General features: G+C 39.7%; 1 protein-coding gene across 1 annotated transcript; it reads right to left on the bottom strand.

Moving 5' to 3' along the window:
• Positions 1-284: 284 nt before the first annotated feature.
• On the bottom strand, positions 285-44490 carry grwd1 (glutamate-rich WD repeat containing 1). Its single transcript, XM_028821803.2, has 7 exons — positions 44174-44490; positions 43556-43673; positions 10506-10671; positions 10122-10335; positions 3170-3312; positions 2882-3079; positions 285-768 (listed from the first exon to the last, which is right to left on the bottom strand). The coding sequence occupies exons 1-7, from the start codon at positions 44427-44429 to the stop codon at positions 463-465; spliced, it is 1401 nt and encodes a 466-aa protein (XP_028677636.1). The 5' UTR covers positions 44430-44490; the 3' UTR covers positions 285-462.
• Positions 44491-60948: the final 16458 nt, after the last annotated feature.

Raw genomic sequence — 60948 nt, 5'->3', positions numbered from 1 at the left:
CATCCTGCCTCTCTTATATTTTCCTCAATGATGAAATCATTCCATCATAATTACTTAAAAATAAAACTACTATATATGCACAAGATAAAAATACCCCCTTTGAACAGATTAGCACAGAAATTACTTCTGTATTTAAAAAGCATTTAACAATCCATTATCTTCATGTTTGGAATTTCTTTTTTACTAATACTTGCTATTAGCCCATAGAGGGTGCTATTGCCCCATGAGAAGAGCACATAATTCAGCTTGTCAGAAGGAAAAATAATAAATTAAAGAAAACAGTCTCTTAAAATATGCCTTGTATTTTCATTATTCTTTCAGCAATGAAAACAACATATCAGTAGATGCAAGATTAAAAAAAAATACCACTGGCAGTTTTTGCTTTTCTTGTTTGGTTAATCCGTAGTCACAAAACTGAGCAAAGACAGCAGATAGGGTGTCAGTTCCTTTTCAGAAATCAAGTTAGACAGAGACAGTCCGGAAGATGTTGAACCCCGACAATGCAGTACTAACAAGCAACCCAGGAATTTGGGGATGCCAGTGCAACTCCTTTATTTCTGTTTGGCCCTGATGAAGGAAAAGCACTTGTGGAGGCAGAGAGGAGATAGAGCCATCGGACACAAGGTCGCAGGATTCCACAGACAAGTCCCACTGGCTAATAATATCATCTGAACCAGCTGCTGCAAAAACACTGCTGTCTGTTGGGTGCCACTCCACAGATGTGATAGGGGCAGAATGCTGCTTAAATGTGGCCACAGCCTTTCCCGTCTAGGGGGGGGTGAGAAAAAAAAAAAAAAAAAAGAAGAGGAGTTAATACCCAGGCATTGTACAAACTGCCTAATTCTTGTTAACCTATGTAACTTGTTATTGTAAAGAAGCAGGAAAGAACAGTACAACATACAGTATATTATAAAATTATTTTATAGCAACAAAAGGTAATAGAGTTCACATTAGACCATAAATGCTTTACATAAAAAATGCTCAAGTATTAATCTGATTTAGTGAATCTCTCTTCACCAACAATGATGCTGTGATCTTCTCTGAGTCAATGGAGGCTCTGATCAGGGCTCTCGAGAGACTGAGCAAAGAGTCTAAGTGTCTGGGCTTGCGAGTGTCCTGATAAAAACCAAGATTAGGCCTTTAATGACCTCTTGGACATGGCCATCAGCAGTGTGTCTGTCGATCTTGTCAAGAGGTTTACTTACCTCGGCAGTGACATTCATGTCTCTAGTGACTCTTCCTATGAAGTCAGTAGAAAGACTGGGAGAGAATGGGGGGGCCGTGAGGTCACCGGAAAGGGGTGTGTGGCACTCCCGGTATCTCTGCAAAAGGACGAAGGTCCAAGTCTTCATAGAGTTCTGGTGCTTCCTGCCTTGCTATATGGTTATGAGACATGGACCCTTATCTTGTGACCTGAGATGAAGACTGAACTCCTTCAGTACTGTGTCTCTTCAGAGAATCCTTGGGTACTGCTGGTTTGACTTTGTGTCAAATGAGCGGTTGCTTATGGAGTCCCAAATGAGGCACATTACCTGCATTCTGAGGGAGCGTCAGTTACGGCACTATGGCCATGTGGCGCAATTCCCAGAGGGTGACCCAACTCGCAGGATCCTCATTGTTAAGGACCTGAGTGGCTGGACCAGGCCAGAGGAACACCCATGTAACACCTTGACTTACAAACCTGAGCGCACATTAAGATCTCAAGATGCCGGTCTGCTTATGATTCCAAGAATTAATAAAATAACGGTGGGAGGTCGAGCTTTTAGTTACAGGGCCCCTAAACTGTGGAATGGTCTGCCTGCTACTATAAGAGGTGCCCCTTCGGTCTCAGCTTTTAAATCCCGGCTGAAGACTCACTACTTCAGTGTAGCACACCCTGACTAGAGCTGCTGATTAACTGTACAGACTGCATCTCTGTTGTTAGTCATTAGCACTAAAACAGAAGTAACATGATAGTTATACTTTAATACTAACCCTCACCTATTCTGTTTCTCTTCTTGGTACTCAAATGTGGCACTTGGTGCCATGGCCCACCTGCCAAGTTGTTTTGCCTGCCTAAGGTAAAGTGATCCCTGATGGAGGATCACAGGAATCATGGGGTAGAGGGGTCCTGTCATCAGATTAGCGCTATTTCAGCCGTGGAATGGCCAAATGGGGGAGGCAACTTGATGAATGAGGTCTCCAGGACTCTAAACAAATCCAAATCATATTATGTGATATCATCTACTGTTAAATTCTGGTCCGTACTTGTAAAATTTTTATTTTTATACTGTATTGAGGATTTGTTCTGTTCTGTGTATTGTATTGTATTGACCCCCTTCTTTTTGACACCCACTGCACGCCCAACCTACCTGGAAAGGAGTCTCTCTTTGAACTGCCTTTCCCAAGGTTTCTTCCATTTTTTCCCTACAAGGGTTTTTTTTGGGAGTTTTTTCTTGTCTTCTTAGAGAGTCATGGCTGGGGGGCTGTCAAGAGGCAGGGCCTGTTAAAGCCCAATGTGGCACTTCTTGTGTGATTTTGGGCTATACAAAAAATAAATTGTATTGTATTGTACCTGGCTGCTGCAGATAGAGGGTAATTTCCAGAGGGTGGGATTGGACAATATGTCTGCCTGGGGGTGGGGGGGTTGCCAACCAGGATACTGAGCTGTTTCATTGTGTGGTGGGTACGACAACGCGCTGTACCAGTGCACGCTCCCTGGCCTGATAAATTTGATTATTATTAACAAAAGAATTATTAAACAAGATCTTAGCAGTACTCCTCTACCACGTAGTATAAAGTAAAACTTGGAATACTGCTTTAGAATAATTTGTGTTGATAGTCCAGCTTTGTTTCAAGAAACTGGTATAAAGAAATTAGAGAAGGGTCTACACGAACGCACCTTAAACTGCCTGAGATCCCATATCTTCAACAACCCATCATCGCCGCCAGACACAAGAAAAGGCTCATTGTGGTTCCAGCTAATGACATTAACATCAGAGGAGTGTGCCTGATCTGCAGTTAACATGCAGGCCTTGGACGGGGATGCCCGAATATCCCATATCCTGATGGTGGTATCAACTGAGCAGGAGGCGAAAACCTTACAGAAAAAGAAGAAAAGTTGTAAAAGACAATAGCAATTGAAGGCCAACATTTAATTCACAAATGAGCACTAATTCGATGAACTCACTGTGGCTTCAGTGGGTGACCACTGAACATCCTCAACTGCATGGGTGTGACCAAGAAAAGGTCGCTGGTCAACCTGCCATACTCCTCCCTCCTTAGGTTCCCAAATGTGGATATTCTTTTTGCAGTCTCCAGTGGCCAGCCGTCCTGCAGAGAGAACAGATAAAGTTAATCAATTCAGGCTATCTCTGCAACCGAGCCCTGGTCTTATTTCACAACCCTAGTCTTGGAGAGCCTATGGGGGAGGTAGCTTTAAAGACCACCCAATGGTCACATCCAGCCAAGCACCAGAATTACTTTAGGTTTGGCCAAAACATACATTAAAAAAAAAAAAAATAGAGACTTTTCTGTAGTAGCCCTGGAACCTCTACATCCCTAAGTCAATATCCTCTTTATATGCCTTTGTGTGCTCCTGCTAATTCCAATTAGAGTCAACCTTCCAACAATGCCATACTCAAACATGCACTTACAGTACCAATGCAGAAAACATATCAAAGCAAGAGCGCTTTTAGCAGAGGCACCGCTGTATAATACTCAAATATATCAACCTTCTTTAGCCTATTCAGCATGTGAACATCACTAGGCATCCAGAGATTTAGAGATTTTTATGTGCATAATGTTTAGGCTACTTTTGTACTGCTATTGCATAAAGGATGTTTGAGCAACACTTTTTTTCCCTATATACGTTTTTGGAAAAACACAATTTTCTGCACCTTTCCCCAACTGCTACTCCTGAAGCAATAGCAGCCAGTTTTGAGAGAAACAAAACACACACACACACACACACACACACACACACACACAAAACTGGCCAACCTACACATCTATTAAGTTTAGGAGTACCGTTCTCACATTCTCCTCCTTGAAATAAACAGAACTGATAAACATGAAGGGAGCCGCTATTGTTTAGCATTCCTACCTTAAAGTTGTAGGACCTTGGGTATGAATCCCACATCCTGGTACTGTTTCAGTTCCAGGATAAAAATTATGAATATATAGGGATAACACATAAATTCCATCCAGTTTTTATTCCCAACATGTTAGATTAATTTGTGATCTTAAATTTACCCCATGTGGGTATTTACATGAGTGGGCATTACAGCTAGACCAGTGGTTCCCAACCTTTGTTTGGCCATGCCCCACCTAGGCCTCTCTTAAAATCATGATGTCCCCCACTGTAACATATACCTTATTCTTATTATTACCTATTCACAAAGTGAACTCCTACTCACATGGAGGAAGCCCATAATGTCATTAATTTGGTCTAAACAAGCTTCCGAAGAAAGCTTCCGACAAAGAAATCACTAAGAAATTGTTAAAAAAAAAAAAATAAAAAAAATACAATAATCCCTCCTCCATTGTGGGGGTTGCGTTCCAGACCCCACCGCGAAAGGTGAAAATCCACGAAGTAGAAACCATATGTTTATATGGTTATTTTTATATTGTCATGCTTGGGTCACAGATTTGCGCAGAAACACAGGAGGATGTAGAGAGACAGGAACGTTATTCAAACACAGCAAACAAACATTTGTCTCTTTTTCAAAAGTTTAAACTGTGCTCCATAACAAGACAGAGATGACAGTTCCGTCTCACAATTAAAAGAATGCAAACATATCTTCCTCTTCAAAGGAGTGCGCATCAGGAGCAGAGACTGTCATAAAGACAGAGGAAAGCAAACAAATCAATAGGGCTGTTTGGCTTTTAAGTATGCGAAGCACCGCGGCACAAAGCTGTTGAAGGCGGCAGCTCACACCCCCTCCGTCAGGAGCAGAGAAAGAGACAGAGAAAAACAAACAGTCAAAAATCAATACGTGCCCTTTCGAGCTTTTAAGAGAGCGAAGCACCGTGCAGCATGTCGCTTCACGAAGCAGCTCCACAGAAGGTAGCAACGTGAAGATAATCTTTCAGCATTTCTAGACGAGCGTCCATATCGTCTAGGTGTGCGAACAGCCCCCCTGCTCAATCCCCCTACGTCAGGATCAGAGAAAGTCAGCGCAAGAGTGAGAGAAAAGTAAGTTGGGTAGCTTCTCAGCCATCTGCCAATAGCGTCCCTTGTATGAAATCAACTGGGCAAACCAACTGAGGAAGCATGTACCAGAAATTAAAAGATCCATTGTCCGCAGAAATCCGCGAACCAGCAAAAAATCCGCGATATATATTTAAATATGCTTACATATAAAATCCGCGATAGAGTGAAGCCGCGAAAGGCGAAGTGCGATATAGCGAGGGATTACTGTATAAGAATAATAAGAATATAAAAATACAGTTTTGAAAACATAAGAGACATATTTATAAATATAAAATAACTTTAATGACAGCTTTTTCTGTAATATTTTGATCATTTTATATTTTTGTTATATTGCAAAATTTTATAATCATTGTTACAATTCATATTATTTTAATAGTAAAAACGATTTCTAAGTAGAAAAACCCAAGCCGGTAGTAAAATCAAATTAAGGGGTTATTCACCATCCCTTCTATGTTTATATAAATTTATAAATGTCTCTGAACAGTGAATTTCTGTTATTTCATTTTATAAATTGTTTAACGTACCTAAATTCTCGAATTGAAACAAATCAAATTGCCCCACGTTGGACATCACCAAGCTAGACAGACCACCAACCTTGGTGGTCCATCCAGATTTGGTTCTACCTTCAGCCCCTGTGGCTCTAAATTGAATTAGGTAGGTTTGACAATATTCACTTAACAATGAAGGTATTGCTGAAGTAGTAACTGAATCACTAAGTACTTGAAGGAAGATCAAACACTCGGCTGTGTGTTCAGGACTCAACACTGTCTCATTGTTAGACTTTGATCAGTTCTCCCCAACCCAAGAGTAAGTCAGCTGGAGAAAACAGGAAACGACTGTCTTCTAAAGAGCTTCAGTAAAAGCTTTTCAAACTGAAGATCTTATCTATCAATTTTCTGCAACTGCTTAATTCCGCACAGGACTGCAGGAAGCCAGAGCCTCTCAGTACAGCTTTGGATACAAGACAAATTGAACTTGAATGACAGGCCTGAACACTGCAGACCTCTGCCACTCGTTTACAGGCAATTTACAGCTGACCTAACATGCACATCTTTGGAAATACTTGTGAACGCTGCATAAAAGTGGGGAAAATGTGCAGATTTCTCAAAGACAAACTATGCTAGTTGACCCTGAAGAAACTGACAAATTTTAAGTACAAACAAAAAAAAAATGTGACTGCAGTCTGAAGTGTTGCCTAGCACATTGTAAAACAGAATGCTGCTTGTTCAGTCTCTGCAACCAAGTTCCTGTAAGACTCTGAATGAGTTATTTCAATTCCTAGCATTAAGATTGTAAAAATGTATGTAGAGTAATTGAAAAGGAAACTATAAAATAGTACTATATAGGAAAAAAGCTTCAGTTGTAGTAGTTTACGAATGGCACTATAAACGTAACCATTTTTATTCTTATTCTACAGCCCAAAATTGTAAGTGGCTTATGATTAGCTCCCCTGTACTAGAATGTACGAGTTACAAGTTAGCATTTGTGGTTATAGTGTATGCTTCTTGTTTCAGAAACCAAGTAAAGATGATTTTGCAATTACAGGCAACCAAGTAATATGCTATCATTGAATTTCTAACTCTAGAGAAAAATATGCCTTAGTGGATTCATTGTCGTCTACATTACTTTTAGTTAATGTATAACAGTTCAGGTCCCCTTTATACACCACAGTCAAGGACCAGGAGGCAGAGTTGTGTTATGGCGGTATATCTCTCAAAGATGACCCAACGTCTGACTAGCCTTGGACAAAAGACAAAACTGTGGAAATAGTAGTGTGTGAAATAGCAGACACAATAGGGTTTAGTTATGGGTCATTTGGATATATTCATTCTAAGCAATTATTTCTGAGCAAGGTCTGTTCACTTTGGGGTCCTAGAACGCTAAATCCTGAAATGAAACCATCACTGCAGAAAATTAGAATTTGAAGCTAATGAAAACAGACAGGACTCCATCCAGGTTTCAACCACTATGATGATGTTGATATGCCATTCATGTTAAAACGTTAACAGTTTCCTGTTAGAATAGGTTTTGCAAAGACAATGAACAAATCTCAGAGCCAAACATTGGAAAAAGTCGTTTTAATTTAATAGAGAGAAAGAAATGAAATTCAATCACAGGCAGTTATACGTTGTGTTGATGCATGTAACAATTCCCATGAAAATAAAAATCTGTTTAAAAAATTGTACATCCGCATCCCCATACGTGAGCGGCAGAACCACAAAGAGGCTAGCACGTAGCACAGGCCTGGGGGTTGGCGAGTGAAGCGAGCAGGGGGCAAAGCCCCCTATTATATATATAGAGATAGAGATATATATCTATCTATATCTATATATATATATCTATATCTATCTATATCTATATCTATATATCTTAATACATAATTCGCCAGTCTACTCACTCACATCTGTCCGAAGCCGAATGCGCAGTCGCCTTCTGCGCAGCTGCCCGAAAAACCTTATGAGACCGACATCGCGGCAGGCAGCAGATTTACGGCCGCGCAAATTCAAAGAGAAAGGCGACAACGGCCGCGAAAATTCAAAGAGAATGGCGACTTCGACCGATATCCAACCCCAACATCGCGGGAGGCGGCGGATTTACGGCCCCAAAAATTCAAAGAGAAAGGCCACTTCGATTAAAGCTCTAGAGGCCTGAAAGGCGATTTCGACTACAGCTCAAGGCCTAATTACGCATTCATTCAATACACCTATATCAGGTTTGTGGTGCTTATACTTATTATATATTATACTATTCCACTCGTACCCGTTTTACGTTGTCGTAACGGGCTCTTTGTCTAGTATATATATAAAAAAAAAACCTGATACAATGAAAGCATGTTGATTGTCTAATACCAAAGAAATGCAGGCTCCAAACCAGTGCCAACAAAATCATATGCACAATTTTTTAAATGATATTGCATGTCTCTATGAAGAAGCAAGTCTTATTTAGAAATAGGAAACTAAAATAACACATTTACAGCCATTACATTTTTATAGTAAAGATTTTACAGAAGTAGTATGTTGTGGCTTTATTACATTACATGCCTTTTCATTTATTGCTAAGCACTGCCAAGCCTAATAGACAAGATAAGTACATTTGTACAGAAGATTAGTAAAACAGCATGTCATAAGAGGCAACTAAAACTTCTTTGAGTGGGGCAACCAGCCAACCCAGGAGAACCCCAAATATGACCAATAAGAGTGCAGCGAGAAAAAGATAAGAGGCCAGCTGAATGCCTCTAAAGGCACACATAATCACACGATATTATGCTGATATGCTTTAGCAAATACATTGCCAAGGAAACCGGTCAAGCATTTAATGCCACCACGCGCACAGTACAGGATACAAAGGCTGGTCTACGAAACTCAAATTTCTAAAGATTCTCAGATCTGGCCCATTACAACTACCACCTGTTCCTTAATCTGAAGTGCTTCCTCCATAGAAGTCACAATGTCAACAATGAAAAGACTCGTCACCTTAAGTAAACTAGTAATAATAATACTACTACTACATTTTATTTATTTGTAGGCGCCTTTCTAAACACTCAAGGACACCGAACAATAGACAAAACAGATTATAAACAATAAGTAAAATAGAAAAGTTAAAATCAGACATAGCAATTGTAATCTGCAGTCTTAAACAAATGAGTTTTAAGTTTAGATATGAAAAGTGAAAATGATTCAATATTTCTAAGCTCAGGTGGTAGTGAGTTCCAAAGCTGGGGAGCAGAGCAACTGAATGCTCTGCTCCCCATAGTAGTAAGACAGATGAAGGGGACAGTCAAGTGGATGGAGGAAGAGGATCTAAGGGTACGGGAGGGAATGGCAACTTGGAGGAGGCCAGACAGATAGGGAGGGGCAAGGTTGTGGATAGCCTTAAAAGTTAGTAGGAGAATTCTGAATTGAATTCGGAACCGAACTGGAAACCAATGAAGCTGCTGCAAAACGGAAGTGATATGGTGAACAGAGGGGGTTCTAGTAATGATGCGGGCAGCTGAGTTCTGGACCAGCTGAAGCTTATAAAGAGATTTGCGAGAAAGACCAAAGAAAAGGGAATTGCAATAATCCATACGAGAAGTAACAAGGCTATGAACAAGGATAGCAGTGGTGTGGGGAGTGAGGGAGAGGCGAATACGATTAATGTTACGCAAGTGGAAATATGGAGACCGGGAGATGTTATTGATGTGGGAGTGAAAGGATAAAGTACTGTCAAGGATGACACTTGTAGGGAAGGGGAGACAGAGGAATTACCAATAACAAATGAAAAATGATCCGTTTTGGATAATGTTGATTTTGTACCAATGAGGAGAACCTCAGTTTTGTCACTATTTAATTTAAGAAAATTTGAAGAAAACCAGGATTTGATTTCTGCGGTGCAATCAGTAAGTGAGGAGGGTGGCATAAGCAGGATGAAATGTTTTATAGAAGGGGCCTAGAAAAGCTTTATGAACATTTGAACAAACCTATTAGTGTTCACAGAGAAAATAAAACTTTGGTTTAATGTTTAATCTTAATAGGTTAATCTCAAAAAATCTTTTTGATCTCCCCTTGTATACTTGATAGACAGAACCTCTCCATAGTGAACAACATCCCGAGTTACTTTAAATTGTTGACATATTTCTAGAGGTAAGTGATTCATTCAGATACACTTGTGTAGTCAGCATGAAAAAAGTAAATTAGCAACCTTTTACAGTTCAATGTCATATTCACTATCGATTAGATGAATAAAAACTGTACATCTGCCAAATCTATCTATTTGATTTTACATAAGCAATTGCCCATTCTTATACTGTATAACGTCAGGGCTCCAAGAAGTTCACAAACATTTTCTTGATGTGAAAAATGAAACACTTTGCTTTCCTGTCAAAATATGAACATGTATTCTGTGCTTAAGATTTTCTCCAGCCCATTTAATTGACCCTCAAACTTACCAGGAGTTTTCTGTGACCAGTCAACAGCAAAGCCTTCAGTCATGTGACCGGCAAATTTAAAAAGAGGGGTTGCCTCACTCTGCTGCTTTTGTATAAACTCAGCCATGGCTGATGCATTATGGACAGCCTTCAGCTGAGGACGGAGATCAAATATTTCCACTTGGCCTTTCTCTGACCACACAGCAGCCAGTGGGACATTTCTAACATGGGTGACCTGAAAAAGGGTAAATAGCCAGTGAGCCAAACTGACAGCTACACAAACTACAAGGAAAAAAAAAACAACACTTGGTAACAGAATTCTCAAGACTTCTCTCTTTTTTTTTTTTTAAACTGTCACCCACTCCACACATCTTAAAATCCCATTCCTGCGCTGGATTTACTTACCCGGACACGGTTGATACCCCCATAGTGTGGAAGCATGGCTAGCTCAAGTTGTGGTTTTTTATCCTCCTCTTCCTCTTCATCATCATCGTCGTCGTCATCGTCACTACTTTCATCTTCCTCGGTTACCTTTGTGCCATACAAGTTGTGCATTCGCATCACCAGTAATCTTAAAAAAATAAATAAACAAATAAATAAACCATCACAACTTGGTTTTGTAACAATGAGTGAAATTCAGGCATCTAATACATTCTCTCAGGCTTGGGCAGGTGGCAAGTTTTTCTTGCCCACGATTCACAGGGCATCAATGGACTGCAAATACCACTGCTGTCTATCAAAGTAGCAAAGCTAATGAAATAAAAATGTATAGCATATAACAGGGGTCACCAAGTCTGGTCTTGGTGGACCACTGTGGATGCAAGTTTTCATCCTAACCCTTTTTTTTTTTTTTTTTTTTAATGCGAGCCCTCTTTGTGCTGCTAATTAACTTCTTATGAATTCATTTTAATGGAAAATGACTGACTGAATTGTTTTTTTAAGATTTGTTCCCCTGAATTTCTGCATTGTTCCTCTGAATTGCTTCATTTCTTTCCTTAAAAACGCACCCAAACAGAAATGAAATGTGAAGTGAGGGAGCCAACAGAAGACCAACTAAGTCAGGGCCTCAAACTCCAACCAATTTCACTCCAACCAGCTGCTTAATGAGGTGCGGATTCTTGTTGTTAATTAAACCCGTTCTTTAATTCCATGGCTTGTTGCTACTCTCATTGTGCATTAGCAGACATTTCTGAAATTGTGGATTTCTCTTTCTAAGAGCACTGGTCAAATGTTTTGGGGACCTGAGCAGATTAACATTCCTGAGACCTTCATCGTTCTTTATTTTCAGATATTGTACTTTGGACACCCAGTTGTTTTGGCTCATTTTGTATCCCATTATTGTTTTAAGGAAAAAAAACAAGTGGTCTAAGTCTTCAAGAACAAGTCAATTAAAATTAGTTCAAAAGAAGTTAATTAGCAGCAATACAGGTCACTCATTAAGAAAAGGGTTAGAATGAAAACCTGCAGCCACGGTGGTCCTCCAGGACTGGAGTTAGTGACCCCTGGTATATAATACTACATGTATATAGATTTTACCAATACTAAAAATGCAACTCAATAGTTTTGTTTTATTCCCTCCTATTTCTGTTTAGACTTGGACCTCTGAAACTGAACAATCAAGTTATACCAGTTTCATGCAGCATCCCATGGTAAGTTAGATATTTTATTTTTCCCCTTATCAACAAGTTACTTTTGTCCACCAATCCAGATATATTTCAAGTTAGTAAGACACCTAGCATGACTCAGAATACATTTTTTTACATGGACACTGGTTTCCTTCCACAGTACAAAAATACAGAGGACATGAACAGTTCATACATAAGGCACACAAAAATCCCAAAGCTCCTAGCCTAACAGCTGGGTAAGGTCAAGTTAGCAGGTAGTATTCCCACTTTATATAAGCTGGGCATTAGGACGGCATTCTGTTTTATTAAGTCTAGAAAGAAACTGTAGAAGTAAGACCTGTACTTAAAAAAAAACACACAGGACTCCTGTGATTATTTACAAGTCAGGAAGAACAAACCAGCATACTGTCAAAAAGATGCAGACTTTGCTTTCCTTTGAGGAATCAGGAGTAGAAGACTACACACTAGGCAGCAAAAAGGATACTAAAGAGCAATGGAATGAATATACTCCTGTGTAATGAATCATATTTAAGGCTGCCTGACCCACACATGTATGAAACTGCAACATTAAGAACCATCGGAAGGCAGTGTAGACAAGTGAAAAAAGACACTTGGACAAAGCCTCAACATCAGATGTTATTCTGGACTTATCTTAGAAGTGCCCCAAAGATGAGAATTCATGCCCAATTTAGCAGACACGGGTCACATTTAACAAAAATGCTGGTGGTTCTAAAGCAGAGCAGCCCCCTATTCATAGAATAATTTACATTTTTTTTTTTATTTTTTTTTTTTTTACTTTAAACCTAATTACTAATTTAAAAAAAAAAAAAAAGAAAATTGGGAGTAACCACAAATTAAAACCCCTCTACACAGGAATTCATTCTCAATCCTCACAGGTGGCGCAGTGGTAGGAGATTGTGGGTTCGCTTCCTGGGTCCTCCCTGTGTGGAAAGCACTTTGATTAGTGAGAAAAGTGCTATATAAATGTAAAGAATTATTATTAACTATGTGGTGATACTGTTGAAGACCCATGCAGGTAGACTCTAATGCAAGTCATGATGCTTCCAGGAATCAGCTGCAGTACTACAGGAGAACAAGTGGATAGTGCAGTAGGTTGCCTCAGTGCCTTTACGGTGCACACAGCACCTTACACGTGAAACATACATAGCCAGAGTTAAGGGTGTCATGTTGAGGGATGCCACTGCATACTGTATGGCAGGTGGTAATGTACAATGATACACCAACTCTTGCCAGTTTTAGAAATAAAAACTTATGCCAAAAAAAATATTTTTTTTTTTTTCAATCAAATGACCCTCTACAGCAAATGTGCATTGTGTTATTTCCCCACAAGACACCACTCACCTAAATACAGCTGCCATTACTTAGGAATACTTTGACATAAGCACCCTTCCCTGGCAATCAACTTTATATACCACGGTCTGTCTTACATAAAACATGTGGAACATTCTAGACTTCAGCTCCAATCTGCTCTAACTAGTTGTGTCACAGTAGTTAGAACTTGTAGTCTCTATATATAAACATTGTCACACATGTGCACATGGGGGACAGCTTACGGGCTCAAATAGTGTTATTTGTCAGCCAGACCTGGGGTTGGCGCCCTCACCTGATCTTCTCTTGTTCCTCTGCAGTTCAGCCGAAGGCCCTGCCACACAATGACATCACTTCCAGCAACCCCCAATGACGTCCTTTCCGGTACCCAGAATCCATCTTCCTACCACCGCAGTTCCTGCCCCGGCCATCCTGACTCCACCTCTTCCTCTTATCAACCATATTTATAGCCTGGACTCAACCTGTTAGTCAGTTGAGTTGTGAACTCCGCTTCTGTGAAGACGTGTTTCTTTCTTTTGCCGATTTTTCAGTATACAGGGTGGCCATCCCCAAACCTTTTTCTGTCTGTTGCTTATATTTTACCACAACATATAGGTTCTTATATGACCAACCATGGGGGCTATAATAAAAGCTGCCATGCATGTCCCATAAAATCCTTCAAAATCCAAACTTTTTTCTTACTTATATGTTACCTATCCTGTGTATTAGTGCTGATTGAATTAAAAACACACACATACCTCCAGCTAAATAACTGCACATGAGCAAGACAGGTATGTGAGCTATTAAAGAACAGGACAGAGACGTGAACGGTTCCGATTTCTTAAGGGACATTGGCAAGGTAATTTAATTTAATTACAGAATACAGTTATGCTTCCAGACAAATGTCAGTACCATGTGTTTTTTAAGAAAATAATTGCTTGAAATATTCTATTGAGCTGCACAAAGTACAATGGCTTTTTTAATCAAAGACATCGGTAAGTTTAATTAATACAGCAGAAACTGCAACTTTAATAGAATATTACTGGAAAGATGCATAATTTGTCAAACTAACTCCTACTAGACAATATCATATGTATTGTGTGAAGAAGTTAATTAAATTTTGACATCACATATAGTCTTGAAAATTATTCTCCTGCATATTATTTCTATACAGGAATAACACCAAAGTATAAAAAGAATTATGCCTTTGGTTTGTAGTTGGATATGCTACCCTCTGCAATATTCTGCTACCGTTGCAAACTGGCCCTAAGTTTTAAATTATTAAATACAAAACTTCTTTGTGGTTTACCTCTGAATTTTTGCAAAAGTAAATTAACTTTTGAGTGAGGTTGGGTTTTCTGTGCCTCAGGTTCTTGAGGTTGATCTATTTGTGAAAACTGCTTTTTCTTCACATTGTCTACAAACACAACAATTTTTTTGTTGGTGAATCAGTAAGTCAGACAGGGACGCGACAAAAGCACACGTCATAAGGTTTGACCAACATGCCATATAACAAATAAAGAGGCCCACACTAGAAATCAAACAAGCCACTGTTTTGGTTGTGGGAGAAAGAAAAAAAAAATAGACTGGACAAAATGAACTCTGTGGTAATATTTTGGGGAGCCCCTAACCAGACACACTCATTAAAAACCTGAGGAGGTACAGCCAGTGGGGCAATGGACCTTTAATCACAATCTGGTGCAGAGAATTTTCGGTTTGTTAATTCCTGGCCATTGTTTTGATTTTAAATAAACACTTTCTTTAACATAAACCTTTTGAGCTTTGTTTGTTCCAGGATAGATAGGTGGCACTTCCCAGACACGATGCACACACTGCATTATTCTTTTCTGTTCTCTATTAAGTGATTGCAAAACAAGTTAAACTTTAATATAAATCTGTTTTGTTTAAAACTGCTATTAGCTCAAAGCTACAGCTGGGAATGCTTGGCAGTCACAATTGTCAAATTAATTTTGTTTATTTGGCAAGAAGATCAACAACAGAGAACAAAAAATGCTTGGATATCCCAAGCTCACAATAAGCAGTTCACTTATTAATGGTTCAATTGGTTATTCTTTGTTATTTCTCCACTTTAAGAATTGCGAAAACAAGAAGCGGTACAAAAACCAAGTCGAAAAGGATGGGGTCTAAACCAATGCAGTGGGCACACACAAATCTTTAATGCACAGAGCTTCATTTACCCTGCTCATGGCCGCCTCTGCAAGATCTTGTTAATTTCCTGTGCTCAACAGCAGCATGATGCAACACACAGTAAAACAATTTCTCACACAATGAGCAGAGTGGCTAAAATTTAGGAAATGACACAAATAAATTAATCTACAAAATCCCAATTTAATATAGTACCTTTCACGATGGAAACACACTTAACAAGTACTGAGATAAGTAAAGGAAAAAAAAATCAAAAGAGAATGAGTGATAAAGTGCTATAAATGGAGTGCCAAGAACTTCATTTTTTATACGAAAACAAAAAAGGACTGAAAACAAACACTAATTGACTGCTTGGGGACAGAAATTCATGTAATAAAACATTCATGCATAGGAATTTCTTACTTTGATAACTTTTCTCACATAAAAAACAAGCATGTGAATGCCCGTGGCAGTCAACATAACCCAAAACACTTGCATCATGTGAATGAAGATTCTAGACTGAGTCTCTTCTGACTTTCTTTTCTGTTAGACTGCTACTCTGAAGAGCAAGTAAAAATGTAACAAGCCAAATAGAAGAGCTTGACTTGTAGTTGCCTAAGATTTGGGAAATGAGGAGACAATTAGGGGCGAAGTGGTGGCTCTGAGGCTAAGGATTTGTGCTGGCATCCAGAAGGTTGCCAGTTCGAATTCCCGTCACTGCCAAAAGAGATCCTACTCTGCTGGGCCCTTGAGCAAGGCCCTTAACCTGTAATTGCTCCAGGGGCGCTGTACAATGGCTGACCCTGCGCTCTGACCAGAAAACTAACAAATTCCTAATACAAGAAATTGTATAAGGTGAAATAAAGAACAAAAAAGAACATTACTAGGCAGCTGTAATCTGTACTCACAGTGAGTGTATCAGAAAGAAACAGTCAAACATTCTCATTGGGTTCAAAAATACAGCAGATATTACAACCTGCTAGAAAAGAATTCAGTAACTTGGAAGATTTAAAAAATACTCCTGAATTGCACTTGAACATGTCATTCGAAACTTTAACTCTCTGTGGAGGATCGTTTTTTCTAGAAAGTTGAATCATTTCTCAAGTTTACATTTTTGTAACCCATAGAAAAAAATCGATCAATCGATTTTTGGTGCTACTACCATACTTCACTAAAGGACTAAGCATTTCATGAGTCAAAAGCAGTGTTAAAGTTAGAATTTTGACCTACAGTGGTGTGAAAAACTATTTGCCCCCTTCCTGATTTCTTATTCTTTTGCATGTTTGTCACACAAAATGTTTCTGATCATCAAACACATTTAACCATTAGTCAAATATAACACAAGTAAACACAAAATGCAGTTTGTAAATGGTGGTTTTTATTATTTAGGGAGAAAAAAAAAATCCAAACCTACATGGCCCTGTGTGAAAAAGTAATTGCCCCCTGAACCTAATAACTGGTTGGGCCACCCTTAGCAGCAATAACTGCAATCAAGGGTTTGCGATAACTTGCAATGAGTCTTTTACAGCGCTCTGGAGGAATTTTGGCCAACTCATCTTTGCAAAATTGTTGTAATTCAGCTTTATTTGAAGGTTTTCTAGCATGAACCGCCTTTTTAAGGTCATGCCATAGTATCTCAATTGGATTCAGGTCAGGACTTTGACTAGGCCACTCCAAAGTCTTCATTTTGTTTTTCTTCAGCCATTCAGAGGTGGATTTGCTGGTGTGTTTTGGGTCATTGTCCTGTTGCAGCACCCAAGATCGCTTCAGCTTGAGTTGACGAACAGATGGCCGGACATTCTCCTTCAGGATTTTTTGGTAGACAGTAGAATTCATGGTTCCATCTATCACAGCAAGCCTTCCAGGTCCTGAAGCAGCAAAACAACCCCAGACCATCACACTACCACCACCATATTTTACTGTTGGTATGATGTTCTTTTTCTGAAATGCTGTGTTCCTTTTACGCCAGATGTAACAGGACATTTACCTTCGAAAAAGTTCAACTTTTGACTCATCAGTCCACAAGGTATTTTCCCAAAAGTCTTGGCAATCATTGAGATGTTTCTTAGCAAAATTGAGACGAGCCCCAATGTTCTTTTTGCTTAACAGTGGTTTGCGTCTTGGAAATCTGCCATGCAGGCCGTTTTTGCCCAGTCTCTTTCTTATGGTGGAGTCATGAACACTGACCTTAATTGAGGCAAGTGAGGCCTGCAGTTCTTTAGACGTTGTCCTGGGGTCTTTTGTGACCTCTCGGATGAGTCGTCTCTGCGCTCTTGGGGTAATTTTGGTCGGCCGGCCACTCCTGGGAAGGTTCACCACTGTTCCATGTTTTTGCCATTTGTGGATAATGGCTCTCACTGTGGTTCGCTGGAGTCCCAAAGCTTTAGAAATGGCTTTATAACCTTTACCAGACTGATAGATCTCAATTACTTCTGTTCTCATTTGTTCCTGAATTTCTTTGGATCTTGGCATGATGTCTAGCTTTTGAGGTGCTTTTGGTCTACTTCTCTGTGTCAGGCAGCTCCTATTTAAGTGATTTCTTGATTGAAACAGGTGTGGCAGTAATCAGGCCTGGGGGTGGCTACGGAAATTGAACTCAGTTGTGATACACCACAGTTAGGTTATTTTTTAACAAGGGGGCAATTACTTTTTCACACAGGGCCATGTAGGTTTGGATTTTTTTTCTCCCTAAATAATAAACACCATCATTTAAAAACTGCATTTTGTGTTTACTTGTGTTATATTTGACTAATGGTTAAATGTGTTTGATGATCAGAAACATTGTGTGACAAACATGCAAAAGAATAAGAAATCAGGACGGGGGCAAATAGTTTTTCACACCACTGTATGAGCTCAGTCCCGATCTCAACTGATCATAACTTTTCACAAAAATGTAGTTGTTCAAACCTCAGGTGGGTTTTAACAAGATTGTTTTCTAGTTCCGCTAAGAGCAGTGCAGAGTTCTTGATCTTGCAGACTGATGTACTTTTACTTCCCTCTCGGTGGCTGAGCTCTTCAAGTCTTTAAGAGCACTTGTTGAGCTTATAGTAGCATTCCCCCAAATTTCCCTTCTTGGTTAGAAGCCATGATTTGATGAATATCCCTTTCTAGACAGTCAGTGGACGGTATGTTGAAGCTTTCATTTCTGGACTATTACGCCAACAAATCTCAGAGAAAGGCCCAAACACTTTGATCTCACTTTGGATCCTTTTCCCAATTTACACATTTAACTTTCTTTTGAATTTCTTAGAACGCTGCTTAATCTTTATTTTCACACTCTTCCTTCAGATCTACTTTGCGATTAATAATTCCTACGCAGATTAGAATTTTTATCCACAGTATTTGATTACAACTTTGATGATGCACATTCAGAGGCCATGGGGAATACAATTTGATGTCATGTGGGTCTGAATACTTACAGAAAGTACAGATTTCAGTTTTAAGGTATCTGCCAACTGTTAGGATCATTTGCAGATTATTTGTTCTTTGGGTTTATTTTTACATGTTTTATTTTGTTATTTTTTTGATCTTATCATTAATTTCTTTGACACCACACTGTGTTATTTCCATTTATTCTTTTGCACTGTGGCATGGCCATTGTGTATGCATACATTTACTACACATTAAATTCAGCATTAATTAAGAATGAAGGGTTATAGAAGTTAACCATCTGTGCTTTATGTAATAATAATAATAATAAAAAAGACTAAAATGACAGAATAAAGGCTATTTATCTAAGATAGGTCTTCTGCTGTTAAAGTTTTGCTCTTTTCACTAAGATTTTAAGTTCTGCCTCAAATGAACTCTACCTGATCAATCAACTTTTACATTGTTAAATTTTTTTTTCTAGTGTTTGCATCCTTAACTCTGCCACTCATTAAATAAAATCAATAAAACTAGCAGCAACATCCTCTTTCCTCTAAAGGATCACACTGACAAATAATTTTGCTCTTAAAAGGTCTAATTAAACATTCTACTGTACATAAATACACATTGCCAAGTTTTTCAGTGAAAAGCCAAGTTAATGTCCACAAGTCACTTATACATTAATTTTTGCAACAGTGCCATCTCACATTTGAATGCAAAGCAGAAGAGTCATTTTAGAGTTGTTGAGTTTGAAAAATGCACTCCAGTAATTTCAATAAAGATTGCATTACAAAATAGTAAAACTTACTGCTAATACAAAAAAGACAATTCAGTAAAAAAAACAATGAAATGTAACTGTGTGAAGTAATGATGTCACAAGTGAACAAAACTTTATTTAAATTGGAATGGCTGGCTGAGTGACCATATACCCTTACTGTATACCAAAATCTGGAATATAAAGTACTGAACAATGTGAAAAACTTTAACAAGAAGATGACTTTTACATTGTTTGCTTGTGCTCCCCGGAAGAATTTCAGTACACTCCGTATACTGCACAGCTGCAGGTGAAGTCCTACAAGATTCAGCCCTTTGACCAGCATTGTTAATTCCTTACCTATTAGTCATGTCCCAAGATACAAAATTAGTATAATCATAACATGTTTGAACATCTGCCGTGACCATAAGGGCACAAATCAAGCATTATTTCTAAATCCACAGCAAGAACGAGACCTTGCTTATCATTATCAGCACCCCATTCCAGATCCCAGTGCTTTTTTCCAATTAATTTTTTGTAGAGGACTATACATTATTACAAATTCTATCAACATTAAATGCATAAATCCAAATGATGCCCCACAATCCACAGGTCTTTAAATCCTGGCTTAGAAGTGAAGATAAAAATGAAAAACACCCAATCTTAAATCAAACAACAAAAGCAAGGGGGGTTTGTGATTAACCAAATAAGGATGTCAATTAGGAGGAACAAAGTACAATTGATTAAATTTACTACCAGGACTAACCAGGACCAACTCAGAAATGTTGTGAAATAACACTCTTCTTTTTCCAGAACTCCAAAGGTTTGCCTTATTAATCTGCGAGATAGTATTCAAAATGGACTAGACAATGAAATCCTAATAGCTATTGCTTTAGAGCATTTATTCTTTCTGAGCTATCCATCATGAAACCAATAAACAAACACAGATATTGCCGCAATATTACCCAAAAAAGATGAACATATTGGTAGGCGAGCATAAGACTGGAAACATCCAAGAATAAATGGATGTGAGGGAAAAGTGGGAATTGAACTCCATAAAGAGATGTCAGGAGAAGAAGAAAAAGAAAACACCTGAGAAGAACTGTAGTAAAAGTGGAAAAGCTCAAGAAGCACTTAAAAACAGAGGTGACATAATGGCAAAGGAGTAAGTCCAACGGCTAAGCAGCCAAGGGTAAGCGAAATAATCAATCTGCAACAGGGTATACTGACAAGGTGGATTCAACTTTTTTAAAAAATAGTTTTAACATAATGAAGGCTCCCAGATAAGACAGCATTAAACCAGGTTTGAGGAAAAGGATAATACAGAGACTTGCAAAGTATGGAGGAGAGATTATATTTTTCCTTGAAATGATGTGGATAGTAAAAAAGAATCTAGATGGTCAAAGAGTAATTGTAAGTAAAATAAAAGGAGGAAGGTAAAGGAGTGTACAGATCCTGGGACAAAAGCAGCCCCAGCCCATTAAAGATTTCACCCCATATCTGTATAAGCTGATCATTTCAAAAGAGAAAATTGCATGCGATTTTGTCAATCACGCAATGAATGATTGTAAAAGACAGTATGCAACACCTGAAAAGATCAACGGGCTACTTCTCCAACAACCACTATATCAAATATGGAGCATATATACATTTTCGGGTATCTTGACTCAGTTGGTTCCATTTTCTTTTTTTAAAAAACAAAAACCCTTTATACTTTGGGATGATATTAAATCATTTTCTACTGGGAGCCAGAAAGAAGGAAGTTAGAATTAACCAAGTATTTCTTGTCTTAAGATGTATGGCAGCCAATTTAACAAAACAATTTAAGTGTTACAGAACAAATGAGTCAAGGAATTTTCTTATTGGGTGTCACACATTTTTTTTTTTTTTTTTTAAATTTTTAACATCATTTATTTCAATATTGCACAGGACTCTTTCAATATTTAATCATATTTCATTCTGATGCAAGTATAAGAATATTACGCTATGGAATTCCTTGCAAATCCCATCCCTAAGAAACAGTGTCAAAAATAATAAGATCGAGTCATTTAAACCAAGAGATGGCACTACATCTGCTAAAATTTAGTGACTAACATAGCACATAAATGTACATCAGGTTTACAACTGCTTTGAAGCAGAAGTTGCCAATGTAACCCAATTCACATCACATCCTCCCAATGTGTGAACATTTTCTGTTATATTTTAAATACTGAAAGATTTGTTTGAAATATAATAAAATTGCAAGTTCAAAACTGACAACTTGTAAATACTTTTATTTTTATAAGTAGCAATTTAAATTGACACAACTGACTGGCAATCTCTGAACAAAAAAGCCCTGGCAAATGCAACAACATATTTTATATAGAAGGTCACCCGACAATAAAGTAGTCACCATCTGTGTAAGAGGTAATAACATACCTCCAGACACCAATACATAGCACTACAGTATAAATACCACCCTACAAATAGCTGTGTCATGTGCAACGGGATTCATTGAGTGATGAGGAGTAATGGTGTGCCAGGTGTGTTTAATTCTATCTGTGGGAAATGGGCTACACGACAAATGTGAATGACTAGAAAAAGGGGTTATTGTGTTCAACTGTGCCAAAAGGCAGAGTGTTTAGGAAGCTGCCGATATTGAGGGAGCGTCAAAACATATTGTCCAACAGGTCTTCCTGCAAAGACACACAATGCAGTCAGCCACTAATCGTTGCCAGAACTACAGTCAAAAGATGGTATTCACAAATAGGGACCATCACTGTTTGTCACAAATTATGACACCAAACAAATTCTACAGGTGTTCCAACTTTTGTTGATTACTCACAAACCAGTATTAGAAAAATCAGTGTTAGAATAAACTGCACTGCATTTTGAGATAGAACAAATAATGACCAACCCAGTCTTCCAAGACGACAATTGTTGTGTGTACTGGTCTGGAACTGTGTGTGATTGGCATGTAGAATAATGTGAAGCATTCCCACATCTCCGCTGGCCTGCTAAATCCCCAAATTTAAATCTCATAGAAAAATCTGTCGGACTATTTCAAGCAAAGAGTGAAATGACAGTAGAGACAACCCAAGCAACCTGGCCAAACTGTGGGATTTGGTGCTGGAAGAAAATCAATGTCACCTACTGTACATCCACAAGCTGGTAGCATCGATGCTAGACAGAATTGCCACAGTTCTTCATTCTCATGGATGAGGCACTAATTTTTTTAATTCTCATGGATGAGGTAACTAATTTTTTGTCCGGTAAGCTGGTACCCGCCAATTTACACTCCAAACATCCATAAAATATTTAATTTTGGCAAGGTTTGTCCCACTTTTTGCATAAACTGTATACTATTTTCCAGGATTTGTGATACTGTTGGGCTATAATAATAGAATGTTTGCAAAGAAGGCAACAGGAGATGGTTGATGATGAGGATTTTTCATAAGCAACAATCTGACCCTGCACATATTATACTTTGACTTAAATGAATACTTTGGTTGTTTGGTACAACTAATGTTGCAGTTTTAAAATTATTCTTGCCTAATGTGTTTTATGTCTGATATGTGGCAGCATCAAGACAGATGCTGCATAACATCCAGAATACCCCAGGCTAGCACGTTACATCACCTGTAATAAGTGTAACCCTTCCACACAGTGCTTTAGGGCTTTGGTGAGCACCCAGCATTAAAGTGACCTCCAACACTATGGGTGCTGTAAAGCCTTAATAATTGCCTAGTAAGGAAATACACAGATGTGCAAAAATGATGACTGCCACTGCATTGTTTTTGGGTTCTTTCCTCCAGTCAGGAAATTTTGGAATCACTGCTGCCTGCCATTTACACGACAATTTTTGGCTCACTCTAAGGCTTACACACCTGATCATTTGGAAGTAGTTAAAAAAATAAATATGTAAGCATCAAATTTAAAATGCTTGGACTGGGACTGCAGTTGTGGTTTAAAACACCCAAAGAGATCTGTTTTCCATTACCCCAAATTGCCATATACAATGCATTAGTGTCAACATGCGGTGCTGCTAATTGGAACAAACTGTCCCTACAGAACTTTCATCTACGATAACCAAGGTCAGAACGCACCGATACAGAAAAACGTAATCAATTAATTAAACCAGCTGTGTACCGGAGGCAAAAAAAATAATAAACTGAGAAAAATGAAACAAAACTAACTCAGCTCATAAAGTGGCATAAAGATGGTGTGTAAATATGGCTCAGGCAATGAAATGTAGCATGCATATTGGGGAGGCACACACTTATGTGACAACTGCAAATGTGATATCGGCACTTTAGTTTACCAAAATAAAAGTTTACCTCTTGAAACAAAAATATAAACTTTCTTAGCACTCACTCTACCGGAAGAGTTTTTATTTCACCGTGGGATATGTTTGCGGAATATGTTTTAAGAGTGTAAGCCTAAGTAACTAAAATACCATAACATAGGTCAAAAGAAAAAAAATGTTGCTTTACAAACACAAAAATAAAAATGTGACTCAGTAGATCTTTACGTTGTTTACCTTCAGTGTGGAAGGGCTTTTTAAATTAATCCAGAAATGATTTCAATCCTGTACTCGATGCTAACATGATTAATGGATTGAGGATAACCACCTGCATTCTTCTCCCTAACCCCAACAATGAACAAGACTATGAGAGGTAGATAAGAGATGGAAGATTTATTCTGAGAATAATAATAAACTATAATAATACCTAAAGATGATTAAATAAGAACTCTGACTGAACACCAAGATCCTAAATTTGTAATAGGAGCTTGCTTTAAAACTGCATGGTAATTTACTGTTATTTTTTAAATATCAATTTGTATAGCACTTATCTATGACTCTGTAGATACACAGGTAACCATTAGAAGCCTGCAGTCTTAACACCGATTCGATTTTTTATCCTCTTAAAACACTTAGCCATTTTTGTGTTAATTTGAATTCTCTTAAATTCCAAAATTTTGCTTCATTTAATAGATTGATGTTGTTTCAGTTCCTCATTGGGTTCACTCAAGTCTAACACATTTTTTCACTCTGTCACTGCATACTTAAGATGTATTCACACTTCTGTAAGTAACTGTTAACATGCTTTGTATTTCCTTATACTTCTGCATTTTTAAATGTCCAAGTGTTCAGGCAACAAAGAATCAATAGCTGACAGCTCCGTATCTACTTATTCTTGACACCACTATGGTGATGCATGATCCAAAGATGTTCTCAGATCCAGCAGAAGAATGTACTGCATTGGCCCTTGACTCTGTTTAAAGATGAGAGAGTAGTTTGGAAAGGTAACCAAGTCTTTCAGCCTTCCGGGATACTTCAAAGCCACATGGATTTTCCTTCTAACTGGTCAATCGTTCGGCTTCTGTACTGTGGCCTAAATCATCTGTAGCCATGAACTAAGAAGTTGCTCCTCTCTGCTACAGGGCGGAGTGGTGGCTCTGAGGCTAGGGATCAGTGCCGGCAATCAGAAGGTTGCCAGTTCAAATCCCATAAACCGCAGAAGTGACTCTACTCCGTTGGGCTCTTGAGCAAGACCCTTAACCTGCAATTGTCTAGTCCTGGGTATGATGTTTAATCTGCATCCAGCCCTGCAAGCAGGTCCTCCAACTTGCAGGGAAAACTTGCCACCGGAAAAACCTCACTTTGTTCAGTGTGGTACTGAGGTGTCACCCATTGCACGGCTGCACTCTGATTCCAACCCGGGTGGTTCATCGTGTATTGGGTGTGGCAACGCACTATAATCAGCACATGCTTCCAACCTCCTCCTCTCTGCTACTGCTCTTTAGCTATCCCAGAAAGCACAAAACAATCATAAGATTGCGTTAGATCATGTGAGATCATGGTAGGTGAAGACCATAAAGACAAATTACTTCCACCCACATCTGTAGCCTTCAAGTGGTGTAGACTGGTGTCCACACATGAGTAAAGGCTAGGACTGGCATAGTTCTTGTAGGAACACTAGTAGTTTTCTGCAATCCACTAGCATTCACACAAAAACCTATCACACTACAGGTAGTTTAGGGTAGAAAGAGGGCAAGAACACAATGCTCATCCTAGACTCATCTGCACTGTCAAGTTATAACTGGGTGTTTTATAAAATTCTCTACGCTGTGCATTTGACTGACAAATATTGACACATTTTACATCCATATGTGGCGAAAACTTTATCCATTAATTTCTAGCTAACCAACCATGAAAATTCAAAATTAATGTCCTAAACATGAGATCAAGAGGCTGCAGATTCATAATCTGTGAGGGGTAGATTATTGAAGCATGGACTATAAAAATGGTGTCAATATATGGGTGCATCAGTTCTGCCTCAAATAATGTGTACTCTCTTAATCATGGCACAATACGTGCTTATTCCAGAAATTAAACTGATCAAGACTCTACGTAATGAGTGAACTACAGTAATAGCACCCAGTGATGATAATAATAATTATTTGTATTTATATAGCGCTTTTCTCACCACTCAAAGCACTCAGCAATTGCAGATTAAGGGTAGTGCTGGGAGGTATACCCGTTCATACCTAAAACCGTTTTTTATTTTTGTTATATGAATTTTTCTTATACCTCAATACCGGTTTAAGTAGCCTAAACAACATTTGGAACATGGTGCAGCGGGAAACTGTTTAAGGGGGGACATTTTTCACTGCTACACCGCTAAACACGCATGCAACGGAGGAAACGTGTTAGTGGAGGTATTGAGTGATGAAAATGGACAGAGAACATTCCGAAACTGAAGCTGTAGCAGACAATAAAATTGAACATGATGACACAGAAGAACTTTTGCCAAAAAAAGGAGCCGCGTCTGTTGTCTGGAGATTTTGGTTTTAAAAGGTCAGATGTGGACCAAACAACTATTTACTGAAAATGCTGTGGAGCTAAAGTTGTCGCCGGCGGTGGCAACACGAGCAATTTGCTGCACCACCTAAGCCGCAAACATGCTTTGGAGTACCATGAATGTATGGAACTAAGATTGGCATCCTCCACGTCCTCAAGTAAAACTGAAAAAGCGAGAGGACACTCGAGTCAGATGTCACTCGTAGACGCATTTGCTAGAGGTACTGCCTACGACAAAAAAAGCAAGCGGTGGATCGAGATAACCAGCGCCATTACAATCCATATAGCTAACGGTTCAGTGGACAGAGACTGATAACATTAACAGAAAGTGTAGCTGGTTTACAAAAAATATTTACTCTTTATTCCTTTTCTAATGTTCCATGCAATACAACTTTTGCCAAGCACCTCTGAATATTTTACCAAGTCTAAATGCCTGGTTAAAAATTTGTTGTCAAAATTATAGTTTAAGTTGTTTGCAAAATTTGTTCAATAAAAAGGTTGTATATTTTGACTAACTGTCATGCAGTGTGACTCCTTCTCTTCATTAGTGCCACCCCCTATCACTTTATGGGGCCATGCAAACCTGTATTAATACTTGTGTGCACATTAAATTTTTTTTTTGTACAATGTACAATTCTCATGACAGTGGAATAGGTTATTCCTAGACAGTCTACTACAGTAATTGCAGTGGAAAATGTGGTTAATATCCACTCATGCATGGGGAAAAAAAAATACCGTGAACCTGGTATAATTTTGAAAAATACCGTGATATAGAATTTTGGTCATACCGCCCAGCCCTAGTTAAGGGGCTTGCTCAAGGGCCCAACAGAGCAGAGTCTCTTTTTGGCATTTACGGAATTCAAACCAGCAACCTTCCGATTGCCAGTGCAGATCCCTAGCCTAGTATTGTTTAATGTATTACACAGAAAGCTGCTGGGATTAACTCCGATTCCTGGTGGCTGTGGCAATGGATATGATTAGAGGATAAATAAAGAACATTTAAAATCTGCTAAATACCTTCAAAGACAAATTTCAGCACACAAAAAGTCATAGTGGAAAACTGGACATATTAAACTAACGATGGAAAGCTATATAAACAAGAAGGGGACTGATATTGAAAGAGCTGAAATATAAAGAGATACAAGATATTGATTAGCAAGACCTTAAAGTCAGTACTGAACTGGATACCCGGTTATTACGTTTCTATGCCCTGGTAATTTGCTGGTCATTTTAAGTAAAACAAAATTGTAAACTATGTAAATGTAATGTCTTCTTAAAAATTGCTAAAAACAATACATGACAAACCAATTTACATGAAGTCCTCCTAAATGCTCTTTTTCACAAACATTTGATATGACAGGCCAACCGTGCAATTTGAGAAAGGGTACAATTAAAAGCCAGTGAGAAACGAGGGGGAATTTTTGCATTCAGCCAGATCTGCTTAGTATGGGCCTGGAAACCTAATGCTTTTCAGATGTCACTTATTTGCTTCTTTTTCTTGTTTTTGAGTTTTTTGTAACTTGCAAAGGCTAAACTACTCCCGTGACAGTTTTTACAAACATAATCACATTTTTTACTATGATAGATACATAAAAGAAATTGAGACCATATGCTGCAATACTTCTTCTAGAAAAATCAAAGCACACTAAAAAGAAAAAAAATACTCCAGCAATATTTTTTGCTAGATACAACCATTTATGAATTAGCCTGTCATAAAATTAAAGTCAATTCAAGTAAAAAAAATAAAAATTTCCCTTTTACCTTTACGCATTAATAATGCAAGCTCACAGGATTTTCTGCTTTGCTTGTCACTTAAAATGCTTAGTAACTAAACTCACCTCTCATAAAAGTATATTAAAAATATGTTTAAATTCTTATAAACAGAATCATAAGCTGCTATAAATACAAAACAGAGTATACACTAAATGGCAGCTTTAATAAATCCACATATATTGTATTGGAATCCAGAACCGCCAGAACAATTTGAGGAATGGGTTCAACAGGATAACTGACATATTCTTTAGTGAGTTTAGTCAATGCCAACTTGATACTATCATACAGTTCCTTCAGATTCTTTCAGTTTCACATTCATGTTGCAAACCTCCTATTTTACCTTCTCCCACAGATGATCCACTAGACTGAGATCTGGGGACTGTGCAGGCCACTGGCGTATGCTGAAACTACTGTCACGGTCATGGAACCAGGTTGAGATGAGGAGTGTTTTAGGATAAGACACCTTATCCTGCTTGAAGTATCCAGTTGAAAAATAGTAAGACTGTAGTCATAAAAGAATCCACATGGTCAGCAAGAATGCTTAGGTTCTCTGAGGAATTCAAATGACACTTTTGTTGGTATTAAGAAGCCAAACGTGTTCCAGGAAAACTCAACCACACAATTACACTTAAATCGCCACAAACCTGCACTGCTGACATAAGGCAGGACAGATCTAAACTTAATATACCAATTTGTTAACACTACCACCTACATGCTGCAGCACAAATCAAGATCTGCCAGAACAGGTTGTATTTACCTTAACTTTCAGGCATCAAGATTTGGTAATCATGTTCCTTGTAGCATTATATTTCTGGATTGGAACCCAAATTAGTTTTATGCAGCTGTAGGCCAACAACTCTGTGGTCTGACATGTTGTGCATTTAGTGATGTTCTAATGTAAAATTACACTCTAAAGTGCTGGTATTGGAGAATATGTTGCTTACCTGTTAGCTTGAACTAGCCGGACCATTTTCCTGTGACTTTTTACATTTTGGTGTTTTTGGACAAAAGAACTGCAATTCACTGGATGTTTTATGTTTATTGCACAATGCTCCACAAACTTTAGTGACTGCAGTACATGAAAATCCCAGGAGGGCAATTGTTTCCAAGATGCTGAAACCACTAAGTTTGCCACGACCAGTTATGCCCCAGTTAAAGTTGGCTTCTTGCCTACACTAATTCTTGGTTTAACAGCAACTAAACCTTTTGACCACATCTGCATAATACACATACTGAGTTGGAGTCAAAACATTGGCTGAGTGGAAGGGCAGCTACTTGTGACATGGAGGAGGTGCACCTAATGAAGTGGCTACTGAGTGTATGCATTAAACAAGGATGTTAGTTTTAAAATCCAGAATTACTTTTGATATTTATTTAGAGATGTTCTGTAGTAACATGCACATCACAACTGTTAGCTGTTGCCATATTTCTACAATGTGATCACTGGCATATAAAGTGACTTGTTCAGATTAACGTGGTGAGGAGAAGCTCAGTAAAGAGATGCTGATGATGCTATTACCCTATACTCGAGGGCACAGATCCCACAACTTGTGATTAGTAATGCTAAAAAGATAATAAAAATGATTTTAAGGAAACATGAAATTACCACCAACTGACATTTATGGGGGGTGAGCGCACTTTTTTTTAGATACTTGCCAGCAGTTTATTAGCATTACCACCTCAATAATAACTGTTCTAAGGAAATTGATAGTCCATTATAAAACACTGAAGGCTAAAATAACTGAATATAACAATGTAGACCGGATTAAGAGGTAGTCCTATTTCTTTAAAATTATAAATGAGAATAATGGCAATCCAAAAGTTTTCTTTTCAACTACTGATCGTCTTCTATACCCAGCGCACTCAATGGAAAGCATCCTAAAAAGTACTAGTGAAACTTGAGGCTTTCACTACATTTTTTTTTTTAAACACACAATTAATGATATTCAAAATAATACAGCTAATCCCACTGCAAAATTAATCTGACTGAATCCCAGTGGTTTATTTTATTTTATTTATTTTATTGATTTTATTAAAAAACAAATAACATTCCATACAAATACATCAGGTTTAACAAAAAAAGGTTTGAAAGAAATGCGGTGGGCTGGCGCCCTGCCCGGTGTTTGTTTCCTGCCTTGTGCCCGGTGTTGGCTGGGTTGGCTCCAGCAGACCCCCGTGACCCTGTGTTAGGATATGGCGGGTTGGATAATGGATGGATGGATGGATGGATGAGGTTTGAAAGAAATCAACCCCCACCACTGCCAGTATTCCATTTTAAGCGAGTTAAATTATTTCACCAGAATAGATCTACCCAAACTACGCAGAATAACTTCTCAAGTGAAACCCTCCACCTGCACCCTTGACATAATCCTAACAGGCATTTTCAAAGAAGTCTCTCTTGTCCTAATTGATAGTGTACTTGACAAAGAGAACTCATCATTAGATATAGGGGTCTTCCTTGACTGTCTTAAGACTGCAGTTGTCAAAGAAAAATAATCTTGACTCCTCTGTTTTTGACAATTGTAGACCAATATTTAACCTGCATTTTTTAAGTAAAATTCTAGAAAAAGCAGTTATTACACAGCTAAATGATTACTTCAAAAAAAACACTATTCTTGACAAGTTTCAGTCAGGTTTTAGGTTTCTGCACTGGTTAAAGTTGTAAATGGCTTGTAGGTTAACGCAGACAGAGGCCGTACATCTGTTTTTATTCTCTTAGACTTGAGTGCACCATTTGACCCCATTGATCACAGTATTCTTATAAAATCGCCATAGTCAAAGGATGGGTCTCTCTGGCCATGTCTTCAATCTTACTTAACAAGCAAAAAATTCTTTTGGTACTTGTGGTGATTATACTTCAGAGCCCCATGATATTTTAAATGGTGTACCACAAGGATCTATTCTAGGTTTACTGCTCTTTTCAATCTACAGTATATGCTTCCATTAGGTCAGATTATCTCAAAGCACAAGGTGAGCTACCACAGCTGTACTTATCAATAATGCCTGATGACCCAGACGCTCTTGGCTCCCTGAACCTGTATTTTACTTGTATTTCCAAAAGGATGGGAAGTAACTTTCTCAAATTAAATAAGATTAAAACAGAAAACTTACTAATTGGCAAAAATGAACATAGTAAGGGTATTAGAAATAAACTTGTTTCCTTAGGCTTAAAAGTCAAGTTGGAGATGAGGAATTTAGGGGTAATTATTGACTCTGATCTAAATTTTAAATCACATATTAATTACATTACTAGGACTGCATTTTTTCATTTAAGGAATATAGCTAAAGGTAGACCTCTTATAACTCTACAAGGCACTGAAAAATTCACCTTTTGTTTTCAGTCGGCCAGATTACCGTAATACACTTACAGGGCTACCTAAGAAAGACATCAATCGGTTACGTTTAGTGCAGACTGCAGCTGTAAGAATCTGTACTAGAAAAAGAAAATCTGAGCACATTTCACCAGTTTTAGCGTTGTTACATCGTTTACCTGTGTCATTCAGAATGGACTTTAAAATACTATTAATGGTTTACAAAGCCTTAAATAATCTTGCCCCATCCTATATTTGGGAATGTCTGTCCCTTTACACTCCAAGTCGTAACCTCAGATCTTCAAATGAAGGTCTGCTTAAAATTCCGAGAGCCAACCTGAAAAGAAGGGTATCTTTCAATAAGGGTGCGCACAAAAAGGCGAGCTTCAAAAGGGCGACCTCAATTGGGTGCGGCGAATAAAGGCGCGCGTCAATAAAGGCGAGCTTCAAAAGGGCGACCTCAATTGAGCGCGGCGAATAAAGGCGTTCGTAGATAATTTTAGATAATAATAGATAGATAATAATAGTAGATAATAATAAAATATCTACGTGGCATTGCATATAATCTACAGCTTCAAGTGTAACACAACAATGAGTAAGAGCAGAAAACAATGAAATATAGAGAGCTTTAGAAATAGTTTGTTAGAAGTTCATGCATCAATTAATTGGATATTTTAATATTCTTGCTTTCGCCTTTTTATACATTCAATCACTGCCTTTATCTAATAAATTTTCTGTAATAATTTTGTTGCGTTTGCCTTTATTTGCTGCGCCCAACTGAGGTCGCCCTTTTTGAAGCTCGCCATTTTCTGCACGCCCTTATTGAATAGAACCAAAAAGAAGTGCTGAGGCAGCATTTTTGCTGTTATGCATCTAAAATTTGGAATACTTTACCATTAGAAATTTGCCAGGCTAATACTGTACAACAATTAAAAAAACTGCTAAAATCCCATTATTTAAAAATGACTTTTTCTTAGCTACATTTTAGTTGTATCGATATTAGTTTATATGGGCACTGAATTATTTTCCTCTGGGTTCTGCAATTCTGTACAAACATCTGTTCTCTGCTGTCTTTTCCATTTTTTCTGTGGTGAGATCTGAACCACCACCACCACCACCTGATCAAGGTACCATGCTGCCCCCTGCGTTTATGGATTGTGGCAGGTGTCCCATGACCATCATCATCATAATGTCTCATGACTAGTATCCCACATGACCATCATCATCATCATCAAATTCTTCCATGTGAAGCCTGAAAACCATGAGGACTGTTTAAGACCATCTATGCTGGGTAGAATGCCCAGTGGGAACTGGACAGTTTTTGGTCTTGGAACCCCTGCAGATTGTTTTGTTTTTTTTTTTTCTTTCCAAGTATAACTGGAATTCCCCCCCCCTTGTCCTCCTGGTCTTCTGACCTTACCTCTTTGTTACATACTGTATAATATGGTTGCCTAATCTTGTTTATATACTCGTATGTTTTATATTAACTTCCTTTTTATTTCATCTTGCAAAGCACTTTGACCTACAGTTTGTATGAAAACGTGTTGTATAAATAAATGTTGTTGATGTTGTCTTCATGAGTCAATTACCTTTTAACAGATTCTCAGTCAGACACACTGGGCCAGCTGCTTTTACATAAAAGCACAACATCCCAAGAGAGTTAAAGGGTCAGAGAATTTATTAAGCATTGGAATTGTTTACATCTGACTTGAATTAAGGCCAGAACAGTCGATTAAACTCTACAACATAGTATACAAAAAAAAAGAAAAAAAATTATAGTTGACCAGAGGGAAGAAAATCCAAACTACATGAGTCTGATAAATTTAGAAAATAGTAATTGTGCATTACACATATTTAAGTTAGTTTCATGCAGAGGTTAACATGTTTTAATTTAGAAAAATGAGTGTGACCAATGTACAAGTGTTGTGATGTGAAATTTTGCTTACAAGCTGATAAATATTTTGTATGTCTTTATCTGTAACTTAGACATCAATGTAATATTAGTGTTATATTAAGGGGGGGGGGGGGGGGGGGAGTTTCTCAAACCAGTTTGGTAAATGTTTCTCTGAAGTCTCTCAACCCCCATAGGAAAGTCAGGCTGCCTAACTGGCAAACTTTAGCTCAACAAATAGTTTTGGGGGGGTAGCGGGTGTGAAGATGTTTTCTGTTCCTGCATTGGTCTGAAGTATGGCCGTTTGGAACTGGCTTGTGTCAGAAGCCTTTAAGAACCACGACGCCCTATTGGCTCTAGGGGTTGGACAGAAAACCTATAAATTTGCTTACTTTACCCAGCTCTCTCTCTGTCTCTCTTACCAAACTGATGAAGACCATCTCGTACCATGAACTGTAAAGGACAACACAATGAAGAGCACAGCTCGGCAGCCATATTGAGACAGGCATGCGGCCTGTTCTAAAGAAAGCTGACCACCAATGATGCCTTAACTAGAGAGACATTTTAAGTAATTAACAAGTCTGTGTGCCGCCTAAAACTACAAATCACCATTTATCAGGTTGTATGGTTGCCAATATTCAAATGTACTTTACATATTGTTATTATTTATGAATATTATCAATAATACATTATTTTATGTGTAACTTAACTCCTGCTTGTCTTTTACTACACCTAATTGCCTGAGGTTATAGATGTAGAAGGGAAGGTGGGGAGAAGTTATAAAGTACAATACCTTATAAAGAGTGGTAAGTCTGTGAGATTTGAGGCATTCTGACAAAGGCTACATCTTAATAATACAAAAGGGGAAAGGAGAGCAAAATATTTCTCTACCAAGACAAAACAACAAGGATCCTATTATATGTTTGTTTTGTTGATCGTTTCATAAAAAACTAAACTGAGCAGCAAAGATTTAGTATCTCAATTTATAAAACAAAAGTTAATATTTCTTAGGCATGATCTTGTAATGGAGCTGTGCTTTTTACAGAATTCTCTCTGGTAAGTGTGTACTAAAAAGAACACCGTAAATCTGCTATACGGGCATGATTCATGGGTATGATGTGTGGTGCATAATGAGATTTGACAGGGCCCAACTGTACTTCTGTGCGATTAATAACAAGATGTTATGATGTCATTCATTTAATTTATGTTATGATAGCAGTGGATTTTTTTTAACCATCGTCCCGAGTTTCTGGTGGTGAGTCAATTGTAAGGAAGGAACAAGCAATCCAGCTGTTTACAATTCAGGGTGTCCACCTTTAGTACACAATACCTCAAAATATAAACAAGTACAAGTGTCATTCACTGAAGGCAGCTTTATCAATTAATGTTTTATTTTTTTTTTTCTTTCTTGTTAAATTTTACTGGATACATCTATATATAGTGTGAGGGATGGCCGGCCTGTCATCCCGGCCAACACCCCCAGGCCGCCAGATGGAGCTCTCCCTGCGGCATAGAGGTTCCCCAAATTCCAGCAGGGCATCACGGACCTTGTAGTTTTTACAACCAGCCCTGCTGGATACCATGGGGACCTCCAGGAGACGCTGTAGGGAAGCTTAGGGAATTCTACATGCCCTATAACCTGGAAGTACGTCATAGGCAAAGCGACAAGGGAAATGACGTGCTTCCAGGATGAAGAAGAGGATTTTTATCTGACCCGGAAGTGATAGGAGATCACATGGACTGAGGGATTGGAAACACTTCCGGGTCAGGGAATATAAAAAGACTATGGGAAATCCCAGACGATGAGCTGAGCTGGGTGGAAGGGTGGCAACGCGTCTGGGAGTGGAGGATTGTGATTATTGTATTATTGATTATTGATTTATGAGTACTGTGGAGTGGAGGGTGCTTTGTGCACTGTTTACTGTTCAAATAAATTATATTTGGACTTTTACCTGGTGTCTGGCGTATTGTCCGAGGGTTCAAGAGGACGACGGCGCCCTCTATCTGTCACAATAGATATATAGATATACATACACACACACACACGTAACGGTGCACTGTAGGATATCGTGCAGTGAATACACCTGACATGATCATACCTAGTTTTCATCCTCTTTCTCTGTATGTTTACCATTCGTTTGCTCAGAGGTTGATGCGCTTGCTGCTTCCTGAGCAGCTCTTCTTCTCTCCACTCTTAGCGTCCCGCTTCTTCTTCTAGTCGGCATCTTTTTGCGTTAAAACTGATTAAGTCAGTGTTTGTGTTGCAATTACTTAGTACGTTTTCTTTCATTTTTCACTCTTCAATCTGCCTCAAGAATGATTTAAGATTTGAAGAGGTAGGGGAAGTGATCGCGAAGGTGGTAGGGATGAGAACGGCACCCGTACACATGCACCTCACTGCTGCACACTGCAGAGAGTCGATTCTACAATAAAATAAAAATAAAAAGAAGAATAACCTTGGAGGTCAATCATCACCCCGAAAGCGGATAGTAGACGTCATGTAGTATACGTGTTCCAAATTTCAGGTCAATAGTTCAAACGGTTTGCGAGCTACAGGCGATTTAAAATCCTGGACAGACATACGGACAACCACAGTAGTGTATTATATAAGAAGATATTGCCTATAAAAATGATCCACTCCTCTGAAGTTTTCACATTATTATTCAACACTGAATCACAATGGATTTGATCTTTTTGACACTAATCAACAGATAAACTTTTAATGTCAAAGTGAAAATGCAAAGTGGTTTAAATTAAGTACAAATATAAAACATCAAATAAATTGGAGGCATAGTAATTCACCGTCTTTAATATGACACACCTACACTATCAGTGGAACAGTTCATTAGTTTAAAAAGTTACCTCATTTGTTTCGAACCTACTGTAGTTTTGTAAAACTTGAATGTTAATTGATTTTAATAAATTCAACAAAATTAAAAAGAAAATGGAAAAAAATTACCTCATTAGTTAAAAAGATCACCCATTTTTACTCAAAGGGGTTTCAATTAATTGTAGTATAAATGTACCTTATATGGAAGGTCCAACTTGTGCTCTATCAGTATAGTGGCCTAATCTAATAATGAAGGAAAAAAAAGGCACACTCCAAATAACTTCATGGAAATAAGGATTGAAATGTACAAGTCAGGCAATGGAAACAAGAAAATAGCCAAGTCAGTGAATATCCCTTGGAGTCCAGTTAAATCAATCACTAAGAAATGGAAAGAGCATAGCACAGCTGGATATCTGCCAAGAGCAGGCCATTCACAAAAACGGAGTGATTGTGCAGTAAGACTAGTGAGGAAGGGCATCAAGAGATCTAAGAGAACCCTGAAGGAGTTACAAGCTGGACTGGCCGAGTCTGGACAGATGGTGCAGCTTACAACTATTTCCTGTGTGAAGAGGAGAGAACAAAGATAAATAAATAACCGCCATCCCCAGCCCCCCACAACAACTTGGCTAGAGTCTGGAAGAAAGCCCATGGGAGAGTGATAAAAGAAAATTCTGTGTCCTGATAAAAATCAAAACATTGCATTTTTTTTAGCCATCAGACTAAATGGCATGTTTTGCATACTGCGCAATATCAAAAACACACCTTCCTAACCATCAAGCATGATGGCGACGGCAGCACAATGCCATGATAATGCTTCTCTAGAGCAGAATCTGGAAAGTTGGAGAGGATAATGGGTAAGATGAATGCAAGCAAAATGCAAGGAAATCCTGGTGGAAAGCCTGACACTGTCTGCAAGAAACCTGTGCCTTGAAAAAAAGGGGTTGTTTTCCCATCAAGGAAATCCCGGGACAAGACTTTTTCCGAGATAATTTCAACTCGACACGACGTGTGCGCGACTTGCAGTACCAGCAAAGAGTCGGGGGGTGGGGGGCGCAGCGTGATAAAAGTTGGAATGTGACGTCAGAGTCACCAACAAACATAAAGCCAAAGCAATAAAGGAATGGCTTCAAAATGACAATGTTAATGTCTTGGACTGGCTGAGTCAGAGTTAAGATCTTAATTCAATTGAGAATTTGTGGTTGGACCTTGGGGGGGCTGGGGGAGGTTGTTCTCTCATTATCGCCATGCAACCTGACAGCAGTTTTGCAAAGAATATGGCCGTGCACACAGAGTCAAGGATGGAGTTGCTGCCATAATTGTATCTACTGTGGAATACCGGGGCATACAGCTCCCCAAACTCAGACACAGACAGGCACAGACACGCAAGTGCAAAACACCACACAGTTTATTTCCTTGTAGGGCAGCTCTACTCTCCGCTCCCTACTTCAGAGCACGGTACAAAATCAGACAGCAATACTGCTCAGTCCCTTCCCTTTTCTTTCTCTATTTTGATTTCTCTGCCGCATCCACTCCTCTCCTAGCAAGCTTTATCCTCCACCTCCCGACTCTGGCTCCTCTTTTATAATCCACCCGGAAGTGCTCCAGGTGCTCTCAGATCCTTTTCTGGCAGCACTTCCAGGTGTGGCATAAGTGCTCTAGTCCTGAGCTCCGGAACTGTCCAGGCGCATCCTGGCAGTGAGCATGGGCCCCAGCAGGGTTCAGCTTCTAAGCTCCAAACCCATGGCCCCGATGTAAGCCAGGCTGGTTGCCTTCTCGTGTTCCTGGTCCTTCCATTTCAGGGGCATCCCGGCCATCCACCACACTACTAAATCCTGACTTAATACTTATGCAATTCATTATTTTGTAGTTAATTTACCTACAGAGATTGTTTTTCACTTTGACATTAAAGAACCTTTCATCTGATGATCACTGTCACAAAAGCCAAATTGAATCCATTATGATTCAATGTTATAACACAATAAAATATGAAAACTTTCAAGGAGGTGAATCATTTTTATGCACACTGTCTCTACACAAAACGGAAGATCTGTAACGGGGTCACAGCATCCACATTAATCCCAATTTCAATAGTCTCTGTAGAATAAAAACTGAACCAACTATTTCCAATAGCCATGTACTCTAATGGCTACTGCCATCGATTAAATATACTGTTCATGTGTACACCTCCTGTACTATAAAACAAGAACAAATTGTCACTGTCTGATTTTTCTAAATATTCTGGAACTAATTAATTCAGGATTAGCTCAAGTCCCTAGAAACACTGAACTGGACTAAGCAGGTCTGATAATAGAAAAAGTATTCAACGAAAACAAATAAAACAAAATGGTCTAAGTAAGCAAATAAAAGTTTAATCATTATTTCCCTGTGTCATGGTTAGCAATCCCATGTGACAGATACCTCAAAGCCTCTTCTGTTCTCTTTGCAAAGAGGAAACACAAGTGTTTTGTTAAAGGAGTCCAGAATATTCTCTGTAACACAGAACTCTTCTGGATAATCCTGGGCTAATCTGTCTCTCTTTGAGCTGAAGTGAATACAGCTGACCTCCGCAAAGGCGCGGATCAGAGTTCGTAGCCTTAGTCATTTGCGGATTTTTCCTTACAACCTAACTAATAATTGTTTGCGGAAACCGCAAATATCCTCCGCAATTTTTTTATGGCTTTTTTCGTGGCAAAACTGTACTATAGAGAGAACACAAAGCAACCGTAAAGGAAAACGTGGCTTGGGATGGTGAAATACCCCTGTACTCAGAGGCGGAAGGTTTGAAAGTAGCCAATCCGAGAGCGTGATTCATTTCTCCTTGCTGCTGCTCTGTGACACATCTCTGGCATTCCCGTATTATAACAGTTTACCGTGTGTAGCTATCTTGAGTATTTCGCCGAGTGTTCTCATGTTTTTCGTTTTGTTCTTCTTAAAGCCCTAAGATGCCACCCAAGTGCCTGAAGAAGAGGCGCCAATCGAGGAGCTGTACATCCTCTGCTTTGCTGTGCAGTCATTATCTTCATTACATACCATCAACGTACTGCACAGCTAACTCATCATTAACACCATCTTCAATCAATATCATTCATTATTGGTGAGTACCCATACATTTTCATTAAATTAAAATTATTACTGTATTTACCTTACTTGCATCAAACAAAATGACAGCGCATACCAAAGAAAATGCACTTGCATAAATTACAGTACATATAGGGGTAAATCGGTATTTGACATTCTAGCACTGCGGGAGACATAGCAGTACAATACTGTACAGTAGATGGGTTTACCTTTACATTGTTTTTTTTAAGAGTAATGTATTAAGCCGAGTTTGAAATGAAATTGAAGTGTTTTGGGGGCATATTTAGAGTTTAAACTATAAAAATAGGCATTTATTGGCATTTTTGACCACATCCAAAATTCATAGTTTTTCACAATTTGCAGGTGCTCTAGGAACGTAACCCCAGCGAATTTCGGAGAAGGATTGTATCTAGCTAGTTTACAGGGCACAATGGCCCGCAACAGCCAAATCTACAAATCTAGAACTGCAGAAGAAAAGACAATTTTACTAGACCATTCCAACACTCTAAACATGAAAATGTTTTAATGGTCAAATTCTCAAAGGTCAGCGAGTTGAGGGCAGTTCTGAGTTCAACCACAATGCTGAGAGACAGACTGTTAAATTACTCCAGGAAACATCTGCTTTCAATTATTACTGCCAAAGCTGGCACAGCCAGTCACCGAGTCCAAAAAGGGAAATTACTTTTTCACTTGGCGCAGCTGGTGCAAACTTTGGACCACTGAGGAGCAACTCAAACTAAGACACAAAGTGTTCAATTCTTTCACTTAAGTAGCCTTAGGTTGAAGCAGAGAGAATTCTATGTGACTATCAAATTAATAAAGAAACAAAGTAAGAGTCTTTCTATACAAAATAAAACACTGCAGGTAAATCAATATAGTATGTGTTCTCATTCACCACAGTGACACAAGAGATAAAATGTATTCTTATACTCAAGTTCAGTCTCTTATGGAGGTCAAAGGCAAAATGCCTGTTATGTTCTCTGGTTCCCTTGAGCTCACTTGAATGAAAGGGGAAGGACTCTTACTCTTCCTATGACTTTCTTTGGTCTGGTTACCTTCCACAAACATCCCATTATCCCTCTTGTTCTCTAAAAATAATAGAGACTGTGTTGTCCACAAAGTCCTGCTTTCAGTTTATGTGTAGAATATTATTTGACTAACCTTGGGAATCACCCAGGTGAATTCTGGAAATTTCCAAGGGTGAGCTCATGAATACCTTTTTAATTAAATTTTATGACACAAAATGACTTTTCATAGACTTCATTCACATAATGTTAGCAAATCAAGGGCAGTTTTGGCATGTGCCCATGACCTTCAGTTGTGTGGTTTATCATTCCCAGTGACTCAACCTGACCACTTTGTGACTCGACACGCCAAAATCAAACAGGTTTTGATAGGAGTAATCCTACACTGTCAAGGGGATGAGACACAGCAACTGCAGTCATTAAGATTGACATGTTTTCCAACCGAAAGTCGTGTAGGGTACCACGTGTCTTGGTGTATTTCTAACAGTGAAGTCATTACTATCGAGCTTACTGTGCCCACCAAGAATGTCTTTCCTTAAAATGAACAGTCAGTCATTTTCCAACCTGCTATATCTTAACAGGGTCAAGGGGGTCTGCGGGACCCAATCCCAGCCAGCACAGGGCGCAAGGCAGGAACAAACCCGGGTAGGGCGCCAGCCCACCACAGGACACACACACACCAAGCACACACTAGGGACAATTTAGTATCGCCAATGCACCTAACCTGCATGTCTTTGGACTGTGGGAGGACAAAATGCTGATAATTCTGTTTATTCAATATTAAACAAAAGCCACAGCAAGTGGAATCAATCAATTGAAAAAATAATCCTAAAAAGATTAACCAAAACTGTAGTCAGGAATGCTTATTCGTTAACCACAAAATCTTAACAAGTCTAACTTTCAAAATGTTTTTCCAGTATTTTTTAACTATTATCTTTTCATTCTTAAATAACACGATATCCAATAGTACTAGGGTATTGTGCTGTGTTAGCCATTATGGATGTGGTGAGAAGTTAAGCAAAATAACACCTTTATATTGGCTAATTAGAAAGATTACAATACAGTGATCCCTCGCTATATCGCGCTTCGCCTTTCGCGTCTTCACTCCATCGCGGATTTTATATGTAAGCATATTTAAATATATATCGCAGATTTTTTGCTGGTTCGCGGATTTCTGCGGACAATGGGTCTTTTAATTTCTGGTACATGCTTCCTCAGTTGGTTTGCCCAGTTGATTTCATACAAGGGACGCTATTGGCAGATGGCTGAGAAGCTAGATTGCTTACTTTCTCTTTCTCTTGCGCTGACTTTCTCTGATCCTGACGTATGGGGATTGAGCAGGGGGGCTGTTCGCACACCTAGACGACACGGACGCTCGTCTAAAAATGCTGAAAGATTATCTTCACATTGGCTACCTTCTGTGCAGCTGCTTCCTGAAACGACATGCTGCACGGTGCTTCGCATACTTAAAAGCTCGAAGGGCACGTATTGATTTTTGACTGAAAAACAAACTGTCTCTCTCTCTCTCTCCCTGCTCCTGATGGAGGGGGTGTGAGCTGCCGCCTTCAACAGCTTTGTGCCGCGGTGCTTCGCATACTTAAAAGCCAAACAGCCCTATTGATTTGTTTGCTAGAGATTGTTTTCTCTATCTATGTGACATTCTGTGCTCCTGACACGCACTCCTTTGAAGAGGAAGATATGTTTGCATTCTTTTAATTGTGAGACAGAACTGTCATCTCTGTCTTGTCATGGAGCACAGTTTAAACTTTTGAAAAAGAGACAAATGTTTGTTTGCAGTGTTTGAATAACGTTCCTGTCTCTCTACAACCTCCTGTGTTTCTGTGCAAATCTGTGACCCAAGCAGGACAATATAAAAATAACCATATAAACATATGGTTTCTACTTCGCGGATTTTCTTATTTCGTGGGTGGCTCTGGAACGCAACCCCCGCGATGGAGGAGGGATTACTGTACATCTTTCCTGAAGACGGGACCTGAGTTGCCTTGAAAGATTGCATATTGTAATCTTTCTAGTTAGCCAAAAAAAAGGTGTCATTTTGCTTAACGTCTCACAATGTCCAATAGAAATTTTACAACAACTGATACATTGGTAAAGAGTTCTTACCAAAATTTCAAAACCTTATGGTACTGGCTCTTTTCAAACCCCCCCCCCCCAAACCCCAATATCTGTAGTACCAAGTGTAAATCGGTACTGCACTCATGTGCTACTGCAAGAGGTGGCTTTTAGTGAAAAACCTTATGAAACCATAGAATGTTTTAACCTTTCTTTCCATCTTTCCTCTTGGTACTCAAGGCTGTGTGGATGTTTGGGTGGTCGTGGAAGGGTTGGGTTAAAATCTTACTTGTTGATAATTACACTCTCTGATTAAGAACACTGGTCTGCACCAAAACCCTCCATGCTTAAAATAGTGTATTTTATACAGGGTGGCCCACAAAAAAAAGTGTCCCGCATCCACCATTACGTGGTGAAGAGAAAAAATAATCAAGAAGGCCAGAAGTCCACATGACCGTCATCATCAAATTCTTCCATGAAACCCCCCGAATACCATGAGGACGGATTGAGCTCATTTATGTTAGGTAGAATGCCTAGAGGGGGCTGGGTGGTCTCGTGGCCTCAGAACTCCTGCAGATTTTATTTTTTTCTCCAGCCGTCTGGAGTTTTTTTTGTTTTTTTCTGTCCTCCCTGCCCATCGGACCTTATTTTTATTGTATGTTAATTAGTGTTCCCTAATTTTTATTCTTATTTATTTTGTCTTTTTTCATCATGTAAAGCACTTTGAGCTCCATTACTTGTATGAAAATGTGCTATAGAAATAAATGCTGTTGTTATTTTCCATGTGTTCTAATTGTTTAATTAATCCATTATTTACTAATTAGCGGGTCTGACACTAAAGTAGTTGCAGCCTTTGATTCTTCAGTGTTTGCCTTGGTTAGTAGTTTTTTTAATTGTCATTAATAAGATACAACGATGAGGGAAAACTACACAGATAAAAGGGCAAAATATAATGAAATCAACAACGGACAGTTAAGCATTTAAATCTATAGCAAAAGCAGAAATATTTCTAAATGTAAAAAACATGCTGCTGTGCTTTTCTGAATGTAGAATAACAGAAAACAAATACCAGCTAATTAGATGAGATCAGTGTTATCAGGTCTTGTTACTGATTATGAATCTGGTTGGAACAAAAACCTGCAGCCACAGTGGGTCCCCAAGACCAAGGTTGGGAAACATTGCTCTACTGCAGAGCATTGAGTTTTAATTAGTGGTCCGGACCAGCCCTGGTATAATAATTTTAGGGGTTGGCTTGGCTTAAAGTTTGAGAAGTCATGCCCAATACAATAATGTTTGGGAGAGAGAAACTAACAGTGATGCCAGCCGGTGGCACAGCCTGTAGGCACTTCACTAGCTTTAAAGTTGCTTCTGGATTGTAAATGGTACTGTGTAAATAAAACATACAGAATACCTGTTGCCCTGGGCTGTATCTGCTTGGGTTCCGGCACACAGCAGCAGAGACTGAGGAAAGTTTTCTCGGTTATCTCCCTGCTTATCTCGGATAATGTCAAAGCTTAGACATGGCGCTCCTAATGGAAAGAAGAAGAGCAAAAGGTGACAAAAGTGCAACGATCTGTCAATATCAACGGGTGAAGGTGGCTACCTGTTAACGTCCGTACATAATTCACATGAAATCAAAGCAGGAAATATTTATTTTTCGAGTCATTTTTAAAGTTTAACAAAACAACATACTTTCAAAACCTTGTTTTTCCTTAGTTAACATTACGAATAAGCAGCAACTTGAAAAAAAACATACTATACTCTCGTTATTGATTATCATTTCTATAGTTCAGAATTGAAGTTTATAAGAGATTTCTATTGAAAATACCGAGCCCATGTTAATATTCGAGAAGTATTTAAAACAAAACGTTGGATAAACAAGTTCGTCACAGCGGAGCTCCTCCCCCGTTCTGTGAGTAAACCATCTTTAATACAAACTTAACAAAGTTGAAGATCGCTTTCAAGATTAAGGTTTTCCTAATATCATATGTGTTTCTCGATGTTATATGCGTAGTAACTGTCACCTTACCGGTCTGACACTGGTGATATAGCCTGTATGCAGACTCTTCCATTTCTAAGACTTCTCCCGGCTTCAGAGAATCGATCCCCGGTACATACACGGCAGCCTGCTCCTCATTGTCCACATTTTCATCTTCATCGCACTCGCTCTCCATTTCTGCCTCTTCTTCGATGTCCTCGGCTTCTTCTTGCCCCTCAACTTCATCTAACTCTTCGCCCATTTCTCTATCAGAAGTAGAAAACGTGTCACCATTGGGCGCCGACATCTTGAAAAAGGGCAAAACAGAGCGCTGATTACTTGTTTCAAACAAGGGACTTGATGTAGAAATCGCCCTCTTTGGTCAGGGAAAGATCACGTGGTATGTGTGCTTTACCCCGCCTCCTTTTTTAAAGGAGAAAGCGCCCTTCTGAAGCTAGACATTAAAGGTTGCCAGGAGCGCACATGGTGCCAATTCCAGGTTCAGAACAGTTTTGGAGCTTGAGAAGTTAAAAGTAAATTAATTTCTACATTTTTTTAATCTTGCAAAATTCAAGATCGTTGAACACATTTCTGAAAATCTTTAGTAGAAAGAAAACAAATGAGTGCAATAAAACCCAATGCTAAATTCAAAACGTAAGGGAAAAAAGAAAATTAAAATGCATCTTTTAATTTAAATTTATGATTTACTATATTATTAATATGAATTCGTATTTCAATAGTAGCTCTTTGCGGTTTAGCGTAGCTCTTTGACCGTTGCACCTTATGCAGAAAGCATTAGGAACTCAAATCTACTCTTCCAATTATTTATCTATGTTGTATAAGCTGATATGGATTTATTTTTGCGTTTTATTTATTTGGTACTTATTTATTATTTTTCTTTCCTTATTGAATTTAATTTATTTTCTTTTAACTATCTCTTTGACATCTTGAAAAGCACTTTGAGTTATATTATTTGTATAATAATGTGCGATAGAAATAAATGACACTCAAATGCATGCAAGGGCAACAGTGAGATCTAGCAGTCAATGACCTGAAGATGGGTTTTTGCTATTTTTATTAATTATCCCGAACTCAAAAAATTATTATTATTATTATTATTATTATTATTATTGCTGACACCTCCTGCTCTTTTTTCCTAACTTTCACGTTTTTCTCTTCTGCCTTACCAACTAACCAACCCTAAGCTGAACTGCCTTGAGGAACAGAAATCAATCTGCCAATAAACATTTGCCACCGTTTTAACAGTAAAAACGCTTCCTCAAAGCTGATGCAAATAAACCAAGAGGATTATTTATCTATATGAAAAATAAATCTATCTGAACCAAAAACTGCATTTTTTTTCTCATAACAAAGATTCAAAAAATCTTTTAGGTTGCTACATTAGTGTCTCATAATTATGCTTTAGCACCTCAGAATTTCAAATCATTTTGTAATTTGGATTTAATACTATAATTTTGACATCTGTTCATTTTTATATACCATCTTTTCTCATAGTAGTATCAATAATTTTAATTTACTGTCATGATTTTGATTCAGTAGTTCTTAAATTTGATTTACTGTCTTGTAATTATGATTTACTATTTGAGCTTTCATTGGTTAAAATTGTGTCACTTGATTTGAACAAAGTTGATTGGTGACCATCTTCAATGGTGTAGAACAGGGGTTCTTAAACTTAAAAGGACCTAACTAAGAAAATCAATACCATACTGGGAGCCATGTAGGGGATTATTGTTATAAAGCAGCGTTTCTCAACCTTTAAGTACTTGTATTTGCGACCCGCGTTTTCATAACAGTTTTAATCGCGCCCCCCTAACGTTTTTTTGAAAGGAGCCCACTAATATCAATTTGTTCTTTTTTAATTAATGATATATCATAGATGCATATTTTATTATACCTACTTAAATTTTATCAACATTTATCTAACTCTGTATTTATTTTTCTAGTATCAGAATGTAGTTTAAGTTAATTTGTTTTAGTTTCAATAGATGTATTTTTCATATTTTCGATTCTTGTTTTCTTTTTTTCACATCTTCGTGCCCCCCTTTTTGTTCCTTTGAGCCTCCCTAGGGGGGCCCGCCCCACAGTTTGAGAACCACTGCTATAAAGACAGCAGGTCCATATAGACAAATGGCAATGATCATATACAGTAATACCAAAAACAGTAAATGTTTTTGTTTTCATTGAAGGATATTTCTCACCAGTGCTTGAAGAAGAAGTAAATTAAATGAGGTAGGGATTTTGATTTGGGAGGTGGGGGATATTGGGTGGGGTGGGGAGTTGATGATGACGCCACCTCAATGACATCACTTCCGGCTCCCGATGATGATGTCACTTCCGTCTGACAGTTATGGTGTCATCTCCTGCCAGCTCATCTCCGTCAGCCATTTTGTCACTGTATAAAAACACCATCTTTGTCATGTATCATTGTCAATTGCTGTAAAGTATTTTGATCATCGTTTTGCCTTTTATGCATTTATTTCTCCATTGGACATTATACGGGGACAGTCCCCAACTCTTTTTCTTGTCGTGGAAGATTGTTGTTTATTGCAGACTATTAATCAAATTTTCAGGGAAGTAAGTCCAAATATTGAGATACATTTTGACAACTTTTCCTGTTTCTTCATTACAAAACACCGCACATCTCATATTTCTAAATGTTTATATCTGTCAGCCTTTTCTACAGTGTCCATTAAATTAGTTCTAGCCCAGTTCATTTCATTTGAAAAGCTGTGCTGAGTAATAAATGAAAGAAAACCGCTATGTGAGTAATGTGCATGCAGTTTCCTCTTAACTTTTTGTCTCAATGTTTGAGTTGAAAAGGCTGTTATAAATACACCAATAATAAAAGTGTTAATACAAAGAGCCCTGCTGTGACTTCGGCATGAGACCACAGTGATTCAACGCCAGACACACGGCACTACTGGACATTTGTTTCTAACCTGAAATTGATTGACTGTGACGTCAGTAAAGGAACACAAAAAACAAAGAAAGAAGAATAGCAGTCACAGAACTTGAATACTTTTGCCTCGTGTAGTTTTGCATTTGAAATGACTGCTTTAGACAGGAAGCTGAACAGCCACATCTATGCATCCATTTTCTCACCTGCTCATCCAGTTCGTGTTTCTGTGGAGGCGGTGGTACCATTCTGGAAACACTCAGCACAAGATGCCAACCAGCCCTGGACAGAAAACATTCCATCACAGTAAACATTCATTCATACTGGGCTATTATTTTATAGTAGCCAGTTGTGGGATATTGATGTAATCAGTCAGGAGGTAGAGGTCGCTGTGAGGAAAGGGGGGAGGAGGAAAGAAAGGGGAACGAGGAGGAGTGAATAAAGTAAGGAAGAACTGACTACATTGCGTGGTCCATTTATTTCAGCAATATATAACACCAGTTAATGTAACTTTTAAAAACTGGATTCTGTTTTAAGTACCTTTGTGTTGGAGCCATGACAGCTCATATGTGAGTCAGGGTGAAGCCTTTAACTTTCCTGCTAGCCCATAGGGTGAAGGCTTCTTTACGTATTCAAGCTTGTATGTTCATCAATGGTGGCACGGTGGTGCAGTGGGTAGCGCTGCTGCCTCGCAGTATGGAGACCTGGATTCGCTTCCCGGGTCCTCCCTACGTGGAGTTTGCATGTTCTCCCCGTGTCTGCGTGGATTTCCTCCCACAGTCCACAGACATGCAGGTTAGGTGCATTGGCGATCCTAAATTGTCCCTAGTGTGTGTGCTTGGTGTGTGTGTACCCTGTGGTGGGCTGGCGCCCTGCCCGGGGTTTGTTCCTGCCTTGCGCCCTGTGTTGGCTGGGATTAGCTCCAGCAGACCCCTGTGACCCTGTAGTTAGGATATAGTGGGTTGGATAATGGATGGATGTTCATCAATGGACAATCTGTTCTTATAATACCCAACCATTATTTTCATCACTTACTATTGTCTTTCATTGCCCTTTAGTCAAAAGTTAACTTTAGCGAGACATTGTGGCTTCCCTAAATCAACGGCTGCTTCATTTTTCATTTACTGTGTGTATATTACACCATGGTGGCACGGTGGCGCAGTGGGTAGCGCTGCTGCCTCGCAGTTGGGAGACCTGGGGACCTGGGTTCGCTCCACGGGTCCTCCCTGTGTGGAGTTTGCATGTTCTCCCCGTGTCTGCGTGGGTTTCCTCCCACAGTGCACAAACATGCAGGTTAGGTGGATTGGCGATTCTAAATTGGCCCTAGTGTGTGCTTGGTGTGTATGTGTGTGTCCTGCAGTAGGTTGGCACCCTGCCCAGGATTGGTTCCTGCCTTGTGCCCTGTGTTGGCTGGGATTGGCTCCAGCAGACCCCCGTGACCCTGTGTTTGGATTCAGCGGGTTGGAAAATGGATGGATGGATATTACACCATCATCTGACATGTAAATATTTATGCCTGATTGTTAGTTTTATTTTTGCTTGAATTCAATCCAACACAAAGTGCTTCTGCAAAGGAGACACAATACAAAACGGATATATAACATACATTATATAAAAAGTCATTCAGTACAAGCAGCCAGATATGGGATCCAATATCTTGGAGCATTATCTTTTACTTTCTTTGTCTAGGATCTTTGTCTCTGTCTTCCGTTCTCTTTTTATCTGTCTGGCAACTCCACGACATGAATGAGGATAACATTTTGAAATGGCTTTAAATTTGGAAAGCTTACCACATTTTGGAGCTTTGCACGAAGAGGATCTCTTAAAATAGGACTCTTCTTTTTTGTTTAACTGTTCGCTTGTACTATTGGCCTTGAATTATTAGGGACATGCAAGACGTTCCTCATCTTGTATGTACATGTTTTGTGAGTGTCTCTCTCTGTGTCTGGTTCTGTGTTAATAGTGACTGGCACCTGATGGAGGTCGGATCACTTTACTTGAGTATCTTGCGTGTTGATCTATCAGAAGATCCTCCTTTTCCTCAGTCATACAACAAATGTCTGCTTTATTAAGTTCACGTACCTAATCAGAAATCTGATCCTCCATTTAACTTCAAAACTGTTATGTTATAATCAGGGTTTGTTCCCTGGCTTATGGTTATTTTTTTCTTTTTTGTTAAAATTTCTGTTATTGTTTAATTATAATTTTTCACTTTTTTGTGTCATTTTTATTAATATTTCTATATTTAACTAGTGTTTAATTTGTATGTATTGTATATAGAGGCTTTTACGCTACATTCTTTGTGTTCTGTGGATGGAACGCTAAGAGGTGGGATCACCATTACATCACCATATAGGACCACCCTCAGCCTTTATACTCAGGCTCACAACTAAGTTGGGCAGAGGTTCATTGAGAAGCTGTGGTGTGTTTTTAATTACTTAACTCTTTCAGGGCGGATGTCGACTTTTGTCGAAATTCACGGGTAGAGGATGGTAATCACCTGTAAGCTGTGACAAAATTCGCTGTTCTGTTTTAGTTCGACACTCTTTAAAGTTAGCTTCGTTGATTTGACCGAGATTTCCTGCGCATGCATGAGTAGAGAAGAGCAAGCGACCCCTCAAATGGCATCGACATCTGGCGAAAGCCCAAAGCGAATACGCAAAACAAAATGCTCTGCGGATGACGTTTAGAGTATCGTGTCGCTGAGTTGGACTCTGAGTTGTCGGATTTTGATGTAAGTGATCTGGAGATCGAAAACGAAAGTGAGGGGCCAGCGTCAGCTGATCGTGGTGCTGAACATGTCCGTGTAGCTAATGCACCTACGCCAATGTTCACCTGGGAGGACTGCCTCTTACGATGACAAGAGGTACAAAGCAGATTGCGTCACACTGCGATTGCTACTGCTGTCCATATTCCTGCTGGTCGTCAAACTGCCCCCATGCTGTTGATACCGCTAGAGACACCAAATGGGGGCCGACAGCAGCCACAGCATGTGGCAAAAGACCTTTTATGCTGATTTATGTGTGAAACCATTGCTGTGCCTTTCAGAAAACTGGAAATAATATTCAGCCCTCAAAGAGTTAAAATGCTATTTGGATTTTCTAGTTTTGTCATTTTTTTTCTCTGTCGACTTGTTTGCCTTAGGTTTTCTTTTTAGCCATAGGACTGGCAAGCTTTGGTAGGCCGAATGGCCTGTTCTCATCTAAATCTTTCTAATGTTCTTACCCTTATATTCTAGAAAGTTGATTCAGTTCATCTGGACACAGTTCTTTTCCAGGGAGATATGTTATATCACTCATCCAAGTGACTTCCTCAGTCCAAGTTGACTGCAGGTTTCTCCAACCTTATAAACAGTTCTTTTGCATAATGACCGAAACTAGCACCATTGACCAACAATGGGCCGTGTGATCATCCATCCATCCATTTTCCAACACGCTGAATCCGAACACAGGGTCACGGGGGTCTGCTGGAGCCAATCCCAGCCAACACAGGGCACAAGTCAGGAACCAATCCCGGGCAGGGTGCCAACCCACCGCAGGACACACACAAACACATCCACACACATCAAGCACACACACGGGCCAATTTAGAATCGCCAATCCACCTAACCTGCATGTCTTTGGACTGTGGGAGGAAACCGGAGTGCCCGGAGGAAACCCACGCAGACACGGGGAGAACATGCAAACTCCATGCAGGGAGGACCCGGGAAGCGAACCCAGGTCTCCAGGTCTCCCAACTGTGAGGCAGCAGTGCTACCCACTGCGCCACAGTGCCGCCCGCCGTGTGATCAACGATATGCAAATTGTCCATTGATCAATGGCCATGAGTACCATTCACAGAGAGTTGGGGAAAGGCTGGGGGGGGTTGCAGGGGAACACTGTCTGGGGCTCAGTGGCTCCCCTACAGGCCAGATCGTCTAATGCATAGTCTTAAGTTTCAGCAACTAAGCATTCCACTACATATTGCACTGTGTAGACTAAATTGATAGAACTTTATTTGTCCCCAGGGAGAAATTGGGCTTCTTACAGAAGCTTTTTAAATAAGTAAACACATCAATAGACAGCTAAATAAATACCGTATATACTCACGGATAATTCTATAATTCGGTTGTTGAAACCCAAAAAAATCGATCATAAAATCAGACCCCGACTTATACACCCGTTTTACATCTTCGTGCCTCCTCCAATCTCTCATCAGTTTCTCAGACACATCAAATTTTGTTGCAGCAGCGCAGTTTCCAATTTCTTTTGCCACTTCAACGACTTTTAATTTAAAACCAGCTCCATATTGTCTTCTGATCGAACGCTCCATCGCAGATAAGGGATGCTCTTACGATAAAGGTGTATGAGGGAGTGAAATACACAAAACACAAATAAGTGCAAACATCACTTCGGAATAGTTCGGGTATTACCGTGTGGTCATGTAAGCACAATACATAGAAAAAAAAAAAGGCCGTGTGCTCCGTGGTTAATCTCTCAGGTGGACGTTAGCATATCACAAACTCTTGGACCAATAGCGGGATTTTTCCGCATTCGACTTATTTGAGCAACATTATAAAATACCAGAAATTATACAGTAAAATCAAGCTCTGACTTATCTGCGGGAGAACTTAAACACAAGTATATACGGTATATACAGTACACACATACAATATGGTCTGACTAATTGTATGTGATAAATAAAGTTTGAGTTGATTTAAGAGATTAGCACACAAGCAAACAATAAAATTTATTTAGAAAGATCCTTTGGTTATGAATCGCGACTTTGCTTTGGTAATGATCTCAAATGAACTTTATGTAAGTGACCCTCACTGCTTGAATTTCTCCCTTAAAGATGTCTGACACACCTAAAAAATAACATTCAGTCTGGCTGAACGCTCCACCAGTCCAGTTCAAACCCGACAGACTGTCTTCTGCAAACATCCTCTAGTTTTTGTGTGTCTTTTGTCTCAGTGGCATCTGTAAGACACAATCCGTATATGTTGCCTACCTTGTTAAATTCTGAACTATCAATAAGATGTTTTTTTAGATGAATTCACAGTTGAATGCACAAGGCAAACCTGATCTGCTTTCTAAACAATAACACTACCTGCTCAGAGTATTTAAACTTCTGCCGTCAAGCATCCTGTTGCTTTCACGATGATTTATCTTGACTGGTAGGAATCTTTATTTATTTACATAGGGAGCAGTGGTCTAGTGTGGGATGGCTGTGGCGACAGGCTTATTTAGCATAGGAAATCTTTAAGACGGGCATTTCCCTCCTTAAATGATATTTTCCTTTGTTGACTTCATTCATAGCCGACACTGAGAGTCTGACACAATTGCTTTTCAGTTATTTAATAAACTGGCTACATGTTTTGAAGGAAGGAGGCCGTATTAACCCACTGCTTATATTTCAGCCTAGGGGAGTCCCAACAGGCCAACCTCAAGACCCAGGAGCCCACAGTGCTGTGTCAGTTGTATATAATCCGGCCAACAACATCTGGAATCAGTAACAGCCATTCTTATGTGTTCAGTAGCGTGACAAGTGGAACGTCAGAGCTTCTCAATGGAAGTCATTTGTATCCGTAACTCATCCAAGCCACTTCAAGCTGGTCACAAGATCCCAGCTGCTCTGAGTGCTTTTACCACATAATCGTTCTGATTCCTTGCATTTTGAGATTGTGTTTCAGACCCTGTTTTAACTATTCCACAGCCCCCATGTATTTTCTCTGAGTTAGTATGTGTAGGCATTTTCTCAGACTGTTGACGTATAGAATCAACTCATTGTTGTCTATCTTGTGGTTCTGCTGGGGATGTAACAGAAGCAAGCAAGTTTATGCACATAATTAGTTGAAGATCATCAGGGCAGTCTATCTGGAGATGAATATTATTATTATTTCAAAAAAAAGATGAATGTGCTGGAGATATGTAAGCGTTATGGCAAGTGGCTGGGGGTGGTACCCACACCAGTGGCACTGGGACACTCATGTTTATTGATGATGTGACACAGGACAGAAGCAGCCAAATGAATTCTGAGGTGTTCAGAGACATACTGTCTGCTCAAATCCAGCTAAATACAGCAGTCAAATTGATTCATGATACAGATGGACAATGACCCAAAACATACAGCTAAAGCAACCCAGGAGTTTATTAAAGCAAAGAAGTGGAAAATTCTTGAATGGCCAAGTCAGTCACCTGATCTTAACCCAATTGAGCAGGCATTTCACTTGTTGAAGACTAAACGTCAGACAGAAAGGCCCACAAACAGTAAAGGCCTGGCAGAGCATTAAAAAGGAGGAAACCCAGCATCTGGTGATGTCCAGGAGTTCAAGACTTCAGGCTGTCATTGCCAGCAAAGGGTTTTCAACCAAGTATTAGAAATGAACATTTGATTTCCAGTTATTTAATTTGTCCAATTACTTTTGAGCCCCTGAAATGAAGGGATTGTGTTCAAAAAATGCTTTAGTTGCCTCACATTTTTATGCAATCGTTTTGTTCACCCCACTGAATTAAAGCTGAAAGTCTGCACTTCAACTGCATCTGAGTTGTTTCATTTCAAATTCATTGTGGTGATGTACAGAACCAAAATTAGAAAAAAGTCATCTCTGTCCAAATATTTATCGACGTAACTGTACCTTTATCGTAAGAGCATCCCCTATCTACGATGGAGTGTTCAATCAGAAGAAAATATGAAGCTGGTTTTAAATTAAATGTCGTTGAAGTGGCGAAAAAAATTGGTAACTGCGCTGCTGCAACAAAATTCAATGCGTCTGAGAAACTGATGCGAGATTGGAGGAGGCACGAAGAAGTAAAAAAAGAAAATGTAAGTGTCGCATTTTTGAACGGGCGTATAAGTCAGGGTCTGATTTTATGATCGATTTTTCAGGTTTCAAGACCTGACTTATATGTGAGTATATACGGTAGTTTGATACTCACTCACACTGACCACCATAAATTTAGGGTTTAATACCCTCTCATAAGGCTTGGGGGAGAAAGTTACAGCGGCTTTTCTAAAAATATGGGTGAAGGGACTTACAATGGCTTTCTTTAAGTCACTAAAACAAACCTAGTCTTAAAAGAAATAACACATATGTTTAGAAATATGCTAGACATTACAAGTACATGACAGTAAAAGAACATGAAAATCTGTTCATTTCTCCTTTGTATATCTTACTTTCTGAGCATTTTTAATGTCCATTACAGAGGAGATGCCAAGGCTATAGGCAACCTGGGCATTACTGGGACCTTCCAGATGTAGGCCTCTGGGCTCCCCTGAAGCCTTTTAATGAAAATCAGCCATACAAATATCTAGAGGCTGACATCTTAGCTTCCTTAGATCCAACAAAATGGTAGAACCTGTAAATAATAAAAATCATTATTTTAGGAGGGGGGTGGCACGGTGGCGCAGTGGTAGTGCTGCTACCTCACAGTTAGGAGACCTGGGGGTTCACTTCCAATGGAGTTTGCATGTTCTCCCCATGTCTGCGTCGGTTTCCTCCCACAATCCAAAGACATGCAGGTTAGGTGGATTGGCGATTCTAAATTGTCCCTAGTGTGTGCTTCGTGTGTGTGCGTCCAGCGGTGGGTTGGCTCCCTGCCCGGGATTGGTTTCTGCCTTGCGCCCTGTTTTGGCTGGAATTGGCTCCAGCAGACCCCCGTGACCCTGTGTTCGGATTCAGCGGGTTGGAAAATGGATGGATGGATGGATTTTAGGAGGGGAAAAGAATTAATCCAAGGTCCAAACCCAAAATATCAAGAAAAATTTCAGAAAAAAGGGCCTATAGACAGAGGTGTAAAGCTAATGTTAAAGCAGCCATCTTAGATCTGTTGGATTCTTAAATAGCACTTCGGATGATGGTTGCAGCATCTGGGGCTCCCGCCACCCTGGGCTTAATGCACAGAGTAAAAGATACATAACAAAAGGAACAAATAATAACTTACAGCTAATGATTTAAACAAATTGTTAATGAGAAAAACATTAATATGATGTTTTAATGGAGAATGAAGATTTCTATTACAATGTGCTTGAAAGGGAATACATTTGAACAGCAGCAAACAATATTGTGACAACCTATCACAGTTTGGGTGAGTCTGCAAGTGTCAATTGATACATTTCTAACGCTGCTATATAAACGGTACCATACCAGTGCCCGTTGTCTGGGTCATGGGGACGCCTCCAAAGTAATAAAACAAGTCAGTCTTAGACCTGTCCGCCACATGCCTTCTCATTTGCTACTCTCCCTGTTCTCCACCCGTTTCTGTCATTTTACCATGCTGCTTTTCTCTCTGGTCTAAAGCATTCTCTTTTTATTGAGCCAATGGAGTAGTGATAACCTCTCACCCCCTCCATCGATTCAGTGTCAGAGTGGATTGCGTGACCAATGATCCTCTGAGCGAAGCTTTCGGGAGTCATGAGGTCCTGACTAAGACTGACTCTACACTCCCCCATCCCATCAAGGGTCCATGCAAAGTGCTGCCACCTTCTGCCATCCTGCACACAGCTTGCCACCTAGAGTCCTGACAAGAAGTGAAGTGGTGTGATTGAGGATCGCGTGTCCTCACTACAACTGATATCCACAACTCCTTTGTGCAGACCCTTCCTTCCATCCATATTGGGCTGCTCTCCCACCAGCGTACACACGGGAGGTGGAGTCTCAGAGATGGACAAATGGATGGATGGTAGATCGAGGGACCCCTCAACCCTGTGACTCACCTCTCCATGGTGCCCCATGCCCTTTAATTTCCCCTAGGCTCCACCAGATCTCCATGCTGTAGTTAAAATTTCAAATTTTTAATCAGTTTATTTAGTCTATTGTCATGATCGCCACTAATGTCATTTCCCTGACATATGAACACACAGAAAACTGATTGGCCGCTACAGACATGTAAGAGTGAGCTGCACACACAAAACAACCTCAACCTCCTCAGGAATATTGAGGTGACTCTGACCCTCCATGTATAGCCTCTGTGTTGATACTCTACTCAAGATTGTCATTCAGATGCACCCCAAGGTGCTTATATGTCTTCACCACCTCAATTACTTCACCATCAATAAAAACCAAGGGTCAGACTGGGCTTGACCTTGCAGAAGTCTACAATGATCTCCTTTGTCTTACTGATGTTGAGCTACAGGTGGTTCAATCTGCATCATTCAACAAAGTCATTCAACAATGCCCTGTCACTAGTGCCCTGTATTCATTCTCCTGCCCACCGCTGATACAGCCATCTATGGCTATGTCATTGGAAACGTTCTGCTGATGACATGACTCAGTATTATATTTGAAGCTTGAGGATAAACAGGAAGAGAGCCAGTACAGTTCCCTGTGGAAACCCATGCTAGTCATGACCATGTCTGACACACGGTTCTAAAGTCACAGAAACAGTGGTCTGCCAGCTAGTTTATTCAATTATCCAGGACACTGTGGTTAGAACAAAAAAGCTGCTGATTCTTAGTTATACAGATTTGTTATGTCATTATTTCATCTTGCTAAATTCATATTTTCCATCCATCCATTATCCAACCCGCTATATCCTAACTACAGGGTCACGGGGTCTGCTGGAGCCAATCCCAGCCAACACAGGGTGCAAGGCAGGAAACAAAACATGGGCAGGGTGCCAGCCCACTGCAGTAAATTCATATTTTTGAATACTTAATTGCATTACTAATGCAAGTAGGTCTGAAACAATTATTCAGAATTATCGATATCTAGTATTGGGTAGAACCCGCTGACTTTTGGATCCTAAACACCCTGTAATCATTCAAAACTCAGATTTTAAAGGTGCTGCACATATTCCTTAAGAAGTTTACTCTGTGCTGACTGAATATCGTCATGTAGATTTTTCAGCACACATTCCTGATGTAAACCTTCCAGTACATATGTATGTCAATGTTTAAATTGAAACCATTTAGTAATATCACGCAGCACCAGGGGCTTCATGTATAAACAGTGCGTACGCACAAAAATGTTGCATACACTCGTTTCCATCCTCACTTCGAGATGTATGAAAACTAAACTTGGTGTAAAGCCACACACATTTTCATGGCAGCCTCACACCATACGTACGCATGTTTTTGCTTGGTTTTGCCAATGGGCATCACCCAGCGTCAAAGCAAAGCTACTGTTTCTGTGTTGTTTTCCTTTCTTTTTTACATTTGCAACCATGACACGGGCTTCATCAAATACACCGAAATTAATTGCATATCTTTTACAAATTTAATTCACTTGATTGTAATCATTCTTTAACAATATGTGCATGGAATGGCCAAAATATTCCAACTACCATAGCTGCTTTAGCGTTGTTAGAAGGCATCGCAAATGGAAAAATTAGAAGAGAGCACATATTTAGTGATGATGATGATGACTGGCTTCTAAGTTGATTTCTATTTCCAAGAGCTGTCTTGGAGTTGTGTGCTGTTAGAATACCAGTACGTATACTTGAAATATCTCATTGCATGCTCAATAATCCAGGTAAGGAAATTCTAGAAAGTCGATTCAGTTCATCTGGACAGGGAGATACGTTACATCACTCATCCAAGTGACTTCCCCAGTCTCAGCTGACTGCAGGTTTCTCCAACCTTATAAACAGTACCTTTGCATAATGACCGAAACTAGCACCATTGACTAACAATGGGCCGTGTGATCAATGATATGCACATTGTCCATTGATCAATGGCCATGAGTACTATTCACAGAGAGTTGGGCAATGGCTGCAATCGCAGCCCCTGCAGAGACAGAGTAATATAGTTCATGCAGTTAAGTGCCAAGAGTATTGCCGTGAATTATACAGCGGGGAAACCAAACAACCACTGGCGAAGCGGATGGCACAACACAGAAGAGCTACCTCATCAGGCCAGGACTCTGCAGTCTATTTACACCTACAGGACAGTGGTCACTCGTTCAGTGATGAAGATGTGCACATCCTGGACAGGGAGGAATGCTGGTTTGAGTGAGGAGTCACTTGGATGAGTGATGTAACGTATCTCCCTGAAAAAGAACTACGTCCAGATGAACTGAATCAACTTTCTAGAATATACTTGATATAACTTTTATGATGAAATCCATTAAAGTACGTATATTACATTTTACAAATAAATTGTTAACGTCATTTAAATAATGAATACTGTTAATAGTTAAACATGTGGGTACACAGGGGTGCAGCAATAGCTCTGTCCCAGGTGTTCCCTGCCTGGAGTTTGTATGTTTTCCTGGTGGGTTTCCTCCATGTGCTTTGATTTCCTTCCAAAGGCATGCATGTTAGGGGATCTGGTGATGCTAAATTGTCACTACTAGTGTATGTGTGTGCTTGCATTCACCCGGTGATGAGTTGGCACCCTGTCCAGGATTGTTCCTGCCTCATGCTCAATGCTTGCTGGGACTGGCACAATCCTGGATGGATGGATGGATAGACAGATGGAATAGTTAAACATGATTTTTCAATGTTCCTTAAAACTTTTGAAGAATTGGCATTCTAAACTTACAGCTGGTTTTACATTTATTACAGATGCTTATTGTGTGGCGATTGGTTACATGGAGAAAGAAATCGAGAGGACAGGAACTGGAGGCTGGTATGTTTGAGAGACACTGTACTGCTGCAATAAATTATTCCATCCAAGGTCACACCTGTCCCAGCAAGCATCGACTGCAAGGCAGGAACAATCCCTGGACGGGGCACCAGCTCATCACTACTGCTGTGCCACCATGCCCTCACATGTTTAATACATGTTTTAATACATTTCATCATGAAAATGGTATCAAGCATACAATTTAGTATTCTAAAATATTGGTTTAGAGTCCTGGAGACCTCAGCCATCAAGCTGCCTCCCCCATTTGGCCATTCCACAGCTGAATCAGATGAAAGGACCCCTCTACCCCACGATTCCTGCAATCCTTCATCAGGGATGACTTTACTTTAGGCAGGCAAAACAACTTGGCAGGTGAGCCGTGGCACCAAGTGCCACATTTGAGTACCGAGAAGAGAAACAGAATATGTGAGGGTTAGTAACAAATTCTAACTATCATGTTACTTATGTTATGTTAGTTATGTTCTGGGCGGCACGGTGGCGCAGTGGGTAGCGCTGCTGCCTCGCAGTTGGGAGATCTGGGGACCTGGGTTCGATTCCCGGGTCCTCCCTGTGTGGAGTTTGCATGTTCTCCCCGTGTCTGCGTGGGTTTCCTCCAGGCGCTCCGGTTTCCTCCCACAGTCCAAAGACATGCAGGTTAGGTGGATTGGCGATTCTAAATTGGCCCTAGTGTGTGCTTGGTGTGTGGGTGTGTTTGTGTGTGTCCTGCGGTGGGTTGGCACCCTGCCCAGGATTGTTTCCTGCCTTGTGCCCTGTGTTGGCTGGGATTGGCTCCAGCAGACCCCCGTGACCCTGTGTTCGGATTCAGCGGGTTGGAAAATGGATGGATGGATAGTTATGTTCTAACTATAGTTATGTTCTAACTTATCATGTTACCAGGGCTGCCCATTGTCACCGATTCTGTTCATAACTTTTATGGACAGAATTTCTAGGCGCAGCCAGGGTGTTGAGGGGGTCCGGTTTGGTGGACTCAGGATTGGGTCACTGCTTTTTGCAGATGATGTTGTCCTGTTTGCTTCATCAGGCCGTGATCTTCAGCTCTCTCTGGATCGGTTCGCAGCTGAGTGTGAAGCGGCTGGGATGGGAATCAGCACCTCCAAATCCGAGACCATGGTCATCAGCCGGAAAAGGGTGGAGTGCCCTCTCAGGGTTGGTAGTGAGATCCTGCCTCAAGTGGAGGAGTTCAAGTATCTCGGGGTCTTGTTCACGAGTGAGGGAAGAATGGAGCGTGAGATCGACAGGCGGATCGGTGCGGCATCCGCAGTGATGCTCGGGCTTCTGATCAGGATGCCTCCTGGACGCCTCCCTGGTGAGGTGTTCCGGGCACGTCCAATCGGGAGGAGGCCCCGGGGAAGACCCAGGACACGCTGGAGGGACTATGTCTCCCGGCTGGCCTGGGAACGCCTCGGGATTCTCCCGGAAGAGCTAGAAGAAGTTGCCGGGGAGAGGGAAGTCTGGGCATCTCTGCTCAAGCAGCTGCCCCCGCGACCCGACCTCGGATAAGCGGAAGAGGATGGATGGATGGATGGATGTTACTTATGTTTTAGTGCTAATGACTAATAACCAGAGATGCAGTCTGCACAATTAATCAGCAGCTCTAGTCAGGGTGTGCTAAACTGAAGTAGTGAGTCTTCAACCGGGATTTAAAAGCTGAGAGTGAAGGGGCATCTCTTATAGTAGCAGGCAGACCACTCCACACTTTAGGGGCCCTGTAACTAAAAGCTCGACCTCCCACTGTTATTTTATTAATCCTTGGAATCATAAGCAGACTGGCAGATGACTATACTAACCCGGGCCACCTGAGGACAGTGTGCTATAACGGTATCTCTTCTTCTTCTTCCCCGTCTGTATAAATAAAGATTGACGGGCTAACATCTGTGATGTCACTTCTGGGTACCAACCAACTATACCCGCCTCTTCCTCCCAGAAATCATCATAGCAGGAGATATCGTCATCTTGGGGCAGACTCGAATACCATATGGAAATAATCCACGAAATAACGCTATACCACGCTTTTTTTTTTGCGCCTTTTGCACACATTTCAATATAGGGGCTCTGTCTGCCTTCTGGTGCACCAGGCGCTTTATGAGAATCTTGTGTGTTTTCTCTTACAATAGATTTAAAAATCGTCACGGGCAGCCATGTTTTCATTTGAGGTTGTGGATATTTTCCTAAAAGATTTGGTGCTATTCTTTCTTTTTAATACTCTCAGATTTATGACTTTTTGGAAAACATTTTTGGATTTTGTTTTTGTCTTGGTGAAAGTGCAGTTCAGATTTTCAGCTCTGTCTTATTTTCCGGTCCATCTCTTTCAAAATATTGTCTCTCCATTTGAGCTTTGACCCGG

Source organism: Erpetoichthys calabaricus, chromosome 16 (assembly GCF_900747795.2).
Source record: "Erpetoichthys calabaricus chromosome 16, fErpCal1.3, whole genome shotgun sequence".
NCBI classification, from domain to species: Eukaryota; Metazoa; Chordata; class Cladistia; order Polypteriformes; family Polypteridae; genus Erpetoichthys; species Erpetoichthys calabaricus.
Note: the sequence above shows the minus strand (reverse complement) of the source record. Positions and strands in the feature narration are given on the sequence as shown.

Coding starts and splice junctions, on each gene's coding strand:
- grwd1 (XM_028821803.2), bottom strand. CDS start 44,429: ATGTCGGCGCCCAATGGTGACACGTTTTCTACTTCTGATAGAGAAATG. Junction 3,313..10,121: donor CTGGTCACAGAAAACTCCTG/GTAAGTTTGAGG, acceptor TTCTCTCTGCAG/GACGGCTGGCCACTGGAGAC. Junction 3,080..3,169: donor GGTCACCCACTGAAGCCACA/GTGAGTTCATCG, acceptor TTTTTCTGTAAG/GTTTTCGCCTCCTGCTCAGT.